The sequence below is a fragment of the Bos mutus genome, chromosome X (assembly GCF_027580195.1).
Source record: "Bos mutus isolate GX-2022 chromosome X, NWIPB_WYAK_1.1, whole genome shotgun sequence".
Lineage (NCBI taxonomy): Eukaryota > Metazoa > Chordata > Mammalia > Artiodactyla > Bovidae > Bos > Bos mutus.
The window spans coordinates 79722010-79787155 of NC_091646.1; the positions used below are offsets into that span (position 1 = coordinate 79722010).

Here is a 65146-nt window from a genome sequence, read left to right on the forward strand (position 1 = left end):
AGGACAGTATCAAAAGACAAACCAAGGGGACTTCCCTGGTAGCCCAATGGTTAAGAACCTGCCTGCCAATGCAGGGGATACGGGTTTGATCCATGCTCTGGGAAGATCTCACATGCCATTGAGTAACTAAGCCCGCACTGCAACTACTGAGCCCTTTAGCCTAGAGCCCACGCTCCACAACAAGAGAAGCCACCACAATCAGAAGCCTGCAAACTTGCAACTATAGAGTAGCCCCCACTCTCTGAAACTAGGAGAAGCCTGAACGTAGCAAAAAAGACCCAGCACAGCTAAAAATTAATTAATTAATTAATTAAATTTAAAAAACCCCACAAATCAAGGAATGGTTGCTCTTGACTTCCCTTGTGGTACAGTGGATAGGAGTCCACCTGTCAATCCAGGGGACACAGGTTCAGTCCCTGGCCCAGGAAGCTTCCACTTGCCTTGGAGTAACTAAGCCTGTGTGTGGCAACTACTGCATCCACGCACCTAGAGCCTGTGCTCTGCAACAAGAGAGGCCATAGCAACGAGAGAAGCCTATGGGCAGCAATAAAGACCCAGTGCAACCATAAATAAATAAATAAAAGGAATGGTTGCTTCTTTGTGTGTTTCTTTTCAGGTCAAAAAAATCTTTTTCACAATTCCACTCCATAGCAGACCTCCCTTTCTGCTTCATGAGTTGGGACAGTGACACATTTTCCTTTAACCAATTTCTGGAAAGAGAATTGGGACCTCTTGTGACTGGCTTCAGCCAATAGTTCTCAAACTTCTCAGCCTCAGGACATCTTTATATTCTTAAAAATTATTGAAGATCTCAAAGAGCTTTTGTTTATATGAGCGATAGCTACCAGTTCATATAATATCAGAAGTTAAGACTGAGAAATTTTAAAAACATGATTGCAAGACCAAACAATGAAAAGTTAGTGTTACACTAACTTTTTGTGTATTTCCATATAGGTGCAAGGAAACCTTTGTGATTTAAAAGTAATAATATGGGACTTCCTTGGTGGTCCAGTGGCTAAGACTCCATGCTCCTAATGCAGGGGGCCTGGGTTTGATCCCTGGTCAGGAACTGGATCCCACACGCTGCAACTAAGAGTTCTCATGCTGCAACTAAGACCTTGTGTAGCCAAATAAATACTTACTGTTGAAAAAAATGAAAGTAATAATATATTTAATAATAATATAGTTAAAGAGATTATCACAGAAGCCACTGCAGATAATAATAACAGCACAGTAGAAGTATTGAAGTCAACCTGAATTTATCTGTAAAAACACAGATATTTATATGTTAAACCTTGGAAAATTCTAAAAAATACAAAAATACACAAACATTCTGTTAACTGTCAGAGTGATAACATCATGATGTCACGTAATCTCTGGAAAACTCCATTATGTACCTGTGAAATAATGAGGGTGAAAAAGGAAAATAACATCACAAGAAGAGTTTTGACCTTGCAGTCTAAAGGGGTCTTGGGGATCCCCTAAGAATCTCAGATCATGTTTGAGAACCACTGGCTTAAATCACTCAGGACTTAGTCCTGAATCATATAGGGGAAAAGTGGGCCCTGGAACCAAGGAAGAGCCCTGACAACCTGTAAGAAGGGGGCAATTGACAAGGCCTGTTACAATGGTCAGAGAGAATTCCCCAAAAACAACAAAGGAAAGAGAAGAAGTGGGTCTAGGCATCCATAAATCAACAAGCAATATCTCCAAATCTCTCTCCCCTAGACAGGACTAGCCATGCTCTTCCAGTTCTGTATCTCTCCTTCTTAAGGCTGGGCACACTTGTTAGTGGAGCCATTCTTTCTTCAGATGTGGTCATAGCCCTGATTAATTTGTGTAGGCATCTGGCCACCTCCCATTATATATTAATTTCATTAGATCATTGTTTCCTAAACAGCAGCCACTGAAGAATCACCTTAGGAAATTTGCCAAGATTTATGTACCACCTTGTCTATTACATTTTATTTTATTTTATTCACTATCCACTCCATTGATTGAAAGTCTATTTAAGCTTCTCCAAGGAGTAGCAGGAAAAATGATCCACCAGACTATCGATTCTTCATTAGAATTACATTTGTATGTGGATTAAATTGGTCTTAAAAGCCTTTTCTGTTTTCATTGTCTTATCAGATCCTGTGGTCCAGGCAAATCTAATGTTTAAACAATGTGGTTTCTTAGAGGAGTTTTCTTTCCTAGAAAGTCAAACCAAGCTCTTAGGGCATCATTAATTGCATCTGGAGCAAGATAAAAGAAGAAGCTTTAAATTCCTCTTTTGTTTCATTTTCCTCTTCCAAAATGAATGGCAAAAAAGTAGACTACAAGTGTAACAACACTCCCTATTTCTTGCTACCCTCTCCCCTCTGCCCCTCCTGAGGATCAGCCTTATTCAGATCTGGGAGGTGGGAGGCCCCATTGGCTCAGAACAGCTGCAATAGCTCGAGAGTCTCAGACATTACTCATCCTTAAATCTAGGAGGAGGGACAAAGGGTAGGGTGGGGATGGAGCAGACAAGAGACAGAGTGGGGTAAGTGGTCAAAGGAACATGGAGAGTTAGATTGGTCCAAAGACTGTTGCTCATTGAAGGGAATGAGAAGAGTAAGATAAAGAAACAGAAAAGCAGAAATTTGAAAAAGGAAAGGGGCAACACAGAGGGAAGCCAGGAAGGAGAAAAGGTCTGACAAAGACCAAGGGAAAGAGAAACAGAAATGAAGGAAGACCAGAAAGAGTATAGAAAAGTGGTGGACCAGCTTCTCTAAGCCCTCTAGGGTAATTATCACCATTTTTCTGGGTAGCATTCTGCTAAACTTTCTTAAGGCAATCTCATTTTTGTCATGTTCACATCCAGGGTTTCATTCTGTCTGTTCCATCAACTTTATCTTTGCAAGGAGTATTTTATTCATTGTACAAATGAAGAATTTGAGCCTCAGAAAGGGAAAGCCATTTGTCTAAGATGTCTCAGTGAGTCTGTGGAGGAACCAAGACTAGGGCCAAGGCCTCCTGAATGCCTACTAATTGCCAGGCCTAATCTAGACGCTTTGAACATATATTTGATCCTCATAACCACCTTGTAAGGTTAAGTAGGGATTAATATCCACATTTCTCACAATTTGCATAGATGTACAACTGTTCCTGGACTCTCTTGCAGGGCTAGCCTACTGCCTGTCATTCTTCTGGAAGGTCAAATCTTCCTGGGGACTATGGATTCTCTCCACGGGGAAAGAAACCTCCTTCCCTTGCCCACTTCCACCTCTCACCCAGTAACCACCCCCAACTCTCCCTTGAGGGAATTGTTTAGGGCTGGAATGAGTCTGAGCCCACAGTTTTGGTAGACGTTACTTCGAGACAATAACAGTCCATTCTTCTCAGGACTAGGACTGGTCCCAGGATAAAGGACTTCCTCAGCATATGCCTTGTGCCTTTTCCTCCCTCCACTCTGCTGCCACCTAGATCGAAACTATCATCATCTCTCATCTGGATTACAGCAACAGCCTCCACCAGTCTCTTTGATCGGGACTATCAACAGTTGCATGGTTTGTACACTGTGCAAGGATATCTGGCTAGGGGCCCAGTAGGGGCTGAAGTCCAGTATGTATTCTGATTCTAAATCATGTACCAGGTGTGGGGCTGCATCTGCAGCAAAAAGGGGCATCTTCTTTAGATAAAGGCCCTCTTCTCCAAGCCAAGTGCCATGGGGGTTATGTCTACCTGGAGAAGGCGCCATTTTTGAAGTCAAACAATGATAGGCAAATATCACCTAAATAGCAACCTTGTTCTTGATTCCATCCTTGCCTCCGTCAACATATCTCACAGCAGTCAAATGGGTCCAGTGAAAACCTAAGTCAATGACATCCTTCCTTTGTTCAAAATCCTCCTATGGCTCTCACTGCACTCACAGTAAAACCCAAAGCTCCAATAGTAGCCCACAAGGTCCTGCATGATCTGCTTCCCAATACCTCCATAATCTTAGCTCTTACCTCTCTCTTCATCAATCACTCTATCCTAACTGCACTAGACATCTTTCTGTTTCTTTTTTTTAATATTTATTTATTTGGCTGTGCCTGATCTTTAGTTGTGGCATTTGAACTCTTAGCTGTGGCATGTGAGGTCTAGTTTCCTAACCACGGATCAAACTTGGGGCCCCTGCATTAGGAGGGTGGAGTCTTAGCCACTGGACCACTAGGGATGTCCCCATCTTTCTGTTTCTTAAACATACCAAACCCATCTCATCTCAGTGTCTTGTACTTGCTTTTCCCTCTGCCTGGAATTCTTTTCCTCCAGATATCCATACCACTGACTTGCCATCCTTTAGGTCTCAGTTCAAATATATTCTTAAAGAGGCTTTCCCTGATAAGCATATCTAATGTAGACCTTTCCACTCCAACCCCATTTTCCACTTGATTACATTTTCTTCATATAACATTACTATCTGAACTTACCTTTTTTTATTTATTATTTACTTAGGAGAGCTGAGCCTACATCTGCCTTATACTTCATTGTATCACCAGCATCTAGAACACTGCCTGGCCCAAAGCACATGCTGAATAAATTTTTGTTGAGTGAATTAATTTATGACTTTTCCCTGGTAACTAAAAGTACAGCCTCAGGTAGAGGGTCTCATATAATATACTCACCCCCACGGGAGAACAAAGCTGATAGTTAGGGAACCCTTAGTTCTATAAGCCACACATTAGTGTGCAGAGCACAAGTTTGGTAGTCGATTCTGAGGAGTGGGAAGAAAAAAAGATTTGTGACATAATTGCAATTGCCTTGAACACTCTCATTTCCAGTTTTCTCCATTATTGCATTACTCACTCATGATTCAAAGTCTTAAAAGAGAGCCAAATTTGGGTCAAGTGCCCACACAGTATCTATACCAGAGTGGAGGTAAAAAAAGGATCTGGCCCCATTGGCTTTTGTAACAGGAGCCAGCAGTGGGAAGCAGGTGTTGGGAATTCCCCTCCTGCCTAGACTATGCACAGTGGAAAGTATGAAACTGAATAGCCCCCAAAACACCTGTCAGGTTTTTAGGCAATGAAGTGGGAGCCTCAGTCTGAAGCAATCTCTTGACAATTGCCATGCGGAAGTGAAATGGAAGTTGTAAGGTCCTTAAAGGACTAGCTGGTATGGCCATTTTGGGAGGAAATGCAAAGCCAAAGCCAGAGCAAATGTCAAAACTGGTCATGGAAGAAATAGGCCTTCAGAGTCACGAAGTTGAAGATGAATCTCTTCTGGGGAATTTTCTTCAAGAATTTTCAATTAAAAATATTTATATATATATATATATTTTTTTTTTTTTGGCTGTGCTGGGTCTTAGTTGCTGTATTCAGGATCTTCATTGTAGCATGTGGGATTGGGATCTTTTTAGTTGTGGCAGGCAGGCTCTTAGTTACAGCATGCAGTATCTAATTCTCTGACCAGGGATCAAACCCAGGCTCCCTGTATTGGGAGCTCAGAATCTTAACCGCTGGACCACCAGGATGTCCCCAAAATTTCCAATTTTTAAAATTCTTTAAAATTGTTTTAAATTTTATTTATTTTTTTACTTGTGATCTATTTTATTTTATTTAAATTTAAATTTATTTATTTTAATTGGATGCTAATTACTTTACAATATTGTATTGGTTTTGCCATGCATCAACATGAATCTGCCATGGGTGTACACATGCTCCCCATCCTGAACCCCCTCCCACTTCCCTCCCCGTACCATCCCTCTGGGTCATCCCAGTGCACCAGCCCTGAGCATCCTGTATCATGCATATTATCTGGACTGGCGATTCATTTCTTATATGATATTATACCTGTTTCAGTGCCATTCTCCCAAATCATCTCCCCGCTCCCACAGAGTCCAAAAGACTGTTGTATACATCTGTGTCTCTTTTGCTGTCTCGCATACAGGGTTATCGTTACCATCTTTCTAAATTCCATATATATGTGTTAGTATACTATATTGGTGTTTTTCTTTCTGGCTTACTTTGCTCTGTATGATAGGCTCCAGTTTCATCCACCTCATTAGAACTGATTCAAATGTACTCTTTTTAATGGCTGAGTAATACTCCATTGTGTATATGTACCACAGCTTTCTTATCCATTCATCTGCTGATGGATATCTAGGTTGCTTCCATGTCCTGGCTATTATAAACAGTGCTGTGATGAACATTGGGGTACACGTGTCTCTTTCAATTCTGGTTTCCTCGGTGTATATGCCCAGCAGTGGGATTGCTGGGTCATATGGCAGTTCTATTTCCAGTTTTTTAAGGAATCTCCACACTGTTCTCCATAGTGGCTGAACTAGTTTGCATTCCCACCAACAGTGTAAGAGGGTTCCTTTTTCTCCACACCCACTCCAGCATTTATTGCTTGTAGACTTTTGGATAGCAGCCATTCTGACTGGTGTGAAATGGTACCTCATTGTGGTTTTGATTTGCATTTCTTTGATAACGAGTGATGTTGAGCATCTTTTCATGCGTTTGTTAGCCATCTGTATGTCTTTTTTGGAGAAATGTCTATTTAGTTCTTTGGCCCATTTTTTGATTGGGTCATTTAATTTTCTGGAATTGAGCTGCAGGAGTTGCTTATATATTTTTGAGATTAGTTGTTTGTTTGTTCAGTGCAATCCCTATCAAGCTACCAATGGTATTTTTCACAGAGCTAGAAAAAATAATTTCACAATTTCTATGGAAATACAAAAAACCTCAAATAGCCAAAGCAATCTTCAGAAAGAAGAATGGAAGTGGAGGAATCAACCTGCCTGACTTCAGGCTCTACTACAAAGCCACAGTCATCAAGACAGTATGGTACTGGCACAAAGAAAGAATCAATGGAACAAAATAGAAAGCCCAGAAATAAATCCATGCACCTATGGACACCTTATCTTTGACAAAGTAGGCAAGAATATATAATGGAGAAAAGACAATCTCTTTAACAAGTGGTGCTGGGAAAGCTGGTCAACCACTTGTAAAAGAATGAAACTAGAACACTTTGTAGCACCATACACCACACTAAACTCAAAATGGATTAAAGATCTAAACATAAGACCAGAAACTATAAAACTGCTAGAGGACAACGTAGGCAAAACACTCTCTGACATAAACCATGGCAGGATCCTCTATGACCCACCTCCCAGAATGTTAGAAATAGAAGCAAAAATAAACAAATGGGACCCAATTAAAATTAAAAGCTTCTGCACAACAAAGGAAACTATAAGCAAGGTGAAAAGACAGCCTTCAGAATGGGAGAAAATAATAGCTAATGAAGCAACTGGCAAACAACTAATCTCAAAAATATACAAGCAACTCCTGTTTTAAATTTTAGACAGACAGTGGTACTTTGACCCAGTTACATGCTGGAGGGAAGAAAAAGAAAGAAAGATACAGAAAATCCCAATTAAAAAAAAAAAAAAAAAAACTTATGCTGGGGACGTCTCTGGTGATCCAGTGGCTAAGACTCCATGCTCCAATGCAGGGGGCCTGGGTTCGATCCTGGATTGGGGAACTTGATCCCACATTCCTCAACTAAAGATCCTGTGGGCCACAACTAAGACCTGGTGCAGCCAAAAAACCCCGAAAAGTTATACAAATCATACGATACGTAACCTTTGGGGACTGGCTTTTCCACTCACCATAATTCCCTGGAGATTCAGCTAAGTTGCTGCATCTATCAATAGTTCATTCCTTTTATTACTGAGTAATATTCAAGGATAGGCTACCCAGGTGGGGCTAGTGGTAAAGAACCCACCTGCCAATGCAAGAGATGAAAGAGACAAGGGTCCAATCCCTGGGTCGGAAAGATCCCATGGAGGAGGGCTTGGCAACCCACTCCAGTATTCTTGCCTGGAGAATTCCATGGACAGAGGAACCTGGCAGGCTATAGTCCATAGGGTCACAAAGAGTCGAACATGACTGAAGCAACTTAGCAAGCAAGCAAGCAAATGTTCAAGGATATAGATGTTCCACAGTTGGTATAACCATTGACCATTGAAAGACATGCAGACTGGTTCCAGGTTTTCACTATTACAAATAAAGTTCCTATGAACATTCATGTACAGGTTTTAGTGTGAACATAGGTTTTCTGTTCTCTGGGATAAATGCCCAAAAGTACAATTGCTGGGTCATATGGTAATTGCATATTTGGGTTTTTGTTGTTGTTTTTGATTCTTTTAATAAGGTATAGTTGATTTATAATATTATAATATTTTCATGTTTTACAAATACTGATTCAAAATGTTTATAGACTATACCCCAGTTAAAGTGATTATAAAATATTGGCTATATTCCCTGTGCTGTACAATATATTCTGATAGATTGTTTTATACACAGTAGTTTGTATTCCCTAATTCCCTAATCTTGCCTCTTCCCATGCCTCCTCATTGGTAACCACTAGTTTGCTCTTTAGATCTGTGAATCTGTTTCTATTTTTAAATATACATTAGTTTATTTTTGAAACTCCAATACTTTGGCCACCTAATGTGAAGAGCTGACTCATTTGAAAAGACCCTGATGCTGGGAAAGATTGAGGGCAGGAGGAGAAGAGGATGACAGAGGATGAGATGGTTGGATGGCATCATCGACTCAATGGACATGGATTTGGGTGGACTCTGGGAGCTGGTGATAGACAGGGAGGCCTGCAGTTCATGGGGTCGCAGAGTCAGACATGACTGAGTGACTGAACTGAACTGAACTGAACTGAGTTTATTTTTTAGATTTCACATATAAGTGATCACATACAGTATTTGTCTTTCTCATTTGACTTACTTCACTAAGCATGATACTCTCCAGGTCCATCCATGCTATTGCAAATGGCAAAATTTCATTCTTTCTATGGCTCCATAGTTGTCCATTGTAAATATATACCATATCTTCCTTATCAATTCATCTGTTGATAGACACTAGGTTGCTTCCATATATAGGTATTGTAAATAATACTGCTAGTATTATTTGAGTTTTCCAAATTTATTGGCATATTGAGTACAGCACTTTAACAGCATCACCTTTTAGGATTTGAAATACCTCAGCTGGAATTCCATCACCTCCACTAGTTTTGTTCATAATAATGCTTCCTAAGGCCCCCTTGAATTCACACTCCAGGATGTTCACACCTCAACTACTGTTGAGGTGCATGTATCTTTTCAAAATAGAGTTTCTGTTTTCTTCAGATATATAGCCAGGAATGGAATTTCTGGATCACGTGGTAGCTTTATTTTTAGCTTTTTGAGAAAACTCTATGCCATTCTCACAGTAGTTGCACCAATTTATATTCCCACCAACAGTGTACATGTGTTCTCCACATCCCCACCAATATTTGTTATTTGTGGTCTTTTGATGATAGCCATTCTGGCAAGTTTGGCCTGGGAGTACAAAATGAAGCAGGGCAAAGTCCACCAGAGTTTTGCCAGTAGAATACATTGGTCATAGCAAACACCCTCTTCAGATAACACAAGAGATGACTACACATGGACATCACCATATGGTCAATACTGAAATTAGATTGACTATATTCTTTTCAGCCAAAGATGGAGAAGCTCTATACAGTCAGCAAAAACAAGACCTAGAACTGAAGTGGCTTCAATCATGATTTCCTTATTGCAGAATTCAGGCTTAAATGGAAGAAAGTGGGGAAAACCTCTAGACCATTCGGGTATGACCTAAATCAAAGCCTGTAGGATTATACAGTGGAGGTGATGAGTAGATTCAAGGGATTAGATCTGGTAGACAGAAAGCCTGAAGAACTATGAACAGAGGTTTCTAACATTGTACAAGAGGTGGTGACCAAAATCATTCCCAAGAAAAAGAAATGCAAAAAGGCAAAATGATTGTCTGAGGAGGCCTTACAAATAGCTTAAAATAGAAGAGAAGAGAAAAGCAAAGGAGAAATGAAATATATACCCACCTGAATGCAGAGTTCCAGAGAATAACAAGGAGAGATAAGAAAGCCTTTTGAAGTGAACAAAGAAATAGTGGAAAACAATAGAATGGGAAAGACTGGAGATGTCTTCAAGAAAACTGGAGGCACTAGGGGAACATTTCATGAAAAGATGGGCACAATAAAGGACAGAAACAACAAGGACCTAACAGAAGCAGAAGAAATTAAGAAGAGGTGGTCAGAATATACAGAAGAATGATATAAAAAAAGGTCTTAATGATCCAGATAACCACGATGGTGTGGTCACTCACCTACAGCCAGACATCCTGGAATGTGAATTCAAGGGGGCCTTAGGAAGCATTATTATGAACAAAACTAGTGGAGGTGATGGAATTCCAGCTGAGGTATTTCAAATCTTAAAAGGTGATGCTGTTAAAGTGCTGCACTCAATATGCCAACAAATTTGGAAAACTCAGCAGTAGCCACAAGACTGGAAAAGTCAGTTTTTATTCCAATTCCAAAGAAAGACAATTTCAAAGAATGTTCAAACTACCACACAGTTGCGTTCATTTCATATGCTAGCAAGGTAATGCTCAAAATCCTTCAAGCTAGGCTTCAACAGTATGTGAACCAAGAACTTCCAGACGTACAAGCTGTATTTAGAGAAGGCAGAGGAACCAGAAATCAAATTGCCATCATCCATTGGATCATAGGAAAAGCAAAAGAATTCCTGAAAACATCAAGTTCTGCCTCATTGACAACACTAAGTGTTGTGTGGATCGCAACAAACTGTGGAAAATTCTTTAAGAGATGGGAATACCAGACCACTTTACCTGCCTCCTAAAGAACCTGTTTGAAAGCCAAGAAGCAACAGTTAGAACCGGACATGGAACAATGGACTGGTTTCAAATTGGTAAAGGAGTGCATCAAGGCTGTATATTGTCACCCTGCTTATTTAACTTATATACAGAGTACATCATGCAAAATGCTGCACTGGATGAATCACAAGCTGGAATCAAGATTGCTGGGAGAAATATCAATAACCTCAGATATCCAGATGATATTGAATATTCTAATGGCAGAAAGCAAAGATGAACTAAAGAGCCTCTTTATGAGGGTGAAAGAGGAGAGTGAAAAAGCTGGCTTGAAACTCAACACTCTAAAAACTAAGATCAAGGCATCCAGTCCCATCATTTCACGGCAAATAGATGGAGAAAAAGAGAAAACAGTGCCAGATTTTATTTTCTTGGTCTCCAAAATCATTGTGGATGGTGACTGCAGCCATGAAATTAAAAGACACTTGCTCCTTGGAAGGAAAGCAATGACAAACCTAGACAGTGTATTAACAAGCAGAGACATCACTTTGCCGACAAAGGTCCATCTAGTCAAGGCTATGGTGTTTCCAGTAGTCATGTATGAATGTGAGAGTTGGACCTTAAATGCTGAAGAATTGATGGTTTCGAACTGTGGTGCTGGAGAAGACTCTTGAGAGTCCCTTGGACAGCAAGGAGATCAGACCTGTCAATCCTAAAGGAAATCAACCCTGAATATTCATTGGAAGAACTAATGCTGAAGTTGAAGCTCCAATACTTTGGCCACCTGGTGTGAAGAGAGGACTCACTGGAAGAGACCCTGATGCTGGGAAAGATTGAGGGTAAGAGGAGAAGTGGGCGGCAGAGGATGAGATGGCTGGATCACTGACTCAATGGACATGAGTTTCAGCAAATTCCGGGAGATAGTGAAAGACGGGGAAGCCAAGCATGCTGCAGTTCATGGGGTCACAAATAGTCAGACAGGGCTTAGCGAAAAACAGAAACAACATTCTGGCAGGTATGAGGTGTATTTCATTGTGGTTTTGATTTGCATTTCTATGATGACGAGCAATGTTGAACATCTTTTCATGTGCCTGTTGGCCATCTGTATATCTTCTTTAGAAAAATGCCTGTTCATGTCTTCTGCTCATTTTTAAATCAGTTTTTTCTTTCTTTCTGTTTTTTTTTTTTTTTTTTTGATCCGCCTGCAGTGCAGGAGACCTGGGTTCGATCTCTGGGTTGAGAAGATCCCATGGAGAAGGGAAAGGCTACCCACTCCAGTATTCTGGCCTGGAGAATTCCATGGACTACACAGTCCATGGGGTCGCAAAGAGTCAGACATGACTGAGTGACTTTCACTTTCACTTATAAGAACTGTTTATATATTTTGGATATTAACCCTTTATCAGTCACACAGTTTTCATATATTTTCTCCCATTCAGTAGGTTTCTTTTCATTTTGTTGCTGGTTTCCTTTGTTGTGCAAAACCCTTAAGTTTAATTAGGTCTCTTTTGTTTATTTTCTTTGCCTTAGAAGACAGATCCAAGAAGATATTGCTGTGGTTCATGTCAAAGAGTTTTCTGCCTATGTTTTCTTCTAGGAGTTTTTTGGTTTCTGGTCTTAAATTTAGGTTTTTAATCCATTTTTACTTTATTTTTTACATGTGGTGTTAGAAGATGTTCTAACTTCATTCTTATATAGCTGTTCAGTTTTCTCAGCACCGGTTATTGAAGAGGTTGTCTTTTCCTCATTGTACATTCTTGCCCCCTTTGTCATAGATTAACTGACCATAAGTGCATGGGTTTATTTCTGTTGTCTGTATTCTCCTCCATTGATCTACGTGTCTGTTTTTGTGCCAGCTTCGTACTGTTTAGTTTCCTATAACTTTCTATTATAGTCTGAAGTCAGGCAATATGATACCTCCAACTGTGTTCTTCTTTCTCAGGATTGTTTTGGCTTTTTGGAGCCTTTGTTTCCATACAAATTTTAAAACTATTTATTCTAGTTCTGTGAAAAATATCATTGGTATTTTGAAAGAGATTGCATTAAATATATAGATTACCTTGGGTAGTATGGTCATTTTAACAGTATCAATTCTTCCAATCCCTGAATATAATGTGTATTTTCATCTGTTTGTGTCATCTTCAATTCCTTTCATCAGTGTCTTACAGTTTTCTGAGTACAGGTCTTTTATCTCCTTAGTTAGATTTATTCCTAGGTATTTTATTCTTTTTGATGCTATTGCAAATGGGATTGTTTCCTTAATTTTTCTTCTTTACTTTTTTAGTTCATTATTAATATTAAAAAATGCAACAGATTTCTGTATATTAATTTTGTGTCCTGAAACTTTACTGAATTAATTGATCAGGTGTAGTAGTTGTTTGTTGGCATCTTTAGGATTTTCTATGTACAGTATCATATCATTTGCAAAGATTGAGTTTTACTTCTTCTTTTCAAATTTGGATTCCTTTCATTTCTTTTTCTTCTCTGATTGCCATGGCTAAGACTTCCAGTACTATGCTGAATAAAAGTGGTGAGAATGGCACCCTTGTCTTGTTCCTAATCTTAGAGGAAATGCTTTCAGCTTTTCACTATTGAGTACGATGTTAGCTTTGAGCTTATCATATATGGCTTTTATTTTTATGAAGTATGTTCCCTCTATACCCACTATTTGAAGAGTTTTTATCATAAATGGGTATTTGCATACTTAGTTTTCTTTTTGAAGAAACTGCCAAACATTTCCAGAATGCCTATGCCATTCCCACCAACAATGTATGAGTGACCAAGCTTCTCTGCATCCTCACCAGCATTTGATGTCATCACTGCTTTATTTCAGATATTCTGATATGTATTCAGTGAAATCTCATTGTGGTTTTAATTTGCATTTCCTTAATGGCTAATGATGGAGAAGGCAATGGCACCCTACTCCAGTACTCTTGCCTGGAAAATCCTAGGGATGGAGGACCCTGGTAGGCTGCAGTCCATGGGGTCGCTAACAGTCAGACACGACTGAGTGATTTCACTTTGACTTTTCACTTTCATGCATTGGAGAAGGAAATGGCAACCCACTCCAGCGTTCTTGCCTGGAGAATCCCAGGGATGGGGGAGCCTGGTGGGCTGCCATCTATGGGGTCGCACAGAGTCGGACACGACTGAAGCGACTTAGCAGCAGCAGCAGCAGCAGCAATGGCTAATGATGTTGAGCATCCTTTTATGTGTTCCTTTTCTATCTCTGTACTCTCTTAAGTGAGATGTCTTTTTATATCTTTTGTCCATTTTCTGGTTGAATTTTTTTAACTATTGAGCTTTGAGTGCTTTTTTGTTGAATATGTGGATGATAAATATTTTCTTCCAGTCAATAGCTTGTCTTTGCATATTCTTAACAGGGACTGCTTCCACAGGGTAAGAAAAATTTTGATGATTCCAATTTATCAAATTTTCCTTTTATGGATTGTGCTTTTAATGTCAAGTCTAAGATCTCTGCCTAACCCTAGACCCCAAAGATTTTCTCCTTTTTCCTGAAAGTGTTAATGTTTTATGCTTTACATTTAAATCCATGATCAATTTTTAGTTAATTTTCATATAGAGTAAGTGAAGTCACTCAGTTGTGTCCAACTCTTTGCGACCCCATGGACTGGAGTCTATCAGGCTCCTCTGTCCATGGGATTTTCCAGGTAATAGTACTGGAGTGGGTTGCCATTTCCTTCTCCAAATTTTATATAAGGTGTTACATTTAAGTCAAAGTTCATATTTTTGTCTACGGATGACTAATTGTTCCAGCACCATTTATTGAAAGACTATCCTTCCTCCATTGAATTTCCTTTTCTCCATTTAAAAAGTTGTTTGAAATATTTGTGTGGATCCATTTCTGTGTTCTCTATTCTGTTTCATTGATCTGTGTGCCTATCCCTTTAGTAATACCACAGAGTCTTGATTACATAGCTATATAATAACTCTTAAAATTGGGTAGAATGATTCTTCTCATTTTATTCTTCTTTTTCTAGACTGTTTAGCTAGTCTAGAACTTTTACCTTTTCATATACATTTAATTAATTAATCAATTATTATTTTTTAATTGAAGTAGAGTTGATTTACAATGTTGTATTAGTTTCTGGTATACAGCAAATTGATTCAGTTATACATAAACACACACACATATATTCTTTTCATTACAGGTTATGAGGTATTACCCCATGGACTGTAGCCTGCCAGGCTCCTTTGTCCATGGGATTTTTCAGGCAAGAATACTGGAGTGTGTTGCCATTTCCTTCTCCAGGGGACCTATCTGACATAGAGATCGAACTTGCATCTCCTGCATCTCCTGCATTGGCAGGCAAATTCTTTACTACTGAGCCACCTGAGAAGGCCACACAGTTTAATACAAGATATTGGATATAGTTTCCTATGCTATATAGAAGGTCCTTAGTATTTATCTATTTTATATATAGTAGTGTATATCTGTTAATTCCAAACTCCTAATTTATCCTCACCACCCTGCCCTTTTATCCTTTGGTAACCATAAGTTTGTTTTCTATATCTATGAGTCTGTTTTGTAAATTATTTCATTTGTATCATATTTTAGATTCCACATATAAGTGATAGATATATATGACATTTGTCTTTCTTTGTGTGACTTACTTCACTTAGTATGATAATCTCTAGGTCCATCCATGTTGCTATAAATGGTATTACTTCATTCATTTTTATGACTGAGTAGTATTCCATTTTGTGTGTGTGTGTGTCTCACCTTTTTTATCCATTTATCTGTTAGTGTACATTTAGGTTGCTTCCATGCCTTGGCTATTGCAAATAGAGCTGCTATGAACATTGGGGAGCATATGGCTTAGATTTCTAGTTAGAGTTTTTTCTGAACATATGCCCAAAAGTGGGATTGCTGGATCATACATAGCGTAACTCTATTTTTCAGTTTTGTAAAGAACAAAACTCCATGTTTTCCATAGTGGCTGCACCAATTTATGTTCTCATTAACATGGCAAAGGAGGATTCCCTTTGCTCCACACCCTCTCCAGCATTTATTGTTTGTGGACGTTTTAATGATGGCCATTCTGACTGGTGTCATTGTAATTTTTTAAAATTTATTTATTTTAAATGAAACAAAGATGAATCTTTTTAATGGTAAAAGGTAAAATTGAAAAGAAGAAAGACATAAACCATTAGACAGCTTAAGAGCAAAGAAACAAGGATACATAAAGCAAAAATCAGAAGAAATACAAGAGAAAAAAAAAATATATAATCATAGGGAGACATATTAACATTTCTTTGAGAATATTTTATCAAGTTCAGAAAAAAATAATAGGAGCATCTTAAATGATGTTAATAATTTAACAGATTTATAAAATTTAGGTAATTTATATTAATCATATCCTACACAAATACATTTAAAACTTTGTATCTAATATATTGTTATTAAACTTTCATAGAACATTTAGAAAAACTGGTAAAAAGATAAACATTACTAAATTTCAAAAATTAGAATTCTCTTTTGTATGTGTGATTCAGTTATACACATACATTATATTTGAAATTATTTTCTATTATAGGTTATTACAACATATTGATTATAGTTCCCTGTGCTCTACAGTAAACCTTTGTTGCTTGTTGCATAGTATTCTATTCAATTAAGTCAACAAGTGGAATAAGTGTCATATATTTTTTTTCTTAGTTAGGCAAAAATTCATAAGTTTTCTAAAATATATATATTATAAATATTGTTCATATATGTATGGAGAAGGCAATGGCAACCCACTCCAGTACTCTTGCCTGGAAAACTCCATGCATGGAGGAGCCTGGTAGGCTGCAGTCCATGGGGTCGCTAAGAGTCAGACACGACTGAGTGACTTCACTTTCACTTTCCACTTTCCACTTTCATGCATTGGAGAAGGAAATGGCAACCCACTCCAGCGTTCTTGCCTGGAGAATCCCATGGACGGAGAAGCCTGGTAGGCTGCAGTCCGTGGGGTCGCACAGAGTCAGACAAGACTGAAGCGACTTGGCAGCACATATGTATACAAAAGCTTTTCTACTATACTTGATAAAGGCTTGAGAAAGAACATAAAAAAAGAAGAGATGGAGAAATTGAAAAACAAACTAAATGAAATGGGAGCTCTGAATATGAAATAGAAAAAGTGAAATAAGCTAGATAAAAGTAAAAGATTCTCATATAGTCCAGTTGTTTTATAATGAACATGGCTGCTCATTATAAACATATCTGGAGCACTGACAAAAAAAAAGGAATACATAGGCATTTGTGTTTTTCAAAAAATTCCAAGATAATTCTGATATGCATATGGATTTTAAAAAGTGATTGCAGATTTTTCTATTAAATGCTACCTTTTATGATATAGAATTCTATAATTTTTCTGTTGACCAATCATGATACAATGGTATTAACTAAGTAATAGTTACATAATTCAATAGGAAAAGATGTTTACCAGTTTTCACAATAAATAGCCAGACAAAAAATAAAAGATGATTGCAATTGTAAGCCATAATGGGAACATGATTAATCTAATAATATAAAATAATTACATGAAATTTGAAAGCTCAAGCAGAGTGATGTGGTAAGTGGAAGTGCATACATACACATGTTCTCAACTGCTCAGCCAGTCTGTCTTTTGGTTGGTGCATTTAATCCATTTACATTTAAGGTAATTATTGATATGTATGATCCTATTACCATTTTCTTAATTGTTTTGAGTTTATTTTTTGAAGGTAGGGATTTTCCTTCTCTTGTTTTCTGCATAGAGAATTTCCTTTAGCATTTGTTGTAAAGCTGGTTTGGTGGTGCTGAATTCTCTTAACTTTTGCTTGTCTGGAAATCTTTTGATTTCTCCATCAAATCTGAAGGAGAGTCATGCTGGGTAGAGTATTTTTGGCTGTAGATTCTTCCCTTTCATCATTTTAAATATATCATGCCATTCCCTTCTGGCTTGCAGAGTTTCTGTTGAAAAATCAGCTGACAGCCTGATGGGAGTTCCCTGATATGTTATTTGCCGTTTTACCCTTGTTGCTTTTAATATTTTCTCGCTGTCTTTAATTTTTGTGAGCTTGATTACTATGTGTCTCAGTGGGTTCCTCCTTGGGTTTATCCTGCTTGGGACTCTCTGCTACTGCTACTGCTACTTCTACTGCTAAGTCACTTCAGTCGTGTCCGACTCTGTGCGACCCCGTAGACGGCAGCCCACCAGCCTCCCCTGTCCCTGGGATTTTCCAGGCAAAAACACTGGAGTGGGTTGCCATTTCCTTCTCCAATGCATGAAAGTGAAAAGTGAAAGTGAAGTCGCTCAGTCGTGTCTGACTCTTAGCGACCCCAAGGACTGCAGCCCACCAGGCTCCTCCACCCATGGGATTTTCCAGGCAAGAGTACTGGAGTGGGGTGCCATTGGGACTCTCTGGACTTCCTCAACTTGGTTGATTATTTCCTTTCCCATATTAGGGAAGTTTCAGCTATTATCACTTCAATATTTTCTCAGGGCCTTTCTCTCTCTCTTCTTCTGGGACCGCTATAATGTGAATGTTGGTGCATTTACTGTTGTCCCAGGGGTCTCTTAGGCTGTCATCATGTCTTTTCATTCTTTTTTCTATATTCTGTTCTTTGGCAGTGATTTCCACCATTCTGTCCTCCAGGTCATTTATCTGTGCTTCTGCCTCAGTTATTCTGCTGTGAATTCCTTCTAGTGTATTATTCATCTCTGTTTGTTTGTTCTTTTAGGTCTTTGGTAAATATTTCTTGCATCTTCTCAAACTTTGTCTCCATTCTTTTTTGGAGATCCTGAATCTTATTCACTATCATTATTCTGAATAATAATAATAATATTCTGGAAGGTTGCCTATCTCCACTTCATTTAGTTGTTCTCCTGGGGTTTTATGTAACTTTCTGAATTTTCATGCTGATATACTTTCTGTATAGTGGAGGTGATGGAATTCCAGTTGAGCTATTTCAAATCATGAAAGATGATGCTGTGAAAGTGCTTCACTCAATATGCCAGCAAATTTAGAAAACTCAGCAGTGGCCACAGGACTGGAAAAGGTCAGTTTTCATTCCAATCCCTAAGAAAGGCAATGCCAAAGAATGCTGAAAATACCACACAACTGCACTCATCTCACACGCTATCAAAGTAATGCTCAAAATTCTCCAAGCCAGGCTTCAACAATACGTGAACTGTGAACTTCCAGATATTCAGTCTGGTTTTAGAAAAGGCAGAGGAACAAGAGATCAAATTGCCAACATCTCCTGGCTCATTGAAAAAGCAAGAGAGTTCCAGAAAAACATTTATTTCTGCTTTATTGACTATGTCAAAGCCTTTGACTATGTAGATCACAATAAACTGTGGAAAATTCTGAAAGAAATGGGAATACCAGACCACCTGACCTGCCTCTTGAGAAATCTGGAGGCAGGTCAGGAATCAACAGTTAGAACTGGACATGGAACAACAGACTGGTTCCAAATAAGAAAAGGAGTACATCAAGGCTGTATATTGTCACCCTGCTTATTTAACTTATATGCAGAGTACATCATGAGAAACACTGGGCTGGAGGAAGCACAAGCTGGAATCAAGATTGCCAGGAGAGAAATATCAATAACCTCAGATATGCAGATGACACCACCCTTAAGGCAGAAAGTGAAGAGGAACTAAAAAGCCTCTTGATGAAAGTGAAAGAGGAGAGTGAAAAAGTTGACTTAAAGCTCAACATTCAGAAAACTGAGATTATGGCATCCGGTCCCATCACTTCATGGGAAATAGATGGGGAAACAGTGGAAACAATGGCAGACTTTATTTTTGGGGGGCTCCAAAATCAGGCAGATAGTGACTGCAGGCATGAAATTAAAAGACACTTGCTCCTTGGAAGGAAAGTTATGACTAACCTAGACAGCATGTTAAAAAGCAGAGACATTATTTTACCAACAAAGGTCTGTCTAGTCAAGGCTATGGTTTTTCCAGTGGTCATGTATGGATGTGAGAGTTGGACTATAAAGAAAGCTGAGTGTCGAAGAATTGATGCTTTTAAACTGTGGTGTTGGAGAAGACTCTCTGCAAGGAGATCCAACCAGTCCATCCTAAAGGAAATCAGTCCTGAATGTTCACTGGAGGGACTGATGTTGAAGCTGAAACTCCAATACTTTGGCCACCTGATGTGAAGAACTGACTCACTGGAAAAGACCCTGATGCTGGGAAAGACTGAAGGCAGGAGAAAGATATGACAGAGGATGAGATGGTTAGATGGCATCACCGACTCAATGGACATGAGTTTGAGTAAATTCTGGGAGTTGTTGATGAACAGGGAGGCTTGGCATGCTGCACTCCATGGGGTCGCAAACAGTCGGACATGACTGATTGACTGAACTGAACGGATACTTTCTATAATGTGGTTTTGTTTTAGACACTGTGGGATTGTGGTTTTTCTTGCTTCTTTTGTCTGCGATTTAATGGAGGAGACTAGGAGGCTTGTGTAAGGTTCCTGATGGGAAGAACTGGTGATGGGAAAAACTAGGTCTTACTCTGGTGGGCATGGCCTTGCTCAGTAAAACAATAATCCAATTATCTGCTGATGGGTGGGGTTGCACTCCCTCCCTGGTAGTTTTTTTGGCCTGAGGCAACCCAGCCCTTAGAAGAAATGGAGTAGCCATCATGGTCCACAAAAGAGTCCGAAATGCAGTACTTGGATGCAATCTCAAAAACGACAGAATGATCTCTGTTCATTTCCAAGGCAAACCATTCAATATCACAGTAATCCAAGTCTATGCCCCAACCAGTATCACTGAAGAAGCTGAAGTTGAATGGTTCTATGAAGACCTAAAAGACCTTTTAGAACTAACACCCAAAAAAGATGTCCTTTTCATTGTAGGGGACTGGAATGCAAAAGTAGGAAGTCAAGAAACACCTGGAGTAAAAGGCAAATTTGGCCTTGGAATACAGAATAGAATTGGCTAATAGAATTTTGCCAAGAGAACACACTGGTCATAGCAAACACCCTCTTCCAACAACACAAGAGAAGACTCTACACATGGACATCACCAGATAGTCAACACCGAAATCAGATTGATTATATTCTTTGCAGCCAAAGATGGAGAAACTCTATACAGTCAGCAAAAACAAGACCAGGAGCTGACTGTGGCTCAGATCATGAGCTCCTTATTGCCAAATTCAGACTTAAATTGAAGAAAGTAGGGAAAACCACTAGGCCATTCAGGTGTGACCTAAATCAAATCCCTTATGATTATACAGTGGAAGTGAGAAATAGATTTAAGGGCCTAGATCTGATAGATAGAGTGCCTGAGGAACTATGGACGGAAGTTCATGACATTGTACAGGAGACAGGGATCAAGACCATCCCCAGGGAAAAGAAATGCAAAAAAAGCAAAATGGCTGTCTGAGGAGGCCTTACAAATAGCTGTGAAAAGAAGAGAAGCAAAAAGCAAAGGAGAAAAGGAAAGATATAAGCATCTGAATGCAGAGTTCCAAAGAATAGCAAGGAGAGATAAGAAAGCCTTCCTCAGTGATCAATGCAAAGAAATAGAGTAAAACAACAGAATGGGAAAGACTAGAGATCTCTTCAAGAAAATTAGAGATACCAAGGGAACATTTCATGCAAAGATGGGCTCGATAAAGGACAGAAATGGTAGGGACCTAACAGAAGCAGAAGATATTAAGAAGAGGTGGCAAGAATACACAGAAGAACTGTACAAAAAGAGCTTCACGACCAAGATAATCACAATGATGTGATCACTGACCTAGAGCCATACATCCTGGAATGTGAAGTCAAGTGGGCCTTAGAAAGCATCACTACGAACAAAGCTAGTGTAGGTGATAGAATTCCAGTTGAGCTATTTCAAATCCTGAAAGATGACGCTGTGAAAGTGCTGCACTCAATATGCCAGCAAATTTGGAAAACTCAGCAGTGGCCACGGACTGGAAAAGGTCAGTTTTCATTCTGATCCCAAAGAAAGGCAATGCCAAAGAATGCTCAAACTACTGCACAATTGAACTCATCTCACACGCTAGTAAAGTAATGCTCAAAATTCTCCAAGCCAGGCCTCAGCAATACGTGAGCCATGAACTTCCAGATGTTCAAGCTGGTTTTAGAAAAGGCAGAGGAACCAGAGACCAAATTTCCAGCATCCGCTGGATCATCGTAAAAGGAAGAGAGTTCCAGAAAAACATCTATTTCCGCTTTATTGACTATGCCAAAGCCTTTGACTATGTGGATCACAATAAACTGGAAAATTCTGAAAGAGGTGGTAATACCAGACCACCTGACCTGCCTCTTGAGAAACCTATATGCAGGTCAGGAAGCAACAGTTAGAACTGCACATGGAACAACAGACTGGTTCCAGATAGGAAAAGGAGTACGTTAAGGCTGTATATCAGAGAAGGCAATGGCTCCCCACTCCAGTACTCTTGCCTGGAGAACCCCATGGACGGAGGAGCCTGGTGGGCTGCAGTCCATGGGGTCGCAGAGTCAGGCACGACTGAGCGACTTCACTTTCACCTTTCACTTTCATGCATTGGAGAAGGAAATGGCAACCCACTCCAGTGTTCTTGCCTGGAGAATCCTAGGAACGGGGGAGCCTGGTGGGCTGCCGTCTATGGGGTCACACAGAGTCAGACACGACTGAAGTGACTTAGTAACTTAGCAAGGCTGTATATTGTCACCCTCCTTATTTAACTTATATGCAGAGTACATCATGAGAAACGCTGGGCTGGAAGAAGCACAAGCTGGAATCAAGATTGCCAGGAGAAATATCAATAACCTTAGATATGTAGATGACACCACCCTTAAGGCAGAAAGTGAAGAGGAACTAAAAAGCCTCTTGATGAAAGTGAAAGAGGAGAGTGACAAAGTTGGCTTAAAGCTCAGCATTCAGAAAACTAAGATCATGGCATTTGGTCCCATCACTTCATGGGAAATAGATGGGGCAACAGTGGAAACAGTGTCAGACTTTATTTTTGGGGGCTCCAAAATCACTGCAGATGGTTATTGCAGCCATGAAATTAAAAGACACTTACTCCTTGAAAGGAAAGTTATGACCAACCTAGATAGCATATTGAAAAGCATTTACTTTGCCAACAAAGGTTCGTCTAGTCAAGGCTATGGTTTTTCCAGTGGTTATGTATGGATGCGAGAGTTGGACTGTGAAGAAAGCTGAGCGCCAAAGAATTGATGCTTTTGAACTGTAGTGTTGGAGAAGACTCTTGTGCATCCCTTCGACTGCAGTGAGATCCAACCAGTCCATTCTAAAGGAGATCAGTCCTGGGTGTATTTGGAAGGAATGATGCTAAAGCTGAAACTCCAGTACTTTGGCTGGAGTTGACTCATTGGAAAAGCCTCTGAGGCTAGGAGGGATTGGGGGCAGAAGGAAAAGGGGACTACAGAGGATGAGATGGCTGGATGGCATCACCAACTTGATGAACGTGAGTTTGAGTGACCTCCGGGAGTTGGTGATGGACAGGAGGCCTGGCGTGCTGGGATTCATGGGGTCGCAAAGAGTTGGACACAACTGAGTGACTGAACTGAACAACCCAGCCCTTAGGTATATGGACTCTATGGTCAGGTTAATGGCGACCTCCAAGAGGGTTTGGGCTTCCCTGGTGGCTCAGATGGTAATGCAGGACACCCAGGTTCGATCTGGGTCAGGAATGTCACCTAGAGAAGGGAATAGCAACCCACTCCAGTATTCTTGCCTGGGAAATCCCATAGACAGAAAAGTCTGGCGGGCTACAGTCAATGGGGTCTCAAAGAGTTGGATGCAACTAAGCGACTAGCACATACACCAAGAGGGTTTACACAAAAGGTGACTTTCCCAGACAGCTGCTGCCAGTTGCCCTGTCCCTGTGGTGAGCCTCTTCCCACCCACACCTCCACAGGAGACCCTCCAACAGTAGCAGGTAGTTTTGGTTCAGTTTCCTATGGAGTCACTGCTCCTTTCCTCGGAGTCTAGGTGTGAACAAGGTTTTGTTTGTGCCCTCCAAGGCTGGAGTCTGTTTCCCCTGTGGAAGTCCTGTGGAAGTCTTGTAATCAAACCTCGCTCACCTTCAAGGTCAGATTCCCTGGGGATTCCCAGTTCTTTTGTCAGGTCCCCAGGCTGGGAAGCCTGACGTGGGGTTCTGAACCTTCACAACAGTGGGAGAACTTCTTTGGAATTATTGTTCTCCAGTTTGTGGATCACAGGTATGGGATTTTATTTATCATGTTTTTGTCCCTCCTACTGTCTTGCTGCAGCTTCTTCTCTGTCTTTGGACGCCTATCATTTTTTGGTAGGTTCCAGCATCCTCCTGTTGATGGTTGTTCAACAGCTAGTTGTGATTTTGGTGTTCTTGCAGGAGATGAGCTCACGTTCTTCTACTCTGCCATCTTGAACTGGAAGTCATGTTATTGTAGTTTTGATTTGCATTTCTCTGATAATTAGAGATGTTGAGTGTCTTTTCATTTGCTAATTGGCCATGTCTATTTAGGTCTTTTGCCCCTTTTTTAACTGAGTTGTTCGTTTTTTTGTAATTGAGTTGTATGAACTGTTTGTATATTTTTAAAATTAATCCCTTATTGGTCACATCCTTTCCAAACATTCTCTCCCAGTCCATAGGTTGTCTTTTTTGCAGGGCTTCCCTGGTGGCTCAGACAGTAAAGAATCCACCTGCAAGGCAGGAGACCCAGGTTAGATCCCTGGGTAGAGAAGATCCCCTGGAGAAGGGAATAGTTACCCACTCCAGTGTTCTTGCCTGGAGAATCCCATGGACAGAGAGCCTGGAGGACTACAGTTCATGTGGTTGCAAAGAGTCAGACATGACTGACTGACACTTTAATGTAAGGTTGTTTTTGTCTACAAAAACGTTGCTGGGCGTTTGATAGGAATTGCATTAATCCTATAAATTAATTTAGGAGATCGACATCTATACCATGTTGGATCTTCCAATCCATGAACGTGATATGTTTTTCCTTTTTTATTTAGGTATTCTTTGAGTTATTTCATTAATATTTTATAATTTCTGGCATACAAACCTTGCACATCTTATTAAGTGTATCCATAACTATTTCATTTTCTCAGAAATTCCTGTAAGTGGTGTTTGTTTTAATATCAATTTCTACATGATCATTGTTAATATATAGAAATTATTTATTTCTGTTGTATCCTGCAACCTTGCTGAACTCATCTATTAGTTCTAGGTTGTTGGGGTTTTTTTAATGATTTTTTTGTGGTTTTCCACATAGGCAATTATGTCATCTGTAAAATAGATCTTTTTGGTAGGCACTCCTTATCAAGTTGAGACAATTCCCCTCTATTCCTAACTTACTGAGGGTTTCTTCATGAATACATGCTGGATATTGTCAAATGCTTTTTCTGTGTCAATTGCTTTGATCACATGATTTTTCTTCTTTAGTTTGTTGATATGAAGGATAATACTGATTTCCTTATATTGAACCAGTCTTGCGTAACTGGAATAAATTCCACTGGGTCATGGTTATAATTCTTTTTATACATCATTAGTTTAAATTTATTTTTGAGTAGTATTGAAGAATTTTTTATATCTGCTTTTATTTTGATATTTTCTTTTCATTTTACTTCCCCCTCCCTTCCAAAGATAATGACCCTTTTTTGGTTAACAAATGACAGTGACAGAGATAATTATTTGAAAAGATTAATTTTATTTGCTATTCTCAATGCGATCAAATACATAAAACATAGGGTTAATGTGTATTTTCCTAAAGTCCAAAGCTGCCATGAGATTTGTAAAGAAGTCAATGAATCAAACAAAGGCAGTGTGTCATGGCTGTTCATGCAGATGTTGTGCAGTCTTCATTTTCAGCCCAAGCTTCTTCCCTGAGTTCCAGACCCACTCCTCCAATTCCTTACTGGATGTCTCTCTGTGATATTCCATAAATACTTCAAACTCAACAAGTCTCACGGAACTCACCATCTTCTTACCCAAACTTGCTTCTTCTACTATGTTTCCTTCCCTAACTGGTGACATTATCATCCACACAATGACCTAAGCCAGGAACGTTGTCCTTGTCTCTCTTGCTCCCTGCTCAACTCTTCCAATTAAAGCCTGCTGACCCTGCAACTAAAGGTGTATCAAGTAAGTCCCTTTTTCTCCATTCCCTTAACATTCTCCCTAACTCTGGCCTCAATACCTCTCTTCTTGATCATTACATTTGCTTCTCTCACTCATATTTTCCTTCTCCAGTCCACTTGCCAAAATGGCCACTGCCAATTGTGTCCTGGTAAATGTTTAACAAGAGGCTCTGTAAGAAAAAAGCTCTGATTTGTAACATTTTCTGCTTTCCATGATATAAATATAACTGAGTTCAAGCTACTAAGATGTCAGTTGGCTTGCAAAATTCCTGAAATTGCAAGAACTGTTTACTGTGGTAGTTGGTATGAGCCAGTTCCAGAAATACACTGGTACAACTGAATCTTTGTAACAGGGAAATTTAATCAGATCATCCCCTTGGTTAAAACTTTAATGACTCTCCAGGGCTTCCCAGGTGGCACAGTGGTAAAGAATCTGCCTGCTAATGCAAGAGTTGCAAGAGACACAGATTCAATTTCTCAGTTGGGAAGATCCTCCAGAGAAGGAAATGGCAGCCTATTCCAGTATTATTGCCTGGGAAATCCCATGGACAGAGGGGCCTGGCCATGGGGTTGCAAAGAGTCAGACATGATGCGACTTAGCACACACACCCACAGGATAAAACTCACGTTCTTTAACTTAGCACTCACATTTCTTCATGATATAGCCACTGCAGACCTCACCAGATTGATCTCTCAAACCACCCAAACTGCCACCCTAATGTAACAATTTTGAACGGCTTGACATTCTTGAATTCACCAAGTTGTTTCACATATTTGTATCATTTGTCTTGCTTCTCTCAGTACCTGATAAGCACCTATTAATTTTTCCAGATTCATCTGATGCCTTCAGGTATAACTGGACATACCCTTATTGAGATCCATTCAGATGTCTGTCACAGAACTTATTGAAATCCATTCAGATGTCTTGTTGCACCTGTTACTTTACATTTCTTTCTCTGACACCAACCTGTGACATTACTTTAGAATGCACAGAGTTTCATTCATCTTTATCTTTCTAACACCTAAGGCCATAGCCTGGTCTATTGGTACCATTTAATTAATTATTAACCAATAGAGTGGAAAGATATATTTGGACTAAGACATAAAGGAGGAATTAATAGTCGCTAGATAGACAAGTATGAAGAGGAAATTGCAAGGGAGAGAACGTCTGTAAATATACAAATATATAAGGAGAACACTCTTCAACCCCTTAGAAGACAAGATGTGATGCTCCTAAGGAGATTTTTTCAATCTTCCTTTGAGCAAATGAATAAAAAGCTAATAGTGAGCCCATCAAACCATGGACTTCAATTTTGATCAATAGCAGCAAGACACTGTGATGCTCTTCACTCCTCACCCTCTGCTCATTTGTCATAGGTACAAAAATGTACTGTTCCCTGATTAGAGAAGGTACAAATGCTCCTTCTCTTACTTGTCTTGCCAATGATTCCCAAGATATCTCAGTGTAGATGGTGAGAAGTGGACAGATATATTTTTGATATGGGACTGAGAGGACTTCATGATGGATTTGATGTAAACTGTGATGAGAAGGGAGCTATCAAGACTGTGTGTGTGCATGTGTGTGCTCAGTCATGTCCACCTCTTTGAGACCCCATGAGCCGTAGTCTGCCAGGTTCCTCTATCCATGGGATTTTCCAGAATTTGTCTTAGGTTTTTAGTCTAAGCAACTGGAAAGATGGAGTTGTCATTAACTGAGAAGGGGAAGATTACAGGAGAAGCAGGTTTGTGCTGGTAGGAAGAATTTATTCTGAACATACCTATAAGATATCCAAGTGGGAAGTTCAAGTAGGCAGTTGAGTATACAAGTGTTCAGGATATAAATCAAGGCTGGGGATGTCTATTTGGGAGTAATTAAATTAAATGGCATCTCCGACTCAATGGACATGAGTTTGAGTAAACTCGGGGAGTTAGTGATGGACAGGGAGGCCTGCCGTGGTGCAGTCCATGGGGTTGCAAAGAGTCGGACACGACTGAGTGACTGAACTGAACTGGAATTGTGAGAACTGGATTAAATTATCTAGAAAAATGTCTGAAGATTGAGCCCTAAACATTGCAAAATTTGGAGGCTGGAAAGAAAGTAAAAGCTGGAGTCAGTTGAAGGAGCAATGAAGAAGCAGTCAGGAAGATAAAAGGAACACCATGAGGTTTCTATGTTATGAAGACTAAGAGAAGGAATCATTATAAGAATGGAATGCTTAAGTCTGTTGAATGTTGGTGTCTCAATCAGTTCAGCCTACTATAATAGAATACCATAGTATTTCTCTTGTGGTCCAGTGGGTTAAGACTCCACATTTCCACTGCAGGGGGCATGGGTTTGATTCTTGGCCGGTGAACTAAGGTCCCACATGCCACACAGTGCAGCCAAAATAATAATATTATTATTATTTTTAATTAAAAAGAATACCATACACTGCCTGGTTTATAAACAACAGAAATTGGTTTCTCACAATTCTGGAGGCAGAAGTCCAAGATTAGGATGCCAACATGGTTCTGGTGAGAATCCTCTTCCAGGCTGCAGACAACCATTTTCTCTTTATATCCTTACATGGCAGAGAAAGCAAGAGAGGGCAAAAGAATTCTCTGGGATTTCTTTTTATAAAGGAAATGCTCCAATCACATTCATGAGGACACTGCCCTCATGACCTAATCACCCCATAGGCCCCACCTCCTAATACTATTACACTGGGAGTTTGAATTTCAACATATGAATTTTAGGGTGACACAAACATTCAGTCCGTAACAGTTGGTAAGTTGTTGAGTAAAATGAGGATAAAAAAATATTGCAATTGGCAACCTAGAGTTCACCAGTGACCATGCCAAGTGCAATTTCACTGGATGGGTGGGGACCAACTCACAATGGGTTGAAGAGAGAAAGGAACGTAACATCAGGTCCAAAATCCCACTTGACACCATCTGAGTTCAGTGCATATTAACCAAGATCTTTGTTTCTTCTTAGGAGGAAGTGTAAAATACCATACATATTAAGAGGATATACTTTAGAGTCAGACTGCATAGTTCTAGTTCTGACTTAATCACTTACTAGTAATGTGACCTTGGGCAAATAATTTTCCTTCTTTGTGCCTCAATTTCCTCACTTCTGAAGTGATGATATGTTGTTGTGAGATATATAAAAATTAATCTGTATGACATAGAATAGTGTCTGGCACCTAATAAATGCTAATAAAAACGATAGATCTATTTCATTTCACCTTTCAGAGAAATCTCTGTGTTGGGATCCTGGAGACCAGGTTTCCTTCCAGCCCTGCTTCTGCTACAGATGCCCTGAGTAGCCACCTAAAAAATAAACAAATTAAAATAAAAGATTCCTAGAAATTCAGGGACATGGAATAAGTTCTAGCCTATCTCAATGGCAACCTACAGCAAATTAAGGATGGGTGAAATCATGATATCTTATACATACATTCACAGGGACCACTGAAATTTGAAGGGCAAGAAACAAACTCATTAGCTGCTGAATGTAATGTGACATCAAGTAGGAGGCAGCAGAGTGCAATGAAACGAGAACTGAGCTGGGAAGCAAAGTGAAGGAAGAAACAATCAGAACCATAATTTTTTTTAAATTGTCTCCTCAGAACAACCAGGCATTTCACAGCAAGTACGATCAAGTGGTCAAGTACGATTCTCATTTCACAGGCGTGAAAACAGGCTCAGAGAGGGTAAGTACTGGATTGGCTAAAAGTTCGGGTTTTCCATATGGAAAAAATAGATCATGGTTCTACACTATTATGTAGAAAGATCAGAATTTGAACTCTGCTATTCTGATTCAAAACTGTCTGCTTTTTCTACCACTAAGGTAGCCACAGTGTTCTGTGATCCATAACTTAGGTTTTGGAGAGAGAAAGCCTAGATTTGATTCTGACTCCTGACATTTACCAGCTGTGTGACCCTGGGCAAGCCACTCCATTTCTCTGAGCTTTTCTTTCTCCATTAGTAAAACAGTGATGATAATGAGTATCTAATTTTCACAGGGCTGCTGTAAGGATTAAACACAGTAATATAAGTGAAACACTTATCACATAGCAAGTGATATGTAAGTGGTAGCTCGTAATCATACAATATTATACTACTCAAGGTCTAGATTTAGTTTTAGTAACCAATTTTTCCCAGAGAATTTACTATACCTCCCTAGGTTCCTGTTTTTACCTCATCTCTAAGGTCCCTTTATGTTCATTAAAAACAATAGCCTATATGTATTGAGCTACTGGTTTTATTTCGTCTTAATTTTAAGCATCTTATGTGAATACTGACTACTTCCTATGCGATTGAGATCACAAAGGCTTTACTCATATTTGACCTATATCTATCGGGAAACTATTCATATTATAACCCTTTCTGTGATTTTCTGTCCCTATTTAGTCCTTCATTAGTTAAAAGTACTACATAAACATCTATTATGGTACCAAATGTCTATGTAAATAAACTATTCTGCTGCTTTCATTTCTCCTCTCTAAACACCTTCCAATTGACTAACCTCAGTAGATTCTGGCATTTATTTCTTCCAGAGATTCTCTCTAAGATAAACTCAAAAGTATGAAGAGTTTACATCCATAGAATTCCTCAGAGAATCAAGTAAAACCTTTTCTTCTCTGAAAAACATCACATGAGCCCACAAAAATTTGCTTAAAGAGAATATACCCCTAACATATCACACTCTCAATCAACTAATAAAAACATTTACTAAAAGTTCTCAAAGTAGGGGGTTAAAGATGAGAGATTTGGCAGCAAATGATAGTAGAACAATTGATTATATATAAGAAAAAAAAATGAAATTGGAGCCTTAAAATATACCATCTACAAAATGCAACTTCAGACTTATGAGTTACTTACAAATAAAGGCAAAACTTTGAGAAAGAAAAAAAGAACAGCCCCTGACATTCAGAAGCTACCCCAGCACTCACTGCTAGGCCACTTGATTCTCCTATTTAGATATAAACACAGAATACCAACCTCAGACAAATTTACTCTAAGATCATAACAAATTGAGACAAAGCATGGTCACTTCATAATTTTGTCTAAACACTGCCACTTGGTCTTCCCAGGAGGCACTAGTAGTAAAGAAGTCCCCTGCCAATGCGGGAGACATAAGAGTCTAGAGTTCGTTCCCTGGGTTGGGAAGATTCCTTGGAGGAGGGCATGGCAACCCACTCCAGTATTCTTGTCTGGAGAATCCTATGACAGAAGAGCCTGGCGGGCTACAGTCCATAGGGTTGCAAAGAGTCAGACGCAACTGAAGCGACTTAGCATGCATGCATGCATGCATGCAAGCACTGCCACTTCAGTTCAGTTCAGTTCAGTCACTCAGTCGTGTCTGACTCTAAGACCCCATGAATTGCAGCACACCAGGCCTCCCTGTCCATCACCAACTCCCGGAGTCCACCCAAACTCATGTCCATCGAGTCGGTGATGCCACCCAGCCATCTCATCCTCTGTCGTCCCCTTCTCCTCCTGCCCCCAATCCCTCCCAGCATCAGAGTCTTTTCCAATGAGTCAACTCTTCGCATGAGGTGGCCAAAGTACTGGAGTTTCAGCTTTAGCATCAGTCCTTCCAATGAACACTCAGGACTGATCTCCTTTAGGATGGACTGGCTGGACCTCCTTGCAGTCCAAAGGACTCTCAAGAGTCTTCTCCAACACCACAGTTCAAAAGCATCAATTCTTCGGCGCTCAGCTTTCTTCACAGTCCAACTCTCACATCCATACATGACCACAGGAAAAACCATAGCCTTGACTAGATGAACCTTTGTTGGCAAAGTAATGTCTCTGCTTTTCAATATGCTATCTAGGTTGGTCATAACTTTCCTTCCAAGAAGTAAGCGTCTTTTAATTTCATGGCTGCAATCACCATCTGCCCGATTTTGGAGCCCCCCAAAAATAAAATCTGCCATTGTTTCCATTGTTTCCCCATCTATTTCCAATAAAGTGATGGGACCGGATGCCATGATCTTAGTTTTCTGAATGTTGAGCTTTAAGTCAACTTTTTCACTCTCCTCTTTCACCTTCATCAAGAGGCTTTTTAGTTCCTCTTCACTTTCTGCCATAAGGGTGGTGTCATCTGCATATCTGAGGTTATTGATACATTTCTCCTGGCAATCTTGATTCCAGCTTGTGCTTCTTCCAGCCCAGTGTTTCTCATGATGTACTCTGCGTAGAAGTTGAATAAGCAGGGTGACAATATACAGCCTTGACGTACTCCTTTTCCTATTTGGAACCAGTCTGTTGTTCCATGTCCAGTTCTAACTGTTGCTCCCTAACCTGCATATAGGTTTCTCAAGAGGTAGGTCAGGTGGTCTGATATTCCCATCTCTTTCAGAATTTTCCACAGTTTATTGTGATCCACACAGTGAAAGGCTTTGGCATAGTCAATAAAGCAGAAATAGATGTTTTTCTGGAACTCTCTTCCTTTTTCAATGATCCAGCGGATGTTGGCAATTTGATCTCTGGTTCCTCTTACAAAGTACCAAACACTCCCCTCTTTGCCAAAATGAGTGACTTCTACTTCTTTATCAATTATAGCTTTAGCTATATGCTATTCTCTCCTCCCAATAGATAAAATTTATTGACATACCCAATTACAAAATCATCCCCTCTTCCTGATGGCATGAAAACTAGACCAAACTCCCACTTTCTGAGACCCTCCTGCAAAACACTCACCCAAAGTTCAACTTCAATAAAAGGGTTTTTTCCTATAAAATCTTACTGAGACACCCCTTAATTCCTCATGGCACTCATTTATAGTCCTGAATAGGTATCTGAGATCGCCTAGGGGCTCACAGGTGTATTGAGTGTCATCTTCTGTTTTCTTCTGTAGCTTGACTCATGTCCTGGTATCTTGACTGCTGTGGGAGTAGAAAGTATTACAGGGTAGGGGTCCTTCCATGTGGGATGGAGTTGAGCCTTTGGGGACCCATCTTTCCAGACTTTAATTAGGACTTGAGTCCCTGGAGCATATAGTGGTGACTCCTTACAATCTTTTGGGTCCTTGTTCATTCCCCACAAGCATATATCCTGTTGGAATTGCCCAATGGCCATGGTATAAGACTGGAGGGTCTGAATCTCTGGATCTAGGAAGAGGTCATTGACATAAACAAAAGGTCTCCCATATAAAATCTCATAAGGACTAAGACCAACCTGTTCCTTAGGGGCAATACAGGTGCTGAGGAGAGCTAATGGTAAAGCCTCCTTCCATCCCAGGGAGGTCTCCTGGGTTATATTTTTTATTGCTGATTTTAAGAATTGGTTGGCTCTTTCTACTTTTCCTGAAGACTGAGGTCTCCAGGCACAAGGGAGATAATAAGTAATTCCCAATGCTTTAGAGACCCCTTGGGTGACCTTAGAAGTAAATGATGTCCCATTGTCACTTTGTAATGACCTGGGCAGACCAAATCCTGATTAAAGCATCTGCCTGCAATGCAGGAGACATGGGTTCGATCTCTGGGTTGGGAAGATCCCCTGGAGAAGGAAATGGAAACCGACTCCAGTATTCTTGCCTGGAGAATCACATGGAGGTAGGAGCCTGGTAGGCTACAGTCCATGGGGTCGCAAAGAGTCAGACACGACTGAGCAACTTCACTTCAGCCTTCTCAGTCAGGGTAGGAAAGCCTTCAATCCATCCTGTGAATGTATCTATCAAGACTAATAGGTATTTATACCTTTCCTCTCTTGGGTAGGTCCCATGTTATTGGATGGGCTGGGCCAGCTAAGGTCTTTGAGCTCCGTGGGGGTTGTTTAATTGGCAAGTGGGATAAGAGGAGACCACTTGCCTTATAGTTGTTTGGAGGCCTGTTCCTCTGAAGGACCTTCCTAGTAATCTTTGGAGGGCCTTCTCCCCTAAATGAGTGGTGGCATAAACGGAGTTAACCAACTTCTATTGGAGGTTCCCAGGCAGAAAAAGGAGTTCCTCCTTTTGGAACCACCCAATATGATCTTGAAAGTCCTCACTCTTAGCTTTAAGAGTCTCACCTTCAGTATATGAAGGAGTTTCTAGCAAATTAGTCTGTGGAACTAGGATGGCAACCCCTATTAAGTCATTGTTCTGTAATGCTGCTCTCTTAGCTGCCTGATCAGCTGCTTGGTTCCCTTGGTGCCACTTCTGTGCTCCCTTTTTGGTGTCCTTTACAGTGGGAGACTGAAAACTCAGTGGGCAGATGGACTGCCTCCAAAAGTCTAATAATTTGATCACCACATTTGATTGGGGACCCTCGGGTGGTCAAGTGGCCCCTTTCTTTCCAAATAGCAGCATGTGCATGTAACACCAGAAAGTCATACTTGGAGTCAGTGTAAATGGCTATTCTTTTTCCTTTACCCAGTTCTAAAGCTCGAGTCAGGGCTATGAACTCAGCTAATTGGGCTGAAGTACCTGGTGGAAGAGGCTTAGCCTCTATGATCTCAAAATTGGAGACTACTGCCTATCCAGCTCTTCTTTTTCCATCTAAGACAAAGCTGCTTCCATCAGTGTACCAGATTTCCTCAGGATTGGTCAGAAGATCTTCCGACAATCCCTCTCGGGGTTTTGTCCAGTGGTCCAAGGTTTCTAGACAAGAGTGAAAGGGGAGAGAGCCCTCAGGGGTAGGCAGGAGGGTGGCTGGGTTAAGAACCTCACAAGGGGATATAGTGAGGCCTGGATTTTCCATCAGCATTACTTGATATCTGAGGATTCTTTAATTAGACATCCTTAAATGGCCTCTCCCATTTAGGAGTTGTTTTACTTGGTGGCTGGTAAAAATAGTTAGTTTGTCCCCAAAGGAGAGTTTTAAAGCATCTTCTATCATGATTGCAATAGCTGCAAGATTTTGAAGGCAGGAGGGCCAGGCTTGGGCGGTTGGATTGAGCCTCTTGGATAAGTAAGCTACAGGCTGGGGCTCAGATCGCAACCTTTGAGTTAACATTCCCAAGGCTATTCCTTCTCTTTCATGAACATAAAGTTGGAATGCTTTTTCTGGGTCTGGCAACCTCAAGGCAGGTGCCTGAGTTAAGGCCTGTTGTAATGTAGCCTCTGCCTTCTTTTGAGGAGTTCCCCATATCGGTGGGATTGAATCATCCCGTCCCTTTAAGCTTTCATATAAGGGCTGGGTGAAATAGACCACAGTTGGGTATCCAGATTCTACAATACCCAGTTAACCCCAGGAAAGCTTGCAATTGTTTTTGAGTCATGGGGGAGGGCAACTGGAGGATTTCTTGTACCTGATTAGAGGACAGCCTCCTAGGCCCGTGTGTAATCTGAACTCCCAGGTAAAGGTAAGTGACCTTTGATCTTTGTCTCGACCATCTGTGCCTTAGCACGGGAGACTTTATATCCCCTTTCTGCCAAAAAGTTTAGAACCTGAATTGCATATTTTGGGGCATTTTTTTCATCTGGAGAGCAGATTAGTAGGTCATCTACGTATTGTAATATTTTCCCATTAGGTCCCAGGTCGAGATCTAGGAGATCCCGACCAAGAGCCTGTCCAAACAAGTGAGGGCTATCTCTGAACCCCTGAGGTAATACTGTCCAAGTCATCTGTTGGCGTTTTTTTTTTCCTGGGACCTCCCACTCAAAGGCAAAAAGATATTGGGATCCTCTTAGCCAGTGGTATGCAAAAAAAAAAGAGCATCTTTGAGATCCAAGACTGTAAACCACTTGGCACTGGGTGGCATTTGTCCCAAGATTACATAGGGATTGGGTACTGTGGGATGGAGGGGAACTACAGCTTCATTTATAATCCGGAGATCTTGAACCATTCTCCAGGTTCCATCCTTTTTCTTTACTGAGAGGATTGGGGTGTTACATGGAGAATTGGTGGGGACCAATAGCCCACAAACAAGGAATTTATTTATTAAAGGCTGTAGTCCCTCCTGAGCCTCTCTTTTGAGGGGATATTGTTTCTGGTTAGGAAACCAAGTGGGATCTTGGAGGACAATGATGACCAGTTCAGCTTGGTGGGCTCGTCCAGGAATTCTTTGGTCCCACACCTAGGGGTTAAGTTTGTCCTCCCATAGTTTTTGGTCCCTGTCTATTGGAGAAGGTGTAATGGGTTCTTCAGTAGTAACCAGAAGTTGTAGCGCCCTAGGGGCTGAAAAGCTTCCCATCATAAGGGTGGTCCCCAGTTTAGTGAGTATATCTCTTCCCAATAAGGGAGTAGGACACTCAGGGACCACCAGAAACTGGTCGGAAAATATTTGTCCATCCCAGCAACAAAGAAGTGCTTGGGTGAATCTTTTAGTAGTTGCTTTTCCTGTAGCACCCAAAATGGTACAGGTTTGGGAGGAGAAGACTCTGGAGTAGGAGATCAAGACAGAGTAGGTAGCCCCTGTGTCAACCAAGAAATTCTCAGACCTACCTGCCACATCCAGTTGCACACTTGGCTCCAGCCCCGTGATGGTTATCCATGACAGGTGGGCTGGCTGGAGTGGGCCGCTTCAATCCTCTTGAACCATAGTGAGGGAAGGCTTGGCACTTGACCTTGAGGCTTTTGGGTCCCCAGGGCAGAGTGCCGCTCAATGTCCCAGTTGATGGCATTTGTAGCAAACCGTTTTAGGAGACTTGTCATGGTTTGGACACTCTTTGGCCCAATGCCCCACCTGTCTACAGATTAGGCATTTGCCTCGTGCCTTGTCCTTCAAGGACTCGGGGTTTGCCACAGGGCTTTCCTGGAGGGCAGCCAGCATCTGGGCATTTCCTTTTCTCCCTCTCCTGGGCCTTGGCCTTCTTCTCCTGTTCTCTGTTATAAAAGATATTGGTGGCTGTCTGGACCATCTCATCTAAAAAGGAAGCAGGGTCCTGCTGCTGTAGCTGTTGTAACTTAATTCTGATATCTGATGCACACTGGGACAGGAATTTGTCCTTTAAAATCACCTGCCCCTCGTAAGAGTCTAAGTCCAGATTGGTAAACTTTTGGAGGGCCTCTTTTAGCCTTTCCAGAAAAGCAATTGGGTTCTCATTGGGCTCCTGAGTTATTGCTGAGACCCAGGCATAGCTAATTACTTTTTGTTGGGCTGCTTTCATTCCTGTCTTCACACAGATTAGAAAATGATCCCTTTCCCTGATGTGCTCAGGGTCATTATAATTTCAATTAGGATCGGAGGAAGGGACTGCAGTTTCCCCTACTGGGTATCTATCACTTGACATGTGAAGCCCAGTTGCATACCTTCAGGCTTCCTTTAAGACCCTAGTATGTTCAGGATCAGATAAAGTTTGACTAAATATGACCATGATGTCCTTCCACGTGAAGTCAAAGGCCAAGGCAATATGTTGGAATGTATCTATATATTTGCCTGGGTCATCTGTATAGCTTCCCAGGTCTTGTTTGATCTGTCTTAGTTCTAAAAGGGAGAAGGGCTTATGGACCCCGGTTGGTCCAAATTCTCCTCCAGTTTCAACTAAGGGACATACTCGAGCTGGCTTTTGTGGAGGGGGTGCTCCTGGATATGGGGGCACGTTTGGATACAAGGAAGGAGCACCAGGCAACTCAGGAGCCGTGGAAGGCTCCAGTCTCTTTGGGGGAATGAGAGGTGAGCCTTTACAGGGGGGTTACTTCTCTTGGTTGCCTGTGCCTAACACCATTTGCCTAGTAGGCTCACTTTTAGGGTGTACAACAATCCCATACTTAAAACAGAGTTCCTTCATATCTCTTAGTCAGAAGAAAATTTGGACATAGGGGATCTCTGTTCATTTCCCTTGTCTTTTGCAGAATAATTCTAGTTGCCGGATGGTACTGTAATTTAAACTCCCATCCTCAGGCCAGTGTTCCTCGTCCCCCAGTGGATACTGCGGCCACGCAGTGGCACAAAAGAATTTTAAGCGACTTCTTAGAGTTAGAGGATCAAACAGGTTCCAGTTATCAAGGATGCATCTCAAGGGCATCTGTCAGGAAGTGGATTGGTTATTTCCCATCTGAAAGACAGTCATGACAGGGAGGAAAAGAAAAAAAAAAAAAAAAAAAACTAATAGGCCTTCAATTTCCATGGGTGGACTTCCTTAAGGGTGAGTCTTTTTGAAGCTTATCCTACCCAGTACTGTTGCAACCTGAGAGCCAGGCATCCCCGGGTCAGGGTACAGATTCCCAGGCAGGCTGAGGTGTGACAGCCTCCTAGAGATTGAATGCCTGGGCAGGTCGAGGAGTGACGGCCTCCTGGGACTCCTGGACTGGCGGATCCCGAGCAGGTTGAAGCATGATAATCTTTCGAGGACCAGATTCCTAGGCAGGTCAAGGCAGGTTGACCTCCTGGGACCCCCGGACTGGAGTTGGGCATCCCCAAGGTCTCCAGCGTGACCAGTGCTGGGTAGGATTAAGGGGTTGTAATCTTAACTCATTGCTGGTTTGTCCACCATGGATGGGAATAGATATCATGATGTAAAGCAATCCAAGCCTGTGCCCTGAGACTGGGAAACAGTGTAACAGTCGTAAGACTTATCTTCTTACTGCTCTAAGGGATTGTAAGTCACTGATTTCTTTCCCTAGTTCTCCATAAGAGCAGGTTAGGGTATCTCAATGGTAAACATTTCATTGTCATAGACCCACTTTAGGTAATAACAAAAGTAGTGACAAAGGAATGAGTTATCTGGCCCTGTTAGGGACATTAAGATATTTTAATAGGCTGGGTGGAGCAATGTTGCCTACAAGGGGTCAGGGTCCTGATTGTAGTAGTTAGTAATTGGCTTAAGAGCAAATTTGTTAAGAGGCAACAGACCAGATGTTCCATAAAAGTGGAGTGGAGATTTGATCCAGGGGTATGTTTGTAACTTTAGGAGAAGGGTGGTAAGGGTTTGGGCACAAATGGCCTGCAGGGCTAACTCCCAAAGTGGCAAACATTATCCCTGGAAGCCCAATTGCCTTTGAAGGGATGTCAACCGATGGACTTCCAGTAGGCATTTTGTGACTGTTGCCCACCCTAGTGGGTTCACTGAGAGATGTTGATGTTGTACATGTTGTAGGAAACATGGAAGATGAAGGCCTGAATATCTAGAGGGATTGGTTATTATACAGTATTTCCCTCCCAAGGGCTAGCTATTTTCTGGTTGTCCCTCCAGATTGTAGAGGCAACATTGTGGGCCTGGATGGGGCTGAGGAAAGGAGCATGAAACAGGAGGGAAGGGGGCAGGGCACAACCTTTGAAAGAACGACATAGCACAAGGGCATAACGTAAACCTATTAAAATCACTTGGGTCCAAGATGACAAATTAAATTCAAGTAAACCTTAATCCCCAATCTGTAAGCCAAAAGACACACCCAGAGGTGGCAGGACAGATCTAAGTCACTGTCAAAAGATGGAGGAGTGGGTGGTTCCCCAATGGTTGGGATGACCCTCCCACTCATCAGCATATGAATTCACCCCTAGTAAAACCTGCTGCTGCTCCTACTGCTGTTAAGTCGCTTCAGTCTTGTCCAACTCTGTGTGACCACAGAGACAGCAGCCCACCAGGCTCTGCCATCCCTATGATTCTCCAGGCAAGAATACTGGAGTGGGTTCCCATTTCCTTCTCCAATGCCTGAAAGTGAAAAGTGAAAGTGAAGTCGCTCAGTCGTGTCCGACTCTTTGCCACCCCATGGACTGCAGCCCACCCGGCTCCTCCATCCGTGGGATTTTTCCAGGCAAGAGTACTGGAGTGGGGTGCCATTGCCTTCTCTGCTAGCAAAACCTAGCCAGGCCGAATTCCATGGCCCCAGCCCTTGCCCTTGGCAATGGCCCACACCCTGAAGAGTGTGCTTCTTTCTGAATCCTAACAAATCCACCTCTTGTTGCTTTGTCTCTCACTGAATTTTTGCAATGAGACATCAGAGCCTGAGCTTCATTAGGTCCTGAAGCCAGGCATCCTGGGTTTTGGCCGGCTCGAGTCCCAGGAGAGAGCTGAAGGACAGGAGGAAAAAGCAGTGGGAAAAACGTGCCAAGGGATCCCCTTCATACCTGACCTGTGCTCACAGTTTTCATTGGCCTGATCCTTGGCACAAAGAAGAGTAAGGACAGAAGAACCCCCACCAGCTTGGGTAACAGCTACTGGGGCTCAGCAGAGAGTGCTTTTGGGACATACCAAAGAGTAGCCTCTCCAGAGTCCCTCAGTTCACCCACTGCCGCTCAACTGTGTCACGGGGGGTTGAGGAGACAAGAAACGAGCGATTGTAAAGGAATTAAGATTTCGTTAGGCATATGTCCCTCCAGCCATAGGAGCGAGGACCTCCTACCTTAATCATTCTGCTGAGTTCGTTTTTCGCTGACCGGGTTTCCAGCATGATAGGCCTCTTGTCACTTCCCTTGCGCTGCGTTTTCTTCGCGTTCTGCTTCTACCGCGGGAGCTTCGCTGAGCTGGGCTCCTGCTACGCTTGGCCTCCTCCTTGCCGGGGCCACGACGAGGTTGTTTCAGCCAGGTTAAACCTGAATCACAGCACCATAGATGTCAAGCGAGTGTATGCTCCTCTGTTCTGTTTCGTCTCAACAAAGATTTGGGGTGACGTACATTAAAGCCCTTGGCACATCACAGCTCTCAGGTCTTGGACAGACCATGTTATAGCTTTTAGACAAATCAGTATTACAGCTCTATTTTATTTAGAAAATAGCAAGAGAATCCATCCTCGAGGCGTGAAGGCATGCCAACCCAAAGATGCGAAGAGAAGAGAGTGGGGGAGTGCGCCAGCACGCGGGGGGAGGGGGAGAGACGACGGGGTGGGGGGGGGGAGAGAGGGGGAGAGAGAGAGGGAGAGGGAGGGAAGGAGGGAGAGGGAGGGAGGGAGGGAGGGGGATGGAGGTGGGGACAGGGAGAGAGAGAGAGAGAGAGAGAGCGCGCGAGAGAGAGCGAGAGCACGCTTTGGCTCCTCTTTTTATATGTTTTTTTCCTCCCCCTGGGCCTGCCCTATGTAAATTGGGCTAGCCAGGAGTGCTGTTTGTTCTACCTGAGGTCCTCACTCAGGTCCTTGGACCTTCCTGTGACCTTCCTTTGTTCTATTTTCGTGGGCTTTTCCCTTCCTTGTCTTTTAGCCACTGCCATTTTGGACTCCTGTTTCCTATTCTAACTACCTAACACTGATATCTTAGAATGTATATTACGGAAGTGGGTCTGGTAGTATCCTTCTATTGTTAAGTTCTGATCCTGTTATCCTAAAATGTAAATTGTGGGAGTGGGTCTGGTAAAATTTTTATAAACATGAGACATTCTTTTGATTTATTGTAATAATTAATTAAAAAGAATATAATTTTTGCTAACACTTGCTAACACTAGCGACGGGGGCACTCTCTGTCCCCCTTCTGATGTCTATGTCAGAAGTTTCTCTATCCCTTTTCTTACTTTAATAAAACTCTGCTACACAAAAGCTCTTGAGTGATCAAGTCTGGTCTCTGGTCTCTTCTTCGGAGATCACAAATCCGACATTGTTCACCGTGAGCTATCAGCTTTGGAAATTAATGAACTACAGCTATGTATAACAAAATGGGTAAATCTTAGAAATAAAATGTTGAGTAGAAACAGCAAAATGCAGAAGAGTATGTAGAGTGTAATATTATATTTATGAAGTTAAAAATAAGGAAAAATTAAGCAAAATATTATTTATAAATACATACACAAGCAATAGAGCTTTTTGAAAATAATATAAAATTCAAAATAGTGGTTAACTATGTGGAGAGGTAGTAAATAGGATAGAGAAAAACATTCAGATAACTACAAGGTATTGGAAATGTTATAGTTTTTAAGTTGGATGGTAGCTTCATGGGTGTTTATTTTATTATTAATATTAAGCTTTATGACAAACATAAATTGCAAATATTATTTTTTATGTATTAAATATTACTTTATTTAAAATATTTTAAAGATAAATTAGGAGTATTATTTTTTATTATGGAAAATTTAAAGAATTTTTTTACATGTAAAGAAAGCAGCAAAGTTCATTTTTCTAAAAGGAAAAACACAGGAGGAAGAAAAGTTTGGTGAGCTCCTAAGAGGATCGAGAAGAGGAATACAATTCAGGGAAAAGAAAAAAACTTCCATTCTGAACCATGTTATTATTTTAATCCTAGGTCATTTAGGAAGCTATGCTGGCTGAAACTGGAATTTATTAAGGAGATTATACTTTCACCTGCAGTTTACATCAAGTAATTTTCAGCCATGTTCTGTTTCTTCATTTTTTAAATAGTTGTGAATGCTCTCCTTTCTCAAATCAACCTCAAACTTCAGAAATTACCACATAAAGAAGTAAATGAGCTACTTCTGTTGGGGCTAGAATGGGGTCAGTCTCATTTATACTCTTGGGGCTTCCCTAACTGGTTCTGGGGTCTTATTTAATGCCAGACCTTGGGTAGGTATTGAGAAGGATCATCTGTCCTCACAGGTTATTGTGACATTGTCCACTTGGCATCTTTAGATTGGCAGTATCTCTTGCCAGCCTTGGGACACAGAAGACTTTTTTTTAGTATTTATAACCCCAAGCCTTGTATTTCTGTCCCTCAATGTCATTAAAGCAGCCATTCCACTCCAAGGCTTCTCCAAGAAGCCATCAGAAGCAAGGCCCAGTTTCTACCTGACTCCTCCCACCTTCTCTAACTTCAGCCCAAAGGACACTCCTTGTGAATCTGATGGAAGTCCCATTCTCCCTCAAACCCAATTCTTCTTACTGTGCTCAAGTTTTTAGAAAAGAACGCTCAAATAAATATCTTGCTAGCTAATCTGCTTTCAGCTTGGCCACATATTTCCTACAAGGCTATGTAGGAAGTCTGAAACAGAGGCTATGAAACAGAGTCTGCTATCTGGCAGAAAGGGGGAAAAGACGAAATGAAATACAGGGAGAAAATAACTCTAGTATTTCAAAATAGTCGGAGATAAGCAAAGGCTTTTAAAATAGAGTTCAAAGGGTACTAGCCATAGAGTGAAAAAAACTGAAATTCTTTCAGAAAACAACTGTGTTTATCAAAAGACACTGTTAAGAGATTGAAAAGGCAAGACCAAAAAAGGAAAAAGATATTTGAAATATATTGGGTTGGCCAAAAAGTTCATTCAGGCTTTCTGTAACAGTTAGCCAAAAACCCAAATGAACTTATTGGCCAACCCATATATATCCAACAAAGGATTCATGTTAACAATATATAACAAAGTTCTAGAAATCTAAAGGAAGGAAAATGCAGACAATTTAATTGAAAACTGACTTTAAACCAGCACCACACAAAAGAACAAATGTTCAACTTCATAAGTCATAATGAAAATGCAAATTCAAATAATAATCTAGGACTTCCTTGGTGGCGCAGTGGATAGGAATCCACCTGCCAATGCAGGGAACTTGTTTCAATCCCTGGACCAGGAAGATTCCACATGCTGTGGGCAACTAAGTCCTTGCACCACAACTACTGAGCCCATACTCTGGAGCCATGTGTTGCAACTGTTGAGTCCACGTGCTGTAACTACTGAAGCCCACACACCTAGACCCTGTTCTCCACAAGAGAAGTCACTGCAGTGAGAAGCCTGTGCACCACAATGAAAAATAGCCCCCACTCGAGGCAACTAGAGAAAGCCCTCAAAAAGCAACAAAGACCCAGCACAGCCAAAAATAAATAAAAAAAATTACTTTTAAAAAATCATAATGTAACATCATTATACACCTACTAGTGTGGTTAAAATAGAAAAGACTAACAATACCACATGTTGGCAAAGATGTGGAACATCTTGATGGGAAACATAAACTGGTACAATCACTTTGGAAAACTGGCAATAACTACTAAAGCTAAACATATGTATACCCAGTGACCCAGCAATTCTACTTCTTATATATACCCAAGAGAAATACATACATATGTTCACCAATAGACATATATAAGAATATTTGTGTTAGCATTATTTATAATAGCCCCAAATGGAAATGACCCAAATTCTCAACAGTAAAATGGATAAACTATAGTGTATTCACACAATGGAATGACATACAACAATGAGAATGAATAGGTCCCTACATGAAACAACACAGAAGACTCTCACCAATACAACATTAAGTAAAAGAAGCCAGACATGTGTACATACTGTATGATTAAATTTATATGAAGTTCTAAAAGAGGCAAATTAATTTTTTGTCTTAGAAATCAGAGTAGTGGTTATCTTAGAGATGAGTAGTGACTGGGAAGGCATATGAGGAGAGTTTCTGGGGGACTGGTCATGTTCTGTTTTGGGATCTGGATGCTCGCTACATACCTGTGTTCTCTATGAAAATTCATTAAACCCTACATTTAAGATCTGGATATTTTTCTATATGTATATGATACTTCAATAAAAGGTCTACCTAAAAAAACTTTTACCTAAAATATATTCAGCCACATTGAGCCTGTAAGTCTGAGGCCAGACTCTGAAATGTAATTCACCAAGATAATCTATGCCATCCTGAAACTGCTTTAAGTATGCCCTTCCATTTTTCCTAGTGTTATCCTTATGCAGCTTTTCCTGAAACAAAGAGGACTTAGCAAAATTTATTCTATAGATCCTCTTATTGGAATTTTGAATAATGTAATCTGACCACATATGTAGATTTTCATTAAATATGGTGAGTGATCTGGAAATTTTACTCCATACTTACCTTATCTAGAAGTGAGGGACATCAATTTATTTGACCTTACTTGTCCTGCCCAGCTTCACTTGATGTCAAGTCTCACCTCTCAAGCAAATTACAAATATCTTCTTTTCCTTCTTTTTACTTCTCCAGGTTCTCATTTCATACCTTCAACTAAACAGGAGATGCAAACTTTATCGCTTTTACAAATATCACATATGCTTTTTATAGAAAAGTTAAGCAGTAGAGAAAAGAACAAAGAAGGCAACAAATACCCCCCAAACTCCACCACCCAAGAATAACCAGAATAAACAATTGGTGAGGTCTCTCTGTAGGATGAATTCAAACAGCAAGAAGAATACATAGCAGAGTAGATGTCTGGTGGATGGAGAGATAATTTTATGAAAATTTAAGCCACAAATTGGGAGAAAATAAATTTCCATAAATATTGCAATGAAGGATTAACATCCAGTATAAATAAGGAACTCCTAGCAATTCAGTTAAAAAGTGGGAAAATGATATGAAGACAATTCACACAAAATGAACTACAAAAGAGCCAATAAACATATGAAAAGATGGTAAAGCTTACTAGTAATCAGGAAAACTAAAAGTAAAATGACATTAGAGTGAAAGAGATGGAACTTATTCCCACGTCTATGCAATCTGATTGGTAATATTTCACATCCATCTGATTAGCAACATCTAATTAAATTAAAAAATTAACTAGATCTGGTAATATCAAGTATTGGTAAGAAATTGAAGGAAAAAAGTCTCAGATATTAATGGTTGGAATATAAATAAGAACAGATAGTTTGGGGGAGTAATTCAGAAATACCTAGTAAAATTAAATATTGAGGTCCAGGAGAAATCAAAGCACTTGTTTGAAAAAAGACTTTTATAAGAATGTTCACAGCTACTGTATTAGTTATCTATTGCCACATAATAGAGTATCTCAAAATTCAGTGTCTTAAAACAACAAATGTTAATTTTCTCAGTTGCATTCACAGCTTAGTTGAATGCCTTTGCCTCAAGATCTCTCACAGGGCTGCAATCAAGGTATCATCTGGGGCTGTGCTCTCATATGAAGATTCAGCTGAAGGAGGTAGATTACACAAGTTCATGTGTACCAGGACGCAGCGATCATTTGGGGTCACTTTAGAGGTTGCCTACCACAGCAAGTTTATTCAAAACAGCCCCAAACTGGAAATAGCTTGGATGTTCATTGATAAGAAAATGGATAAACAAAGTATGGTGCATTCATACAATAGAATACTATTCAGTAATAAAAAGGCTGAGTTAAAGAAGCCTTACACAAAAGAATATACAGTGCATGATTCAATTTATATGAGTTTCTATAACAGACAGAACTGCTCATCTGTGGCAGAAAAAAATCAAAACAGTGATTGCCTGGGGTAGAGGTAATTGACTGGGAAGAGGTGTGAAGGAACTTGGGCTTCTCAGGTGGCACTAGTGGTAAAGAATCCACCTGCCAATGCAGGAGAGTTAAGAGATATGGGTTCAATCCCCAGATCCAGAAGATGCCCTGGAGGAGGGCATGGCAACCCACTTCTCTGTTCTTGCCTGGAAAATCCCCATGGACAGTGAAGCCTGGTGGACTACAGTCCATAGGGTCGCGAAGAGTAGGACATTACTGAAGCGATGTAGCAGGCACACACGTGAAGGAACTTTCTGGGTTGATGCTAATTTTCTGTGTACTGAAAGGAATTACAACAATGCAAGTACATGCATTTGTCAAAACTCATTGTATTACCACTTAAGATTTGTGTACTTTATTACATACAAATTTTACCTCTAAAGAAAAAAGAACCATACACAAATACTGACTTCTATTTAATGAGGTATGTGCTGAAGTATTTAGGAGTGAAGTTACTGATGTCTGCAATTTCGAAAAGCATCAGAAAAATAAGATAGATTGATGGATTAATAGAGGAATGGATAGATGGATATTTATGTATCATAAAACAAGTATTGCAAAATGTTAATTGTAGAATCTAGGTGGTGGGTACGTGTGAACTCACTGTACAATTCTTTCAATTTTTCTGTATGTTTGAAAATTTTCTTAATAAAATGTTGGAGAAAAAGATATATATTCCCTATTACCTAGTAATCCAATTCTAAGTATTTATCCCACAGAAAAATCTCAAACATGAGTATAGGTAGACATATGCAAGGAAGCTTACTGCAGCACTCTATGTAATAGCAAAAAGGTGGAACCAGCTCAACTGTACTTCAGTAAAGGAATGGATAAATCAACTATGATTTGAATAGAATATACAATGGAGCTAGATCTACATGAATCAACTGGGATAAACCTGGAAAACAACATTAAGTTTAAAAGGCAAGCTTCAAAATCATACATACACTTTGAGACCTTTTTGCAAAAGCAATGATAAATATTGTTTATGGCAACTGACATAAAATAAAAGTATAAAAGCATTCATTGAAATAATATATACCCTGTTGAGGATGATGGCAACCATTGAGGAGGGACAAAGGGGAAAGGGATGTGGGGTGGGGCTTGAGAAGTATCTGTAATGTTTTCTTTCTTTCAAAAGTAATCTGGAGACTTCCTGGGCAATCCAGTGGTTGAGGCTCTGCTTTCATTGCAGGGGTCACAGGTTTGATACCTGGTCAGGGTAAGATCCTGCATGCTCCATGGCATGGCCAAATAAATAAATAAAACAGTCAGCCATGGAAAGAATTGGCATTAAAAAATCTGTAGCAATTGTGAAAATACATTAATATGTTTATTCTTAGTGGTAGGTTCATTCTCATTTAAATAATTACCATATTCTATATTTCCTGTAGAAGGGAAAGGCTACCCACTCTGGTATTCTGGCCTAGAGAATTCCATGAACTGTATAGTTCATGGAGTCACAAAGAGTTGGACACGACTGAGCGACTTTCACACTTCACTATATTCTAGGAACTTGGCTAAATGTTTTATATATATGTCTGATATCTCATTTAATCCTCAAGTGAGGTAGATTATCATTCATATCCACTTTCCAAATTAGGAGCCTAAAGCTTAAGGAGATTAACTTAACCAACACCACACATACTAGTAGATTCAGAAAGTCTAATTGCAGTGCTTACATGCTTGATCACTCTACTACATGTATTGTCTGTCTCCTGACTAACACTGTGTGGTGTGTGTTAGTGTTAGTCTCTCAGTTGTGTCTGACTGTTTGCAATCCCATGGACTGTAGCCCGCCAGGCTCCTCTGTCCATGGGATTTCCCAGGCAAGTATGGAGTGGGTAGCCATTACCTTCTTCAGGGGATCTTCTTGACCCAGGGATTGAACCTGGGTCTCCTACATTGCAAGCAGATTCTTTACCATCTGAACCACCAGGGAAGCCCCTGTGGGCTGGGTGGACTAGTGTCTAAACCCTGAGTAAAAAGAGGTTTCAGGCAGAATACAAGGAGCTGATTTTACAAGGGATCCCATTAGACATAGGAGGATAAAGGGTAACACAGAATGGAGGAGATGGAACTTACCCCCATTACTATGCAGAACATAGCATATTTCTAGCACTTCAAAGATTGGAAACAGCAAGAGACACAGCCTTAACACAGATGTTGGTTTTCTCATGGTGGATGTTAGTCTCTGTTGTGAGCTGAACTGTGCTCTCCCCAAAAACGTTTAAGTCCAATTCCCAGTACCTGTTCATGTGACATTTGGAAATAGGGTCTTTGCAGATGCAAGCAAGTTGAAATGAAGTAATACTGGATGGTGCTCTCTCTTGCCCTTGCATGTTGTTAGGTATTTCAGAGAGTCAAAACCCTGATGACCCAGATCCTTGGCCTACAACCTCTACAGATTCCTGGAAGAGTCACACTGAAAGCACATTCCAGGTAATTGCATCTTTGTTCTTATATAGCTAGGTACCTAGTAGAGTGGAATTAAAAAAAATAATCCCACTCTTTTTGATGTCATGAAGACTGTGACTCACTCTAGGCAGATATTTTATTATAGAAAAAAATGATTTGCCTAGTTCCCTAAGTCATGTAAATGGAAGGCAGAAAGGCACTCTTAGCCAAGAAATAACAAGACCTTTTCCCTCTGTGTTTTAACAATGTTATTCAGAGTTCTGGAGAGTCTTGGGGGAAGGAGTAGATAAATCTGCATAAGAAAGCAAAGGGCTTTCTGAGAGGGAAAGGGCCAAGAATCTAATTACTTCTTGCTTAGATTCAAAGTTTTAGACATCTGTGGAATGGCAAGAAAGGATGCCAGTGGTCCCAAAGGAAAAATTACCTTTTAGGCAGAAAAAATCTGGGCTGCTTATTTGGGATCAACACCAGAACCTAAGGATTCTTGGGGTTTGGGCTGATTCTAAGATTTAAAGCCCCAGGACTGAATCTAGAAAACACAGTGATATGTTTTGAGGGTTAATAGCTGAGCATGAAGAATTAACTCAAAGACCTGTAACCTTGACACTCGAAACTCTTGCACTATGCATGACCAGGGGAGATGGCAAGAAAAATAATGGTGCTAGTGCACTGACTAGGCTTTCCAGTTCTCTCTCCCTCTGCCTAGAATTTAGAAATAGGACTCACCATCTTGGAATGAATAAGTTCTTATCTTCTTTACCAAGTTTAGGGGAGATAGAGCCCTCAAAAGGGAAATAGTGACTTCCTATTAATAAAGGCAGATGAATGCTTAAACAGTTAATCAGAGAAAGAAGACAAATAGCCCTTATTTATTCTCTTAAGTGGGTTTCCCCAGTGGCTCAGTGGTAAAGAATCTGCCTGCAGTGCAGGAGACACAGGAGACATGGATTCAATCCTTTGGTCGGAAAGATCCCCTGGAAGAGGACAAAGAGTTGGACATGACTGAAAGGACTGAGCACACATATGCATTCTCTTAAGTGGTTTGTTGTTGTTTAGTTGCTAAGCCATGTCCGACTGTTTTGCAATCCCATGGACTATAGTCCTCCAGGCTCCTCTGTCCATGGAATTCTCCAGGCAAGAATACTGGGGTAGGTTATCATTTCCTTCTCCAGGGCCTTTCCCACCCTGGGATTGAACTCATGGCTTCCACTTTGTCTCCTCAATTGGCAGGCAGGTTCTTTACTGCTGAGCCAGTGGGGTAAAACTGGTCAAAACTCTTTTTGATGAATATTTATTGAGTGTCTATTATGCATCAGGCACTGTACCAGACTCTGGGACTACTCTAGTGTGCAAAAGAGACATGGTTCCTATGTTCTTTGATCTTATAACCTTGTAGGGGAAACAGAAACTAAATAGACTGAAGACTTAATTCTTTGCCAGCTCATCAGTTTGTATAGCCCACACATGGCCTCCAAAACTCTTTCTGTGTCAGTCCAGCACCTGTGGCTAGCTGACTGAAGTTACTGAGTCCCCTTCCAAATTCTTAGGGAAGAGAAGCTGATTAGCTCAGGTTACGTGCCTAACCTGATCCAATCAGCTATATCCCAGGTGTGAGGTGACAAAGGCCCATTGCCCACTCAATGAGGCTGTGGAAAAACTCTGTGAGGAGTGAGTTTGTAGGGGGAGTGGGGAATTTAGAACAATGTACCTGCTATGCAACCCAGATCTACATATTGAATTTTACAATGTGTTTCAAGTAACTATTAATATAATGACCATATAATGCCCAATAAAATTTAACAATATGAAGTCCTTTCATGAGCAAATTAATCTTTTCTTCCTAAGGAAAAAATTAAAGCTCCCAATATATCCAAAGCACTTTATTTCTTTTTTTCAGTCAGAAGAATGTCACCTGGGTGCTTGGTAGGGGCCTGAATTCTTAATTCTGATGCTATGACCTGGGCTATCTTCTTAATGAAGAAGTCCTCAGGAAGAGGAGAGGTCTAGATCTTTCTGAGACAAAGCTGAATGTTGCCCTGCTCTTCCCTACCCTGAGAGGTGTCAGATAGCAAGATTCACAAACTGGCTAGTGAGAGATAATTAGACCCCTTTCCATGACCTCTGCCTACTCTCCAAACTTTCACAGGATATTGAGAAGCATCTACCACCATTCCCCAGACAGTAAGCAGAGATACTGGTATCACCACAGTATGTGTGCAGATGTTCACCAGAGGTGGATGAGCCATATTAGATGTTAATTGTGCTCTATGAGAAGAAACGGCAATACAGGATTAGGAAGACATCCAGATCTTACTCTAGAGCATGTATGAACTATGAGTCTAAAAGAGATGAAGCCTTTCAGCTTAGGGTCTAACCTAGAGACTGGCCAATTAAATTTCTTGGTCTTTCCATTTGGGCTCATACCCTGGGTTCTTTCTGTCCCTCTCAATCTTACTAGTCAGACTATGAGTAGCTGGAATCATAGATAACATTTTCATAAGGCTTAGAGCAGTGGTTCTCAACATGGGTGATTTTGCCCTTTCTCCTCTTTGTGGAGGAGGTGCTACAAGCATCTACTTGGGACTCTGCTAAACATCCTACAATGCACAGACTAGCCCCCACAACAAAGAATATCAACAGTACTAAAGTTGGGAAACCCTGACTTAGAGGGATTAGAGCAGAACATGCCTCAATATCATCCTCCATTTCCAGGCTTCCAATCTTTTGGACTCTATCCAAGTTCCCAGTTGGCCTGCTCAGTGAAGGATGGTGGTCTAGGAATCGATATTTCTATTCTTCCACCTGCACTGGAAAAAAGGCACAATCCAACAGGTTAACTAGACAAAGAAAGATATCCAAGCAAGGGGAAGGTCAAGATAGAGATATGCCAAAGTAGAAATCTTATGGCAATAGCTTTTAACCTCTCAAGTTCTACTCCTAAGAGAGTGATTCAATTCTGTGTTCCTAAACCTTATCACAAGTCCTCCATTTTGGGAGTAGATAAGAATAAAGGAAGCTTGAAATTTTCCCACCAACCCAAGGAAGTTACAAACTTCAAATATGCAAGCAAGTCTTTGCTTCCACCTAGAAGGTCCTTTCCCATCATCTTGGCCTGTCTAGATCTTACCAATCATTCAAGGCTCACATCAATGTTGCTTCAATCTGATCTCTCATAACTCCCCATAGCTATTTCTAAGTTGATACCTGTTTATAGCACACATTACTTTCTACTTTGTATTAAAAGTTATTTGGTTTCACAGGTTTCCAGATTTTATACACTTGACTTTTATAACATCTGCACAGTTATACATTATATATTAACATATCTAAACTATCTTCTTTGGACTAAATTTGGACTTGAATACATCAGACAAATATTTCAGGCTATTGCCTGCTAGCCAACCCTCCAGTTATGACAACAAAGCCATCGTGGTAGAGCAGATTTTGCAGTGATTCAAATATTTTATTACATTTTCTCTCATTATTTTATATAAAATGCAAATGGAAAGCCAAAAAAAGTGAAAGAAATAATACCATAAAATGTACAAAGACTAGTAACACTAAACACATCCAAAGCAATGTGTTTTTGCTGATACTCTTGTGATAAGCATATTAGAGCAGCTGGTCAAGAGGATTCAACTGTGAAAGAAAAGAACAAGGTAAAAGAATATGTACAGATGAGTGAAAATACATCATTGAAAATTGAGTCCAAATGGTACAATTTAATGATGAAGGAAAAGGATATAACTTTTTAGGTTTTGGATTGGGAATCAGTATAGATTACTACTGATATATACGGGATTCCAGAATAAGAGAAGTTCATAGCTCCATGGAGCTATTGCTCAGGGTACAACTTGCTATATACAGTAGTATCAAATGAAAAAAGAAGGCTGGTTTTCAAATTCCACTGATTTGCCAAGAAGATTGAAAAGACACCTTAAAGTTCACATAAAAATTCCCTGCTCAGTCGTTTGAAAGCCATTATCAACAAGTCCATCTTCCTAACATTAAAACCAAAACAGTTAAAAAACTAATGGCCCAACACTTAAAAAATTTGTTGGAGATTATAAAACCACAGATCTTTTTTTGGGCCTCTGACTAAACTGTAAGCTCAAATGCTGGGACTCGGCCTTCTGTCCTGGGTTCTCGGGGCTTCCCAGGTGGCTCAGTGGGTAGAGAATCTATCTGCCTGCAATGCAGGAGACACAGGCAGACGCATGTTCGATCCCTAGGTTGGGAAGATTCCCTAGAGGAGGGCATGGCAACCCACTCCAGTATTCTTGCCTGGAGGATCCCATGGATAGAGGTGGGCTACAGTCCATTGGGTAGCAAAGAGTCAGACATGACTGTAGTGACTAAGCATGCATGCATACACTTGGGTTCTTACCTTAAGTTGAACACGGAGTGTGTTAATTAATGAATGTAATACATAAATAAGCCTGAGCCTCATTATTTTCCAGCAAATATTTGCTGAGGTCCACAGAAGAGATGTCACCATTTTTTTAGTTGTATTTATATTTTTAAAATTTTGACTTGAATATAGTTGCTTAACAATGTTGTGTTAGTTTCTACTGTACAGCAAATTGAATCAGCTATATGTAAACACATATCCCCTATCTTTGGATTCCCTTCCCATTTAGGTCACCACAGAGCACTGAGTAGAGTTCTCTGTGCTATTCAATAGGTTCTCATTAGTTATCTATTTTAAGTATCAATAGTGTAAATATGTCAATCCCAAATCCCCAGTGCATCACACCCTGCCCTCCCCCTTGTATCCATATGTGTGTTTTCTATGTCTGTGTTGTTATTTCTGCTTTGTAAATAAGATTGTCTACACCAATTTTTTCAGACTCCACATATATGCATTGATATACCATATTTTTCTCTTTCTGACTTACTTCACTCTGTATAACTGTCTTGAGGTCCATCCACGTCTCTACAAATGACCCAATTTCATTCCCTTTCATGGCTGAGAGATAACACAGTTCTTGAAACAGAATGCTTTCAAATGTAAGATTTACTTGTGAAGGGAGCTTCTGTTGTCAATAGGTTACACTGTTTTCAACAAGAAGTCTGCTATCATCCTTACCATTGTTCTGTACATAAAGTATCTTTTTTAAAAACAAGCTGCTTTAAGATTTTATTTTATTTTATTTTTTAACTTGACAATATTGTATTGGTTTTGCCATATATCAACATAAATCTGCCACAGGTATACACGTGTTACCCATCCTGAACCCTCCTCCCTCCCCATACTATCCCTCTGGATCTTCCAGTGCACCAGCCCCAAGCATCCAGTATCGTGCATCAAACCTGGACTGGCGACTTGTTTCATATATGATATTATACATGTTTCAATTCCATTCTCCCAAATCATCCCACCCTCTCCCTCTCCCACAGAGTCCAAAAGACTGTTCTATACATCAATATCTCTATTGTTGTTTCACATAATGGAGAAGGCAATGGCAACCCACTCCAGTGTTCTTGCCTGGAGAATCCCAGGGACGGCAGAGCCTGGTGGGCTGCCGTCTATGGGGTCGCACAGAGTCGGACACGACTGAAGCGACTTAGCAGCAGCAGCAGCATACAGGGTTATTGTTACCATCTTTCTAAATTCCATATATATGCGTTAGTATACTGTATTGGTGTTTTTCTTTCTTTAAGATTTTTATCACTGGATGTAAGCAATTTGGTTATGACATGCCTTAGTGTAGTTTTCTGAATGTATATTCTGCTTGCGTTTTTTTAAGTTTCCTGGATCTGTGGTTTTCAAATCAAATTTTCAACAAAGTGGGAAAATTTTCAGCCAACAGTTTTTCAAATATTTTTTCTCACCCTCCTTCTCTTTTTGAAACTTCAATTATATGTATATTAAGGTCCCTTGAAGTTGTTGCACAGCTCACTAAGCTCTGTTCATTTTTTTTGGTCTTTTTCCCCACTTTGTGTCTTTAATTTTAGATAGCTTCTATAGCTATGTTTTCAAGTTCATTAATCTTTTCTTCTACAATGTCCAATGTTGAAGAAAATCTTTTAAGAAACTTGTTTTTTTTTAAAAAGATACTTTATATGCTGAGCAATGATAAAATGATAGCAGACTTCTTGCTGGAAACAATATAACATACTAAGTACAGAAGTTCTCTTCACAAGTAGGCCTTATGCTTCACAAGTAGGCCTTATGCTTATAAGCATTATGCTTTCAAGAACTGTGTTATCTCTTCTGTGGACATCAGAACATTTTGTTGGAAAATAATGAGGCTATTAATCCCCTCCATTGTATTTTTCATTTCAGACAATGACTTTTTATCTCTAGAAGTTCAATTTGGGTCCTTTAAAAAAAATCTTCCATCTTTCTCCTTAATATGCTCACTCTTCTCTCTACTTTCTTCAACATATAAAACATATTTATAATAGCTGTTTTAATGTCATTTTCAATTAATTTTCTCATTGTTTCATTTGTGGGTTTCTTTCTATTGATTGATTTCTCCATATTGGTTGCATTTTTCTGCTATTTTACAGGCCTGATCATTTTTTAATTGAATCCAAGACATTGTGAGAAAAGGAAAGATACATCCATCTGAATGCAGAGTTCCAAAGAATAGCAAGGAGAGATAAGAAAGCCTTCCTCAGTGATCAATGCAAAGAAATAGAGGAAAACAATACAGTGGTAAAGACTAGGGATCTCTTCAAGAAAATTAGAGATACCTAGGGAACATTTCATGCAAAGATGGGCACAATAAAGGACAGAAATGTCATGAACCTAACAGGAGCAGAAGAGATTAACAAGAAGTTGCAAGAATACACAAAAGAACTATGCAAAAAAAGTCTTAATGACCCAGATAAATAGAGCTAGACATGCTGAAGTGCAGAGTCAAGTGGGCCTTAGGAAGCATCACTACAAACAAAGCTAGTGGAGGTGATGGAATTCCAGTGGAACTATTTCAAATCCTGAAAGATGATGCTGTGAAAGTGCTGCACTCAATATGCCAGCAAATGTGAAAAACTCAACAGTGGTCACAGGACTGGGAAAGGTGAGTTTTCATTCCAATCCCAAAGAAGGACAGTGCCAAAGAATGTTCAAGCTACTGCACAATTGCACTCATTTAACATGCTAACAAAGTAATGCTCAAAATTCTCTAAGTTAGGCTTCAACAGTATGTGAACTGAGAATTTCCAGGTGTTCAAGCTGGATTTAGAAGGCAGGGGAATCAGAGATCAAATTGCCAACATCCATTGGATCATCGAAAAAGCAAGAGAGTTCCAGAAAAACATCTACTTCTGCCTCATTGACTATGCTAAAGCCTTTGACTGTGTGGATCACAACAAACTGTAGAAAATTCTTCAAGAGATGAGAATACCAGACTACCTGACCTGCCTCCTGAGAAATCTGTACACAGGTCAAGAAGCAACAGTTAGAACTGGACATGGAACAACAAACTGGTTCCTAATAGGAAAAGGAGTGCATCAAGGCTGTATATTGTGATGCTGCTTATTGAACTTAAATGCAGAGTACATCATGAGAAACACCAGACTGAATGAAGCACAAGCTGGAATCAAGATTGCCGGGATAAATATCAATAACCTCAGATACGCAGATGCCACCACCCCTATGGCAGAAAGCGAACAGGAACTAAAGAGCCTCTCTAAGAAAGTGAAAGAGGAGAGTGAAAAAGCTGGCTTAAAGCTCAATATTCAAAAAACGAAGATCATGGCATCAGGTCCCATCACTTCATGGCAAATAGATGGGGAAACAATGGAAACAGTGACAGACTTTCTTTTGAGGGGCTCTAAAACCACTGCAGATGGTGACTGTAGCCATGAAATTAAAAGACACTTGCTCCTTGGAAGAAAAGCTCTGGCCACCCTAGACAGCATATTAAAAAGCAGAGACATTACTTTACTGACAAAGGTCCGTCTAGTCAAAGCTATGGTTTTTCCAGTAGTCATGTATGGATGTGAGAGTTGAATCATAAAGAAAGCTGTTCATTTCAGTTCAGTCACTCACTCGTGTCCGACTCTTTGCAACCCCATGGACTGAAGCACGCTGGGCCTCCCTGTCCATCACCAACTCCCGGAGTCCACCAAAACCCATGTCCATTGAATCGGTGATGCCATCCAACCATGTTATCCTCTGTCATCCCCTTCTCCTCCTGTCCTCAATCTTTCCCAGCATCAGGGTTTTTTCAAATGAGTCAGCTCTTCGCATGAGGTGCCCAAAGTATTGGAGTTTCAGCTTCAACATCAGTCCTTCCAATGAATATTCAGGGCTGATCTCCTTTAGGATGGACTGGTTGGATCTCCTTGCAGTCCAAGGGACTCTCAAGAGTCTTCTCCAACACCAGAGTTCAAAAGCATCAATTCTTCAGCACTCAGCTTTCTTTATAGTCCAACTCTCACATCCATACATGACCACTGGAAAAACCATAGCCTTGACTAGACGGACCTTTGTTGGCAAAATAATGTCTCTGCTTTTGAATATGCTATCTAGGTTGGTCATAGCTTTCCTTCCAAAGAGTAACTGTCTTTTAACTTCGTGGCTGTAATCACCATCTGCAGTGATTTTGGAGCCCAGAAAAATAAAGTCAGCCACTGTTTCCACTGTTTCCCTATCGATTTGCCATGAAATGATGGGACCAGATGCCATGATCTTAGTTTTCTGAATGTTGAGCTTTAAGCCAACTTTTTCACTCTCCTCTTTCACTTTCATCAAGAGGCTTTTTAGTTCTTCTTCAATTTCTGCCATAAGGGTGGTGTCATCTGCATATCTGAGGTTATTGATATTCTCCTGGCAATCTTGATTCCAGCTTGTGCTTCTTCCAGCCCAGGGTTTCTCATGATGTACTCTGCATAGAAGTTGAATAAGCAGGGTGACAGTATACAGCCTTGACATACTCCTTTTCCTATTAGGAACCAGTTTGTTGTTCCATGTCCAGTTCTAACTGTTGCTTCCTGACCTGCATAACAGGTTTCTCAAGAGGCAGGTCAGGTGGTCTGGTATTCCCATCTCTTTCAGAATTTTCCACAGTTTATTGTGATCCACATAGTCAAAGGCTTTGGCATAGTCAATAAAGCAGAAATAGATGTTTTTCTGGAACTCTCTTGCTTTTTCCATGATCCAGTGGATGTTGGCAATTTGATCTCTGGTTCCTCTGCCTTTTCTAAAACCAGCTTGAACATCTGGAAGTTCACGGTTCACGTATTGCTGAAGCCTGGCTTGGAGAATTTTGAGCATTACTTTACTAGCGTGTGAGATGACTGCAGTTGTGCAGTAGTTTGAGCATTCTTTGGCATTGCCTTTCTTTGGGATTGGAATGAAAACTGACCTTTTCCAGTCCTGTGGCCACTGCTCAGTTTTCCAAATTTGCTAACATATTGAGTGCAGCACTTTCACAGCATCATCTTTCAGGATTTGAAATAGCTCAACTGGAATTGCATCACCTCCACTAGCTTTGTTCGTAGTGATGCTTTCTAAGGCCCACTTGACTTCACATTCCAGGATGTCTGGCTCTAGGTGAGTGATCACACCATCGTGATTATCTGGGTCATGAAGATCTTTTTGTACAGTTCTTCTGTGTATTCTTGCCACCTCTTCTTAATATCTTCTGCTTCTGTTAGGTCCCTACCATTTCTGTCCTTTATTGTGCCCATCTATGCATGAAATGTTCCCTAGGTATCTCTAATTTTCTTGAAGAGATCTCTAGTCTTTCCCATGCTATTTTTTTCCTCTACTTCTTTGCATTGATCACTGAGGAAGGCTTTCTTATCTCTCCTTGCTATTCTTTGGAACTCTGCATTCAAATGGGTATATCTATCTTTCTTTTTCCTTTGCTTTTTGCTTCCCTTATTTTCACAGCTATTTGTAAGGCCTCCTCAGACAGCTATTTTGCCTTTTTGCATTTCTTTTTCTTGGGGATGGTCTTGCTTCCTGTCTCCTGTACATTGTCACGAACCTCCATCCATAGTTCATCAGACACTCTGTCCATCAGGTCAAGCTGAATGCCAAAGAATTGATGCTTTTGATCTGTGGTTGAAGGAGACTCTTGAGAGTCCCTTGGACAGCAAGGAGATCAAACCAGTCAATCTTAAAGGAAATCAGTCTTGAATATTCATTGGAAAGACTGATGGTGAAGCTGAAGCTCCAGTACTTTGGCTACCTGATGTGAAGAACTGACTCATTGCAAAAGACACTGATGCTGGGAAAGACTGAAGGCAGAAAGAGAAGGGGACAGCAGAGGATGAGATGGTTGTATGACATCACCGACTCAGTGGACATGAGTTTGAGCAAGCTCTAGGAGTTGGTGATAGACAGGGAAACCTGGAGTGCTGCAGTCCATGGGGTCACAAAGAGCTGGACATGACTGAGCAACTGAACTGAACTGAGCCATTGTGACTTTTACCATGTTGGGTTCTGGATTTTCTTTTTATTCCTTTAAATGATTTTGAACTTTGTTTTGGGACAGGGATAAATCACTTGGAAACAATTTTATCCCTTTGAAGCTTACTTTCATGCGTTGTAGATGGGAACAGAATAGTCTTTATGCTAATTTGCCTTACTACTGAGGTAATATGCCTCCCAGTACTTTTCCTGATGTCTCATATGTTAGAAATTTTTTCCATACCAACTTTTGGAAATGTAAATGATCCCAGCTCTACATGAGCCCCAAGAATACCCCCCTGCTTCTTTCAGGTAATTCTTTTCTAAGCCTCGGATAATTTCTTTACATGAATGTCCTGACCAGTGTTCAGCTGACAGTTCAAGAGGAACTCTCTGCAGGTCTCTGGAGTTCTTTCTCTGTGCAGTTCTACACTCTCCCTGTAGCTCTTCTAATTTTCAACCAACTGGGAAATTTTTAAGCCAATAGTTTTTTAAACATTTTTCTCACCTTCCCTCTCTTTTTGGAACTTCAATTATGGAATTTAGCTTTATGAAGTCTAGCTATCCTGGCTTCCCTGAATCCTCAGCTCCACCTCCTCAACTCAGGGAGAACACCAAGTTCCATTTGAATCCCTTATCCCTGAACTGTGGCCTGAAACCTATCTTCAGGAGTTAGCTGAGGCAATTGCAGAATTCACCTCATTTATTTCCCATCTCTCAGGACTTATTTTTCTGTACTGCTTGATGTCCAATGTCTGAAAATAATTTTTCCATATATTTTGTCTATTTTTAAGTTGTTTTCGTCAGAGGGTAAATCTGGTCCCTGTTAATCCCTAGGAGCCCATTGAAGGTTTTTAAGCAGATAAATGATAGGATGGATCTGTGGGTTAGAATGATCATTGATGGCTACCATTCCCATACTGGTGCTATGGGAACATAGGCAAAGAGACTAGCAAGGAGGCTGATGCAATTCAGATCCACACAGGCAGCATCATGGAAATCTGGCAGTAAGAAGCACAAACTCAGCCATTCCCAGGACAGATTTCAGGACTGGTTTCTGTAAAGGAGGTGGACAGGGGGAGAGCAAAGCTGGGCCCCAGACCCAGTGCACAGGGCAGATTATGTTAGATGATAACAAGCCAGGGGATCAGTCACTGAAACTGGGAAACCAGATGAGAGTTAAGTCTTAGACACCAATTTTGAGAAAAGGGAGAATGCAAAGGCAGCTACCCAGGGAAGGTCTGATATATTAGCTTATGTACTAAAAGCCTAAGAATGAATGAATGCCTGACTGGTTGCAGCACTTATTATAAGCAACATGCACATGTCAATTTGTTGTTCAGTACTCTGTAACAATTCTTGAATTATTATTTTCCTTTTCACCTGTTTATGCCTTATCTCTTCATCTGCCTTCTAAGTCTACCAGAAGCAGGGACTATAATTGTATACTTCTCTTTTCTCCAAGTAGCAGCAAAATTATTTTGCCCAGGTTTCCTGACTCTCAGTCTAATATTCTTTTAAAATTATACAACTAACCAGCATTATTAACAGAAATTATATAGCCACTCCCCTATGATGGGCATGCAAGTTTCTTGGTGCTTTTATTTCTATAGGATAGACTCTGAACAGCTCAGTCAGAGGGTAAGTGTATGTATCAGACATTAATTGCCTAATCATCTGGCATTCTCTGCCTTCTTTTCTGCTAACAGAATGCTAACTGTTCAGGTATTAGGCAGAGAGCCTTGATCTCAAGGAATTTGGTTCTATTCCCTGGACTATATGATCTAGTTATGACAAAGGAGATGTATGGGTAATTTCTTGGGGGATGTCTGGAAAAAAATTGCCTTCCCTGAAAAAAAGGAGAGTGGTACATCTTGCTTTCCTGGCCATTGCCATTCCCTTACTCCTTTTCTGCCTTTGAATACAGCTGTGATATCTAGATTTAGTAGCCATCTTATAAGCATGAAGTAAAATGCCTAGGGACAAAAGCCAACATGTCAAGGATGGTGGAACAGAAGGACAGAAAAAGCTTATGTTCTTGACTACTTTGTTGAGCAGCTTAGCATCTGTGTCCCTTCAGATTTCTTGTTGTGTGAAAGAAAAACAAACCTTTATTTGTTTAAGCCCCTATTAGTCAGATTTTCTATCACTTGCAGCCCAAACCATTTCAAACTGATACTGGAGATTTTTAAATTTTATTATATTTTTCTAGATTACTTTCCAAAAAGATAGTAACGAATCATACTTCCATCAGCAATGCATAGAAGCAGAGAAAAGAACATTCATCTGGAATTTTTTTGGTATGTGATCTTCTAGTTGGATGACCAAATTTGAAAGCACCATATATTTTTTTTTAATTTTATTTTATTTTTAAACTTTACAATATTGTATTAGTTTTGCCAAATATCGAAATGAATCCGCCACAGGTATACCCGCGTTCCCCATCCTGAACCCTCCTCCCTCCTCCCTCCCCTACCCTCCCTCTGGGTCGTCCCAGTGCACCAGCCCTAAGCATCCAGTACTGGAAAGCACCATATATTGAATAAACTATCTTTTTTGCACAGAACTGAAACAAATATCTTTGGGGGGGGTGCTGTGCCATGTGGCATGTGGGACCTTAGTTCCCCAACCAGGGATCAAACTCATGCCCCCTGCATTGGAAGTGCAGAATCTTAGCCATTGGACTGGCAGGGAAGTCCCAATAACTTTATGTTTTCTGTAGTTACTGCTTTTCCTTTCTGTATCTCCCTCTCCCTGACCCTGCTTCCCACCCAAGATTTATTGTCTCCGGGAAGCGCCACACAAGACAAAGAGCAGATTTTACTTTCCAATCTCTTTGTTTTTGTGTTTCAAAAGCCTACATCCTTAGAGGAAGAGGATTAGGAATATAAACATAGCATCTTGGCCAGAAAATATGAAGGGAGAAGGATTTTATCCAGCCTAGAGATAACTTTTCCTGGTACTAGGGTTGGTGATAATGTAATGTTACACAGACCCCTGGGTCCTAGGTAGAGGGGACCTGTGTCCTGTTTCGTGGCACAACCCCTATGTAGACAGGAAAACTTGAGAGAAGAGAGAATGTTCTAGGCAGCTTTAACAGAAATTACCAAGTAATTGGCAGGGTCCCTGTGCAACTAAGACTTGCTAGACCATAAAGGAACACTGTGCGGGGAGGCAATGTACTGGTAAGTTGTGCTGCGTGGTGACCAAGGACTTAATGGACCTCTGCTCCCAGGCCTCAGCACTGTGTAATAGACCAGGACTGTGGAATGAGTGTGGTGGGGGAATGTTAAGATGAATTCTTTAACTCCTTTGTGCACTGGTTTACTAATCTGAAAAACAGTGTTAATAATAGCATCTACCTCATAGAATTCAATGGGTTTGTATAAAGCACATAGTAAATGTTGTCTTATTACTAGTAGTAGTAGCAGTTGTTGTAATAGTAGTAGTGGTGGTGGTGGTGGTAGACTCTGACTCATTCCTGCTACAGGAAGGATTTGTATTAATAACAAGACTGCTTTGAAAGACTATTATGGAATGTTGGGACATAAACAGAAGGGTCAGTGGAAGGGAAGCAGAGAGAAATGAATGGTAGATAGGTCAATGCAGCCTTGTTCATTAGCCCAGGAGACTGAATTCTCTGATTCTCAGAAAAATGCACTATACTGTACATTTCTAGCAGAACTAATCCTCTTCTGGAGAGGGAAAAGTCTATTACAGCCATCCCAACTCAGGCTCTGTATCCTCCAAACATGGGGTCTTTGCAGAGCAGTTACAATTTCAGATACCTAGCAAGTTTTAGTAAGTGGGCTTACTCTCTTTTTAGGCTCTGCAAGAGTTAGTCAGTCATATCTGGCTCTTTGCAACCCCATGGACTGTAGCCCTCCAGGTTCCTCTGTCCAGAGATTTTTTTCAGGCAAGAATACTGGAGTGGGTTGCCATTTCCTCCTCCAGATAAAGGAGGAGGCAAAGGAACTGAACTTTTCTCCCTGATATATGGAAAACTCAGCAGTGACCACAAGACTGGAAAAGGTCAGTTTTCATTCCAATCCCCAAAAAGGGCAATGGCAAAGAATGTTCAAAGTACTGTACAATTGCACTTATTTCACATGCTAGCAAGGTAATGCTCAAAATCCTTCAAGTTAGCCTTCAACAGTACATGAACCGAGAAATTCCAGATGTACAAGCTGGATTTAGAAAAGGCAGAGGAACCAGAGGTCAAATTCCCATCATTCATTGGATCATAGAGAAAGCAAGGGAATTCCAGAAAAACATCTACTTCTGTTTCATTGACTATGCTAAAGCCTTTGACTGTGTGGACCACAACAAATTGTGGGAAATTCTTAAAGAGATGGGAATACCAGACCACTTTACCTGCCTCCTGAAAAACCTGTATGCAGGCCAAGAAGCAACAGTTCGAACCAAACATGGAACAATGGACTGGTTCAAAATTGAGAAAGGAGTATGTCAAAGCTGTATATTCTCACCTTGTTTATTTAACTTATACACAGAGTACATCATGCAAAATGGCAGGCTAGATGAAGCACAAGCTGGAATCATATTGCCAGGAGAAACATCAATAACCTCAGACATGCAGACGACACCATTCTAAGGGCAGAAAGCAAAGAAGAACTAAAGAACCTCTTGATATGGGTGAAAGAGGAGAGTGAAAAAAACTGGCTTAGAACTCGACATTCAAAAAGCTAAGATCGAGGCATCTGGTTCCATCATTTCATGACAAATACACAGGGAAAGTGGAAACAGTGGTAGATTTTATTTTCTTGGGCTCCAAAATCACTGCAGATGGTGACTGCAGCCATGAAATTAAAAGATGCTTGAACCTTGGAAGAAAAGCTATGACAAACCTAGACAGCATACAAACCTATACAAAGCAGAGACATCACTTTGCCAACAAAGGTTTGTATAGTCAAAGCTATGGTTTTTTCAGTAGTCATGCACGAATGTGAGAGTTGGACCATAAAGAAGGTTGAGTATTGAATTGATGCTTTTGAACTGTGGTGCTGGAGATGACTCTTGAGAGTCCCTTGGACTGCAAGGAGATCAAACCAGTCAATACCAAAGGATATAAACCCTAAATATTCATTGGAAGAACTGATGCTAAAGCTGAAGCTCCTATACTTTGGCGACCTGATGTGAAGAGCCAACTCGTTGAAAAATACACTGATGCTGGGAAAGATTGAGGGCAGGAGGAGAAGGGGGCAGCAGAGGATGAGATGGTTGGATGGCATCATTGACTCAACGGATATGAGTTTGAGCAAACTCTGGGAGATAGTGAAGGACAGGGAAGACTGGCGTGCTGCAGTCCATGGTGTTGCAGATAGTCAGACTCAACTTAGTGACTGAACAACAACAACAATATGGATTGGGCTTCCCAGGTGGCTCAGTGGTAAATAATCCACATGCCAATGCAGGAGACACAAAAGACATGGGCTTAATCCCTGGGTCAGGAAGATTCCCTGGAGAAGGAAATGGCAACCCACTCCAGTATTCTTGCCTGGGAAATCCCAAGGACAGAGGAGCCTGGCAGTCTACAATCCATGGAGTCACAAAGAGTCAGACATGACTGAGCGCGCACACACACACACACACACACACACGACCTAGGGCACATGAGGGAAGATTATGTTTAGGAGAGATCAGACTCCATTGTAAGCCTTGAGAAATTACACTGTCCAATCTGAAAGGTGGAATGTTTCTAAGTCAGTCACTATGCCAAATTTAACTGCTCATTTCTGAGGTCACTGCTGAGGTTGTTTAGTCGCTAAGTCGTGTCTGACTCTTTGTGACCCCATGGACTGTAGTCTGCCAGGTTCCTCTGTCCTTGGGATTTCCCAGGCAAGAATACTGGAGAGGGTTGCCATTTCCTTCTCCAGGGGATCTTCCTGACCCAGGGATTGAACCTGCATCTCCTGCGTTGGTAGGCAGATTCTGTACCACTGAGCCACCAGGGAAGCCCACTCATTTCTGAGGTAGGCGATACTTTTTCTTCCTCAAGGGACACTCAACTTGTGCTGGAGGAAGGAGAGCCTCCCCGGGAGGACATTAACATACCCTAGATGATCCAGGTGAGAAACTCCCCAGGTGCCAAGGCTTGCCTGGAGAAAAGATCACCCAGGCATCCAAGGGGAGGAGGCTGGATGACAAGTAAATTTTCTTTGCTGACATGCTAACATTTAATTGAAGAAGAATGTGCTGCAATATTATCTTGAGATATAAATGGATTTTTTCTTTCCCCCCTTTCTATTTTCTCTCCTCTCCCCCAAAGTAGTCACCTTTGTGGTATATCTCAGGGGAGAGAGGTGGAAAAGCAGGAAAACAAATACTCTGCCAGTCTCTATGACTTTCATGTTCCAAAAGTGTAAGCCCTAGTGAAGGTGGATTGGGTGCAGGTGCAGAGACGAAGTATCTGAGCCAGGCAACTAGAAGGGAGAAAGATTTGCATTAGCTTAAAAAAAGGATTTTTCTTTTCCTTACTCCCCTCTTCTTGGGGTGAACGATGCAGAGAGAGAGTGCTCTCTGGGAGCTCAAGCAGCATATACTTCGAGAAGCAACACTTGGTTGGCATGAATACTCAACAGAGAAAGAGCTGTGCAAAATGTCTAGGTA

At 40.6% G+C, this 65146-nt stretch overlaps 1 long non-coding RNA gene across 1 annotated transcript; it reads right to left on the bottom strand.

The window, feature by feature from the left end:
- Positions 1-37743: 37743 nt before the first annotated feature.
- LOC138986401 (uncharacterized) lies at positions 37744-40378 on the bottom strand. The gene is made up of 3 exons (XR_011463252.1): positions 40238-40378; positions 39966-40155; positions 37744-39274 (listed from the first exon to the last, which is right to left on the bottom strand). It is a non-coding gene; the product is annotated as an uncharacterized lncRNA (long non-coding RNA).
- Positions 40379-65146: the final 24768 nt, after the last annotated feature.